Source organism: Lagopus muta, chromosome 7 (genome assembly GCF_023343835.1).
Source record: "Lagopus muta isolate bLagMut1 chromosome 7, bLagMut1 primary, whole genome shotgun sequence".
In the NCBI taxonomy this organism is placed as follows: domain Eukaryota; kingdom Metazoa; phylum Chordata; class Aves; order Galliformes; family Phasianidae; genus Lagopus; species Lagopus muta.
The window spans coordinates 25,412,111-25,484,199 of NC_064439.1; the positions used below are offsets into that span (position 1 = coordinate 25,412,111).

The 72,089-nt window shown below is 35.7% G+C and overlaps 1 long non-coding RNA gene across 2 annotated transcripts; it reads left to right on the forward strand.

Annotated features, from left to right (window-relative positions):
* Positions 1-29,877: 29,877 nt before the first annotated feature.
* LOC125696356 (uncharacterized) lies at positions 29,878-43,147 on the forward strand. 2 transcript variants are annotated; one of them, XR_007378319.1, is made up of 4 exons: positions 29,878-29,984; positions 33,590-33,924; positions 38,076-38,181; positions 39,337-43,147. It is a non-coding gene; the product is annotated as an uncharacterized LOC125696356 (long non-coding RNA). The 2 variants fall into 2 exon arrangements; XR_007378318.1 differs by having other exon boundaries at positions 29,892-29,984; positions 33,587-33,924.
* Positions 43,148-72,089: the final 28,942 nt, after the last annotated feature.

The window sequence follows — 72,089 nt, forward strand, 5'->3', positions numbered from 1 at the left end:
TATTTTATCTTGATCCTGGAGGTACTCAAACATAGAATCACTTTTTTGTCTGCTGCACTCCATTTTCTCAAGCAGTCATATCCGTTATTAAAGGTCAAAGGCTAAATAAATAGTAACAGCAAAATAGTGGTACCTATTTGTCTGCTTAACCTCTAAATATGTATTTAACTCGTAGCCAGATTTTAAAGGAGCTAGAGGAAGTTAGAAATCTCAGCTTGATTGCTGTTCATTCATCATTTTCCACCATCTTTTATGCTCAGTATTTCTGTAATTATAATGTAAATTTTCTGTCCAAAGTTATAATGCACAAAAACCTGTGAGAAAATACAAATCACAGCAAAAGTCCCTTGTGCTGAAACAGGTAATTGCTCTCTTGTAACTTTCTGTATAAAAATGTCACTGTCATATACATGATCCATTCTTTTTCTTACTGACATGAAAGAGAAGAAGACTTCTGTATTCACAAATGATCAGAATGCCTTGAGCCTGGAGATCAAAGATAGGAGAAGAGGAGGAAGAGATATAAAGAAAGGAAGATATAGGAAGATCATGAGGTCATGACTTAAAAATTGAGGGTTTTTTCTAGGAAATTATTTGAGTTTACATTTTAATTGAGAAAAAATTTCTATTGTAAAGTAGCTTTCTTCAGCTTCTTCTTTAACAACTAGAAAAAAGCACAAATGGTAATTTTTCTCTACAATGTGGGATTAATTTCTATAGGAAGATATTTAAGTTGAAATGAACTTCTGCACAGCAAAGAATTTTAATATAAAATCAGCTATGTGCCATGTACACATTGTATCCTGTACTTTTCTCCTGCTCCAAGTTATTCCCATCTGTTGAAATATCAACTTATCATTATTGATGATTTCTCAGGGATTTGCCCTGTGTCAGACAGGAGATATGCGGCAGACCCAGCAAGGGAAGGCAATTTTCCCGGTCTCGAGTTCAGAAACTTTGTCTTTTTCTTCCCATTTTCACTGACTGCTTTTCTACTGGCAGTACTCTTCGCCTCTGCATTACTTTTAAGTGGAGAACTGTAATTTCAGATATCTTTCCCACACTCTGACAAAGACTTCATAATGAGTGTTGCTCCAAAAGTAATGCTTCTTATTTTATTATGCTGGCCTACAATATCAGTTGTTGGAGGTACAGCAGTAGAGAATGAACTTTCCCAACAATATTCCATTACATTTTGTTTCAGTGACAAATGGCAGCAGAGTGGCAATGTGACAAACTGACATCTGACATGGGAGTGCATATGAAGCAAAGCTGTGTCACTAAATTCCTCTATGAGGAATATATGGCACCCATTCACATTCATGGACACTTGCTGTGCATTTATGGAGACCAAACAGTGGATGTGTGCATGGTGAGGCATTAGGCATTGCATTTCATCAGTGGCAACAAACATAGTAGGTCACCTCCATTAGTGCTGTTTTTCACTTGTGCAGAATGCAGGTTTTTGTTCAGCACTGTCAAAAATGCATTGGTAACTTAATTCCTATGCTGAAAAACAGTGTTTTGTAGCTAATAATTTGCTCTGTCAAATAGTGTTATTGTGCTCTTTATTGTAGTTTCCATGGAAATAAATAGGAAGTGTTACTTTTGGAGCAACCTTTGTACCCTTTATAGTACTTGAACTGATTACTTTTATCCTTTAGACTGGTCAGTTTTCAATAGTTTCTTATTCATCATGTAGAATGTAATCTGCTCCCTACAGGCAGATGTATGACCTTCTTCAGGAATGTTTCTCATTGGTTTGCAGTGTGTGCTGAATAATAACCAACACAGATCCTGTAAACTGCACCAGCCAAGACACAGCTACTTACTATTCAATCAGGCAAAAAAAATGTGACCAAACTGTTTGTTCTTGCAAAACATTCTTTCTTTCTCTCTCATGCCTCATCTCCACAGTTGCTTAATGTACTCCATCTTTATGCTTTGTGGCCCTTTTACTAACGCTCCATGGATATTGTTTAAATGGGTTCAGTAAGTCATTGTTTTCACAGATCTACCTCTGTTCCCTTGGCTGACACCATTTCTACAAAAGCAGCAGACTGCACTGCTGCTGCTGCTGGTTGATTCTGAGAAGCAATTTCACAGTGAAGATTTGCTTCTTTTTCTCTACAGGCTGCTTGACAGTGATGCATGAGGAGGCTCCTATGAGCAAGTACTGGCCTTCTTTCTTTCCCTCCTGACGCAGCCATTGCTTTGAGCTTTGACACAGCTTACAGAAGATCATACTGGAATTGAGGATTTTGCTCTGGTCACCAGTTTCTCTCTGACACTCTGCTGTAAATGGGATCATTGAACCCTATATTCCTGTGGTAGTGTTATGGATTTCTTTAAGTTGTCGTGCAAATAACTGTTCAATCTTCTGCTTGGATGGTTATGTACGTGAGGTCTAAATACGTAGATATGAAGGAAAAGCTGAAACATGAGCATCTCACTCCGATATTCAGAGAACAGCCTGTCCTGCAACTGTTTAGCCTATCTTCTGATGAGTACTACCTTCATTTAACCTGTAGCTAGGCAGGAAATAATTTTAATTTTTTTTTAAATAAAAATTCTCATATTCTGTTTCCACATCTATTATGTACATAAATAAAGGCAAGTTCTTGCCTTCTTCATACAGCAACATTTGCTTTATACAGCAACTCTGATATAATGACTACTATGCATTTTTACAGCCATCTATTTAATGTTGGCATCCAATAAATAACTATTGCTAATAATAAAAGTAGAATTGTAATTGAAGCAAATGCTATTCCTACTGAAATATAAATGATGTGTTTATGAGAAAACTGTGGTGCCCTATGGGACAAGTTATTGTATGCAATACATTGGGGAGTGTAATAACGTAATCTCCTTGGGGGAAAAGTGACATCATGGTTGTAGATTTGAAAAGCAGGGAATGGAAATATTTGGCCAGAACTTGCTATTAATATGTTTATTTTGCAAGTGCTTTTTCAGATTTTCTTTTCCTTCAAGACTCATCTATATGTTCTCAGTGTGTCTGATAAGTTGGGCTTTTTAAAATATGTATTAGTTAATTAGTTTGTTTACATATAGTTGGAAGAATCTGACAATTTAGCTCACAAAAGTGTGTAATCACCCTTCCAATAATTTAGTAAAAGAATGGATTCAAAAGTTAAAAATATTCAAGATGACCAATCTATTGCAAAGTAAGTATAACATCTGGATTATAAGTCTGTACACATAATATTCATTTTGTCTGTCCCTGTTTAAATTGAGTCTCATAGACTGTCACAACAAAATTTGAGAGGCAGTTGAAGCAGAGGAGATGCTGCTGTTGCCTCTGTGGGACACATTACCAAATTGTTGTGCTAAGTAGACACCTAGAACCATCTTTTTTTCCAAGAGTTTTCATCTCTGCTTGAGTAGCAATTTAGCTTTTGTCTGAATTACTCATTCTGCAAAATAACTGTAAGATTCTAACATTAATAGGGACAATGACATATACAAATACTTTATATACCTGAAAGAAACAAGCTTTAGCTACTCTTGATATATTTGTAAATATATTCTTATTATAAAGAAATGATTTTCCCAAGTACAAATCTAAAGAGCAGCATTATTTTTTTTCATTTCTGAATATAAATGTATACTAATAAAATTTTGAATAAAATATTGAATTCTCTTTTAAAAAGTATAATCATGTGAGATCTTTCAAAAAATATATAATTTAAACAATTATCTATACAGTTGGATTGAATGAAATGTTAAACAAAGTGGAAGCATATATAAAATGCAAAAATAGTACACATTTGTGAACTGAAATAAGCACATTTTTATCATGACTTTAAAGAAGTACACAGAACTCTGAATTATTTCTCTAATACCATGTTCTGTAGCTGAATGACTGCAAAAGGACCATGTGATAAAGCGGCAGTTTCCATGGTAACCTTGATTGTTTTTAATAGCAAGGAACTAAGAAACATAAAACATTACTTGATTGGCAGCTGCCCTTAGACTGCATCAACTCCTCTAACATAACCAGAAGGCATTTTACTAAGTAACAAGTTATGTTCATGTTGTTGTTGCTGGTGATGATTGCCACTACTAGATTTTCAATATCTAGTGTTTTGTGATAAATTCTAAAAACAGAACTAATGTTTCATACAGCTAAACTTAGAACTCTTCTGAGGTATGAAAGTAGAAATGTTAATAGCTTCTGTCTTTTTGATCAAGGTTAAAGAAATGTGTGTCCTGGTATTCTTTCTGTAATATTAATTACACTTTTCTTTAAGATTTACAAGCTTCAGCATCTTTAGGCACAGGAGAAAATTTGTGTCCACTTTCCAGCATAACAATATCTTATGCTCATCATTTCTTGTTAGTCACTCTCTTTTCTGTCTGATCCAAATGTCTCTGTTGTCCATATGGTGCTACTTGATTACAATTTCTTCTCTATTCACAGCAGAGACAAATCTGTTTCTTTAGCAACTGTCAGTTAATTATAAGACTGCATTACTAAGAACTCTGCGGTTGCTGGAGTCTTCAACAACAAGATATATGGAAGGAATGCTATCTATCCGAAAAAATAAAAGACACAGGAGTCACCAATGAACAAATTAATGTATATACAATCTATCCAGTTAGAAATGTTCCTCGTATAATATTTTGAGACAGTAGCACTACACTTAACACTCTTTCTGGATGTCTTGATTCCGAAGTGTCTGAAATGTCTGAATAGTCCCAAAAGTGCTATTATTTTGCTGAAATGGCATTCCATGTTGGAATCAGTACTTGCTTAAGCATCAGTTTTGCTAAGTGGATTTTGCTAAGACTAAGCGTGTATGTCCTTCAATGTGAATATTAATTTCATTTTCTTCTCTGTAGATGCAGAAGAAAGCTCTGGCTGTCAGAGTCCCCTCCATAGGTTTCACATGTATACGTTCACCATCTGGTTGTGATCCGCAAACTCCTAGTTTGAGAAATTTAGATATAAAAACATATAATGTATTGTATTAGCCAAACTTCAAAAACAGAAAAAATATGCAAAACAGTGAATTCAAGAAGTCTTGATCTAAGTTAGTGGTCTAGATACAAATATAAAAACTGTAGAAAAATATTTTAGTTGATTAAAGTGTTACTTTATTATTGACAAAGTAGTCTCACTGCCCTGACATTTACTTTGCACTATATTATAATAATAAACTACAGTTAAGTGAGAGCTCTGTTTGATGTCTGGGAAGTGTGTACAGTCTAGCCTTTCTAAACAAAACTAGCCTGCAGTTTAAGTGCCAAAGGTGGAGAAAGCGTATTTCTTTCACAGCTCCCTCAGTCTGTCTTCTTAGGGGAGATGCTTCAGCTCTCTAATAATCTTTGTGGCCCTCCTCTGGACCATCTCCAACAGCTCCCTGTCTTTCTTGTATTGGCGGCCCCAGACCTGGACACAGTACTCCAGATAGGGCATCACAAGGGCAGAGTAGAGAGGGACAATCACATCCCTGTCCCTGCTGGCCACCCCTCTTCTGATGAAAACTTCAAAGGAAATCATATGACTATTCATTTGAGCACAATCACAGCAAGGGTGGGAGAGGGAGCATTGTACAGCAGTAGCTGTAGACATAGAACATGGAAGCTTTTTGTTTCTGGTAAAAAAAAAAAAAAGATTTGAGAAATGCAGTTTTTAAAAAGCTCTGCTTTTCAAAAGCATTAAAGATTTTGTACTGTTCTATAAATGGACATCTGTTCTGCAAGCTACACCTCAAAAGGATGACAATGGTTGTCATGTCAAATCTCAACAGGCCACCTTTACTCATGTTCTCCTCAGTTAAGAAATGCCTCTGTAGCAGAATGAAACATAACCTTTAATAATGCATGTAAGAAATCCCTTCCTCTCAGTGGCTCTGGTTTAAGTCAGCCTCTCTCCTTTACGGCTACTGTCAGATGGGAGTTCTTCCAAGATGAAAGAGATGGCATTTTGTGTTCCTCTTTTAATCTCTCTCAGATGAACAAAGATAAAATTGGATTAATATATCTACCTGTTTATTTTGATCCCGTAGAATGATAAACCTACTGTTACAAATCTTGCATCATATTTAATATTCTTGGCTCAGATACAAGCATGCATATGTTTTGTATACATTATGCAATGACTATTCCTTGAATCTCTGAGCTTGTATTACCCATAGAATTTCTGCAGAAGTCTTGGTTAAAATTCAGGAAACAGAAATCTGCTTATTTGATTCACAGATCAGATCACTGTGAAGGGAATTAAGTTGATAAACACCTCAATTTTGTGGTCTCCTTGTTTAACAAACTGTATTTTTCTTTGCATAGATTCTGATATTTGGTTTCTGCAGATGTAAGTGGAAATGGATAAACTCTGTTGATAGTGTGAAAACCAGTTTCAGCCTGTTTGGCATGATCATCTTACTTTTCTATTCTTTCTCATGGGTATGATAGCTCTCACTACTTGACAGAGATTTGCATGAATCACAGGAAAAAAACTGTAATTGATGGCTGTGGAACAAACCAGGGCAACAGATCTTCCTAGCCTTCGCAAAAGTTTCTCTTCTGCCAGCTAAACATGATGTGTCCCCAGAACACATGCTTTAAACCCTCTGGGTTACAAAGAACAAATTTGTCCTTATTCTTCTATGACTACAAGGACTACAGAAATTAAGGAGAAAGGGGAGAACTGGTCAAGCCATTAAACCAATTTTTCTATTTAAAAAAACTGTCTCTTTTTTTTCCTTCCTTTTTTTCCTTTCCTTTCTTCCAGTCTTTTCTCAAGACTGTATTTTCCAAAGAATAGAAGCAGTACATTTTGATGTCACAAAGAAATGACTCCTGGTAAGTGGAGATCAAATGGCTCCTATTCATATTGCTCATGCACTAAGCATTTGAAAAAAAAAAAAAAAAGGGTCACCCAAGATATGCAATCCTAATTCTGGGTGCCCTGTTCCAGATGAAAATGGTAGAATGGCAGAATGCTCCCCAGGAACTGCGTCACCCTCTATGCACTACAGAACCACTTCACTCTGTCATGCTCACAGCAGGTATATTCAGAGCAGGCACACAAGACAAGTTGCTTAGCATGTTATGAAAGCTTTCACATGTGTAATAAAATGGGTAGTTTGGCTTTTTTCAGGAGGAATTAAAGTGATCAATTTGTAAATTTTTTTATTTTTACTTTTCTCCCCACTTTTTTTTTTAATTATTTTTCCTCCCCCACCCTCCCTTAGGGATTTATAAATACCGTATAGAATTCACATGGCATGAATTGCAAATGTAATCACCAGCACGAAGAAAGGTTAAAAAACTCAGAAATTTTGGGATCTGCTACTTTGGCAAATAGAGACTGCATTGTTCAGTGAGCAGAAAGCACAGCAAAGGGTTTTGTTGCACTGAGGGAAAGTGCTGTTCGTTCTTTAAACTGATGGTAATGCCAAGAGCTGTGTTAGCCAGTGGACTTTAGGTAGTATATAATTAAATATGAATGAAAGAGACTCCCCTGTTCATTTTTTCATTACATATACTTAATTCTTCATTTCAGCAGCTAGATATAGATTGGCATTTGAGGTTAATTGATAGCTAGTATGTAGATAGAACGTAAGATCTTCCTTCATATAATATATTGTTTATTGTGCTCAGGAGAAACATTCTTGTAATTTACTGGGCACTTCTGGGAAGTGAAAGCATTGTAATTGTCACAGAAAAGAGACATACAAACATGTTTCCTTTTATTTAATTTACTGTATGACAGACAGACATCTCAATACATTTGTAACTGAGTTAGACAATGCAAAAGGAGAATCCAAAGCTGTGCAGTTCATATTTTAATGGTAACATAAATCAATGTCACTCTGCTGATGTTAATATATACTCATCAATCCACATGAGCTAAAAATCTGTCCTATAAACTGTCACAACCAATTCTTTGAAAATCCAGTGGATATTTGACACTGAATGTCCAGTTGACTTTAAATTATATTTGAAGACATTAATTCATCTTTTTCAGACCAAAGATTTACTGAAACTGAGACCAAATTGTAATGACTCTCAGAGGACTGTTCTTTTCAACAATTCAGATTTTTTTCATTATGATGAATACCTGATTCAGAAGGCAAGTGAAAGAATATGCTCCAGTTGATTAAACTCCTTTAGTTTGTTTTGCTTTCCTCTTATCTTATCTTTTTTTTTTTTTAATTACATTTATTTTCTGAGCCCCCAAAATAGAGTATCCAATGATTTTCACTTGGGATTTAAAGAATTTCAAACAAAACTCAACTACTTTTGCATTAAAATATCCCAATTAAATATCCCAATATTTATAAAATCCAGACAAAACATCTGAGATTCTAAATGTATGATTGAGAGATACTATAGGAATACCAGTACAGATAACTCTGAAACATCTTTGTGGAAAATTGATATTGTTGTTGCTACTCTGTCAGGTGTCAATATTCTGTCAAGATCAGTGACATCAAAAATCAGAAATTTAGGTTAGGAAGATGAAAATTAACTCTAGAACAGTAGAGATTCAAGGGCATCTGGTACATCCCCCAAATGTTGGATGACATTCTTCAGAACCATTAGGAATCTGATATTCAAGATGTCACAGGTGTCATAGCTACTCATCCTCTGTCAGTCACTAAACAGACAAAAGTCAGTGATGAAGAAGGAGAAAATAACATATCTGTTTATTCATAGTGATGAACATCTCAGTCAAACAAACTACATGAATCATACCCTGGAAGAAGATGTAAGATAAACTACATATTGTGAAACCTGAAATGTTGGTTTAGAGGACCTTGACCCGGTCAAAGATATCTCAAGGGTCTACAAGAACATTACATTTCCAGAAGACAACTCTGTCTCAACACTGTAGCATACGAAAAGATAACTGGAAAGGCCATTTATCACTGAGGTAGGAATAAAACAACAAATTGTGGCCAGAATGTAATTAAGGAAATTACTGTTTGTGAGGTGTTTTTCATTTGTATCTGGGCCACACTGAGTCAGATTTTGTTGATTCAGTCATGCTTGACACACTATGAACTCCACAAACAGCAGTTGTTACACTCCACTCACATTTACCCGTTTGCTCACAGGAATGTTGTGCCTAACCAACCTGATTACACAATGATTAAAAGGTCATTATGCCCACTGAAGAATCAGTGCTGTGAAAACAGATGGAGAGAAAAGAAGGAAAATAGGCAGAAATGGCAAAAGATTGTTTACTATCAATATGAGTGGAGAAACAGAACAGAAATGGAGATTGAAGGAAACTGCAATTTTCCATTAGCTAACACTCCCTTCCAGGAGATAAACCACCAACACCAGAAGTCTGCTCTCACATAGTCAACAGGGTGACAGGAGAAAAATTGCTTTCAGTTAAGAAGTAGAAGAAAAGATGTTGATGAACAAAAAAATTCCATAAGCCATTAGAAAGTTTAGGGTTTTCATACATGATTTCAGTTCTTATAAAGCAGCTTCTGGTCAACAAAACTAGAAGAAACAATCAGAACTTCTTCAAATGAACTTTTATTGTTAAATATTAAAATAGTGGCAGGAGAAAAATGCACCATCAAAGAAAAAACAACAACAACAACAAAAAAGAAACAAAAAAAAAAAACCCAAAACTTTTATTGCTCTATGAATTTGGTTTTTATTTTAGGAGATCTTGCAAGTTGAAGGCAAAAAAACCTGTAATTCAGTGGAGCTAAGCAGTGCTTAGTTGTGAGTATGACAGCCTTTAATGAACCCTTGAGACAAGCATAAGATTATAAACTAGCATTGCATGTAGAGTACTAAATATTGCAGGTCCCACTAGTCCTGTGACAAGACAGTAGAGATGATTGAGAAATTTATGAAAATATAACTAAATTATTTGATCACAATCTTACTGTCATTAAAAAAAAAAGTTTGCCTTAAGGTGATAGGAAAATTAAGGCATGGACCAAGTTCAGGAATGAAAAGTTTAAGGTTATTTCGTTTCACTGATGCCATTACTCATTTAAAAGTTTATACTAGAAAAAAAGCAGATTAACACCTTCCTATAGCAGTAGGTTAATCTTGCCCAGGTAGGAATTGAAAATCACATAATTCACTTGACAAAGTATCATAGATCTCAAATTCAAAGTTTCTTCACGATGTAGCTAAAGATATAGAAAAGTTAACACATAATGGCTGAAGAAAAATGAAAAGATAAAGGAGCTGCACCAATACTAGCACATTTTCTCCCTTAGAAGCTCTTATCATGAAGGCCCGAACAGCAAAAACGTCTCAACAGGGAGAAAGAAAAGAAGGTCTAGACTTCCTGCTTTGTACTGCTTCTTACTCAGCTCTATTATAATATGGAAAGTAATCTCCTTGTCTGTGACCACCTGTACTGTTCAGAACACCTGGAGTGTGATGAGTTGCTGCCTAAGATCAGTACTAACACATGAACCGGTGTCCTGGTTTCAACCGACACAAATAGCACACTGGATGCTTTAGTTACTGCTGAACAATAGGGGCAAACCTAAAGCGAAATCAGTAGGGAAGAGCCACTGACCTTGTGATGATGAAGCATCTTGGGGTGGAGTGGAGCCAGTACAGCTGGCCTGAAGTAGCCAAGAGGTTATTCCATACCACATGATATCATGAAGAAAATGATAAAGCTGTGGGAAATTGGCTAGGGGTTAGACCACTGCTTGGGAGATTGGGTGGGCATTGGTAGATGGATGCTGAAATGCTGTGTTGCTAGCAGTGTGTGGGTCAAGAAGCAGTTCTGTTATTAGCTGAGTAATGGTTGACAGTTCATGAGTAGTTGCAGTGTGGAAATATGAGGGCTGCTCTGAATGTAGTGCTTCTATTTTATTATACTGGACCGCAATGTCAGAGGCAGATGTAGAAGGTATGACAATAGAGGTTGGGCCATCCTACCAAAATTGCATTATGTTTTGTTGTCATAGAAAAGATTGCAGCAGACTTTATCTGACAAAATGGCATCTGACATGGAAGTGCACATTAACCAAAGGTGTGGAGCGGAATTCCTTCATGTGGAAAAATGGCACCAATTGACATTCATTAATTATTGTTGAATGTTTATGGAGAACAAACATTGCATGTGAGCACGTTGAAGTGATGGGTGATGTGTCTCAGAAGAGTTGACAGAGATGTGAAAGACATGCCACATTCTGGAAGGCATTGTAGACCTTTACAAGTGTGACATGCAGGTTCTTGTTCATCACAGGCAAAAATACATAGCTAATGGTGGTGACTATTTTGAAAAATACTTTTTCATAGCTGAGAATGTGCTTTATCAAATAATGTTATTGTGCTCTTTGTATCTTTTGTAATTTCCATGGAAAAAATAGAAGGCATCATTTTTGGAGTGACCTATTTGCATGTATTGTTATCATTGCATTTTTGGTTCTATTTTCCTTTTCTGTTTTAGTAAACAGTTTTTAATCTCAACCCAAGAGTTCCATTTTATTTCCAGTTCTCTTCCTCCTCCCCCTGGGAGAGGATTGAGAAGATGGCTATGTGGTGGTTAGCTGTCTACTGGATTAAATTAGCATAAGATGAAATTTAACAAGGCATTTCAAGAAATTTTTCAATGAAATTTGTTTTCATTCTCTCTAGGAATGAGTGATTCAACAATAACAACAAAAAAGGATCAATGAGAACTAATTTTGGACTGAATAAAATGGCAGTATAATCAAAATATATTAGTGATTTCTTTCAATACAAAAACATTTTAGCTTCTAAGAAAAACAGATATTTTTTACCTTTCTTAAAATCCCTCAATTGAAAAAATTCTGACAAAGTCCTCTTTACTGAATAAGTAATCCTGAATGATCCACCTCTATCACTGAATCAAATATTTTCAAATGGAGTACATAGATTTCTCTGAGTAAAACTGCTTCACAGTAAAGAAGATAGGAGCAGGTAGTTATGGTTTTGTGACTTAAAACTCCAATATCAGACCTCATAATTTCCAGTAGGTTTTCTCCCTGTTGCCACCACAGTAGGCTAAACAGGGTATGATAAGAGTTTTCTATCTGCAGTTTCATTTCTTTAGATATTTTCTCTGTTAATTTAAATTAGAGATGCCCTCAAGTCACCATTCACCACTGTAATGGTCAACTTGCTTACAATGGAAGCACAGTTAGAAAAGTGCAAAAGAAAACCAGAGAACAGGGACATTACTTGCATTGTTTGTAGCTTAAATGTTATGTCCAAAGCCTTCATGGTGTCAATTGTAACTGAGTGTACAGTCTGTCCCGTTTTTATCACAGCCTCCCTGCAATCTCTTTTTCATTATACAACTTTTAATTTAATAGCACATAGAAACAACTTAATAAACTTAATGTGATTAAACAGTGTATAAAAACAATCAGGGAAATCAGTATAGTCTTTAGTGTTGCTTGACCTGAAATCATACCTTTATACTATTATTTCTTCTGCAGTATGTAGGCATTTAAAAATATCCAGGAATGTTTATTGGGTATTCAACAGTATCTCTCTTTTTTTTTTTTTTTTTTTTTTTTTTTTTTGTCCTGTTATCTTACCCCATGTGATCTCTAATAATAAGATGCAGTTTAGGGAGACTCTGTGTATGCGTTTATCCTTGGGAGGTGAGATTCCAAGAGCTGAAATGGCAAATGAAAGATTGTCAGATTTCCCAGCATCCGTATAAAGATTTACTTTTCGTATCAATATGACATGAAAGCTATACTCTGACCTTCATTCATGTAATTCAGTTAAAGTACATCAATCATATTTTCTTTTCTTGGTTGAGTGGAGATCATATTGTTTCATTTTGGGAACAATTTGCCCATGGTGTATTAAGTACCATATTATGCCTCCATGAAAGTGATATTGTGAAGAAATAAGAACAGCAGCAGGAAATGTACCTTGTTAAAAGTGCTATAAATGATTTTGTCTGTGTTCTGAAAGTTGATTGTCTTTGCATCCAAAGACAGTATCACGTAATCAGTTTTTACTCCGAATTTTATGTCTCTCTACTCTGAGAAGAAAGAAACAGAGACCAGTTTAAAAATGATGTGTTAGATTAAAAGGAAAAATCAAGCGTCAAAGGCAAAACTGAGGAAGATTAAATTGCCTTAATCAGAAAATGGAATCTAAAATCTTCAGTATAGTGTCTGCTTGGGATACCTAGACATTACTCTTTTGCATCGTGTTCATGCTCAGATGTTAGCAGCTACAATCCTAAATACTGTACTGTTTTGGGGGATTTAAAAATAAGTTGGAGAGATACCTATTCTACTTAAAGCCATTGACCCTTTTAAATAGTATGGATGTCCTATTAATCTGTACCTTCCAGTACTATCTAGTTATCCATGGTAGGCAACTGCAGAAAAAAATTTCGTCTCAGAGGAAGAGGATTCAAGACCATATTTCTTATCTATTAGGTGAAGGCTCTATCAGTGAGGCAGCAGATAAGAGTGTGTGCCCATGTCTCTGCATGTGTGCAGAGACACATGCAAATATTGAGCTTATTCTCTGTCTGCTCCTTCCCTCTTCCCCTTCCCCCCCCCCCCCCCCCCCCACCTCCGGTGTCATCACCTCCTTCTTCAGAATAAAATCAGAAAGTTGTTATTAGTTTGCAATTAAAATATGTCTGACCTTGCAATATTACTTGCAGTTTGCAAGATCTCTTTGTTATGGTGGGTTTTTGTTTTTTGTTTTTTGTTTTTTGTTTTTTGTTTTTTGTTTTTTGGTATGGTTTTATGTTCTTGACAAGTTGCAGTCTACATTTTTAATTATTAACTGAAACATGATTTAACTGTACCTATATATTTTAAACAAAAATATCTCAAAAATGACATTCCATGCTTTTGCTATTTTTTATCTAGCCCATATTTATTTAACAAAAAACTTTGATTTACTTTTTTATTAATAATTTTGGAATGCTTCTGGAACAGTAAGGTCAGAATAGTGATACAAAGTTCTCTGGTTTCTTTTGCATAAAACCTTGACAAAATTTGTCAAGTAATAGACCTTGGGCTATGTGATTCTTTAGAATGCAGGACTTTTATCAGGTGAAGACTTCTGTGCCACTGTTGCCACTACAGTGACACCAATAAAAAGGTTACCCTGTGACCCGTTTTAAAGTGTAGATGTCCATAAAATAAATGTTTAAAGAAATTCATCCCAGCATCATTATTCTAATAGTCTATAATGACCTTAGGTTGAATTCTAGGTTGTAATGGAGGTAATTGTTTTACCAAATAATTTATTTCCAGATGCCATTATAGTGTTTATCCATAGAGAGGCACAGAAAATCCTCTTTAGCAATACAAACCCTTTGCATGGACTCAGACAAATCTGGTGTTCATCTTCTAGATAACGTAAAGACAAATCACACTAAAATTGTAACACTGGATATCCTTCCATACCAAACTATTCTGTATGAAGAATGACAGGTACTCATGCCTCTGCAGTAATCTCCAGCTTTACTGTGTTTACTGGTGCTGAACTGATTTCAGACATAGGATGCAGCAGAGAAGATAGTCACACACAGTGGTTTGTTTTTTTTTAGTTTGGTTTTATGTCAACTCAGCATATAGTTCCTTATCATTTTTGTCTGAAAAGACTGCCACAATAAGCTTTCCAACTTTCTGTATCTTTGTTATCCCTTATAGAGTTCGTTCTTGGTGTGCATAGCCAATAAGCACATGGAGCTGCAATCTCCACAAAGATCTCTATTTTAATCCTATGCAGAGTTTCTATTATTTTTAGTATACTTGTTGCAAGACTGTTTACTTTTGCATTTGTTTTTTGTATATCTACTCTTTATACTTTCTTGTCCTTGGTAATCTACTGTTATCTTTACTAGAATATATACTAAGATTAATATATTTTCTTAAGCTTTTCTGTCAGAAATTAATCTGGATTAAAGTATACATGTGTCAGGTACCAGGCTACTATTTGTTTCACTTCGTATGCATATTTTCTCAATAATTATTTAATGTGGGAGGTGGAGTGTTGATTTTTGCTAAGAATAGATACCCTTCAGTTGTGTTTTACCCTTGTTGATGAGATTTTCAAGAAAGAATTTTGACAAATCATAGACAATAATTCAAAATGAAACAATAAGAATTGTAATACCTTATTAAGAAATTTTAAAAGTCAGATGTTTTACGTTTCTTTAGCTGGGCATCTTCTCCCTCTTTTAAGACAATAAAATTAATCCTTTTACTGACTTGGTAAGATACATTGCTAGCTTTTCTCAGCTTTTCTTTCTGCATTTTAAGAGCTTATTATTACTGCCTTTGATTCCAATAAATGTGTCAATGCTCATTAAATACATTAATGCTGTACCCAGATCCTTATGGCATTTCTCAGTCTCCTGTGTGCTGTAAATTTCACTCAGAAGGTCTGCATGGAGGTATGAAATAGCCCGGAAGGGAGATATCTATTCTAATTATATCCTTGTAGCCCATATTTGTGAAATAATTAAAATACAGTGCCAAAAACAGCTAAAAGATTGGCAGTAGTCCTTTGGTAGAGGACTAACCTATGTTAACAGGTAGGACATCTACGTGGTTTTGTATTATCAACTGTATTATCTGATAGAGACAAATAAATGAACATAAGAAATATCTTCATTTATCTTTTAACAGAAACATGGGATGAAACAGATCTTACCCAAGTTTGCTTTTTATAGTTTTAGTTTCTACATTTTTATTGGCCACTCTTTGCTTCTCTAAAGACAAAATTAGGTCTAAAAACTTAAACCATCTGCTAATTTATTCTGTATTGCTTTCATATATTTTAGTAGTTTTCTTTAGGGTTAGATGAATGACCCCATGAATGATACTCCCCTTTCTCCTCATTCGTGATAAAACACATCTAGATGACCCACAGACTTGGCTTTAGTTGTCTATACTTTATCAGATGAATCAGACAGATCTCATGAATGATTTTACTGTATGAGATATCAGATAACCTTCCCACCTAACCTACTTTCAATACTGAAATGCTTTTACACACAGTTGCTTTTGTTATCTATGAGTGGAAAAAACTCTCAACAAAAGATCTGACATGGAATCATAGAATCAATCTGACATAATGAAATATTCACACTCAGGCACAGACCAGGAAAAGTCTGGGGATTTTGTGCATTTTTTTTTCACCTAAAATCAACAAAATTTTCCCCTCCCACATTTTCTTATCTTATAATCTCACAAGCCCCTAATGATGCTTTGAATAGCACTGTAAATGTTTTTAGGAGTAGTTGAAATAATCTATGACAGTAACAAAATCTTTTAAAGAGCTTACTTTGTTACCAGTTATTCTAAATGACCACGTATTATTATTTGTCCAACAACATAGGATTCCTCAAAAGATGTGCTTTGGTAAGAGGTCACGTATGTTGATATCTTAGAGTCAGAAAAAAAATTAGGAACAGACAAGTACATGTTAAACATCACAAATAAAAAAAAGATGCCTGTTATTATAGTGAAATAATTTCAATATGTGAATTTTTAATGAGCACTTACATTTTATTGGATCACTGCCATGAAGATATATGAACTCTAAAGCAACACAGAAAATCTTCTAGTCATTGTAGTTTAGAACAGTTGCTCAATTACTTAATGTACTTGTTAAACAAATGTCACTAAAATAAAATAAAAAAAAAAAAACAACTAAGTTTCTTTCAGTGTTATTTATGCAAGAAGAAAATCACCCATTTTAAATCCTCAGCAACTGCTTTGAACCTTGTGGATGGTTTCTAAGCTCTCAACAAATATTCTGTGAAGTTAAAGGATATTAAAACTGGCCAATAATAAGATATGAAATGGGACACTGAATCCTCTGTTACACAGATTTAGTGGTTATGGACTTTAGCAGAAGGGCAGCAGCATTTACTCTGAAAAAGCCTATTTCTGAAAAACAAAAGGCAGTTCTACAGAAGATAAACTTTTATTTTGATGTAAATGAAAAGCTGTGCCACTGTGAATTGAGTAACTTTCTCTGTAGGGATGAATATGTTCACTGATACATATTTCTAGCCATTTTCTTGGTACTACTTCACTGCCACAGTGAAAGTGAGAAATTTCACAGTTTTAGTTATTACTTGTACATACATTTCTCCTTTCTCTTGGGTATTATTTGTTATTATAATTTGTATATTCTTTATCTATTTTATATATATATACACGTACATGGGAATTGCATCAACCATTCTTTCTGTAATTTGAGACTCTGGATTTGAGACTGATAAATTCTGCTAACTTTGGGCTCTGAATTTTCTACTGAAAGAAACTGTTGCCACTCACCAGTTACAGAGAAAGGAAGAGTTATCATGTATCTTACAGCTGTTTCATTCTTCCTGCACTTACCTTTGAGCTGTTCGCATTCAATTCATCGCTGAACCTCATATATAAAATGTTTAGAGATTTACTTTCTTTCAAATAAAAACTGAGAAAACCAGAGAAACAGATAATGGCTTCAGGGAGGTAAGAAAATCATCTGTCAGTAAGTACTGTCAAGAAATGAACTGCTGTTACAACTGAAAGGCATATACAATTTAGGAAAATGGTACTCCAGACCATTTGAGTAGACCTCTGCTGACTAAAACGAGAGCTTAAACATATCTGAAATCTAATCAACTCATTTGAAGATATGTAAAGCGAGAACCTGAGAGCTGTAAGAATTCTTTCATTGTGTTCACCTAGCTCTTTAACCTATCTACCGTAATACTGACATATGTTGCTCTGAATGTAATGCATTCTACTTGTTTCCATGGAATTTACAACATATACAAAGAACACAGCAACACCACTTGATAGAGCAAACTCTCAGTTACAAAACATTATTTTTCAGTGTAATCACCACCATTAGTTATGCATTTTTGCTGGTGGTGATCAAGAGCCTGCACGTTGCACTCATAAATATCTGCATGGCTTTCTGGAGCATGCCTTGTTTTTCATGTTGCTGTCACCACTGCTGAAATGCACCACCCACTGCCTCACTGTGCTCACATCCTCTACTTGGCCTCCATAAACATATCGCAAGCACTGATGAATGTGAATGGGTGTCAATTTTTACACATGGAAGATTTCCACACCTTCGTTTCATACATACTTCCATGTCAGACGACATTCTGTCAATCTGCCCCTCTGCCATATGAAAACAAAACATAATGAAATATTGGTGGGAAGGCTCAACCTCTGCTGCCATACCACCAACATCTGCATCTGACATCAAGGTCAACATAATAAAAGTGGAATATAACTTTTGGAGCAGCTCTGGTATAATAGATGCTTTGGATAAAGTATAGAAACAGAGCTTAAGTGCCATTATAGTTCCTGAGAATACTCTCCTCGTCATCCAGTGATGTATAGTTATTAATATTATTTTATGCCCCAAATTTTCATAATACATCACCAATAAATAGTGACTTGCTCTAGTCCTGCCAATGGAGTTAGACCAAGAAGCAGTCCCACTAGAAGTAAAGTAACAGGAAAGAGATGTCAGATGTTATAACTCCCACAGATTCCTCTCAATATTAAGCCGTATCATCAAAGGTGGGCTTTTTTCTTTTTCTTTTTCCTTTTCTTTTTCCTTTTCTTTTTCCTTTTCTTTTTCTTTTTCTTTTTCTTTTTCTTTTTCTTTTTCTTTTTCTTTTTCTTTTTCTTTTTCTTTTTCTTTTTCTTTTTCTTTTTCTTTTTCTTTCTCTTTTTCTTTCTCTTTTTCTTCTTCTTTTTCTTCTTCTTTTTCTTCTTCTTTTTCTTTTTCTTTTTCTTCTTTTTCTTTTTCTTTTTCTTTTTCTTCTTCTTTTTCTTTTTCTTTTTCTTTTTCTTTTTCTTTTTCTTTTTCTTTTTCTTTTTCTTTTTCTTTTCTTTTTCTTTTTCTTTTTCTTTTTCTTTTTCTTTTTCTTTTTCTTTTTCTTTTTCTTTTTCTTTTTCTTTTTCTTTTTCTTTTTCTTTTTCTTTTTTCACGGTAATTCATCTGTCTACTCTTTTCAAAACAAAGTAAACAGAGAAATTTTCTGTCTTAAAAATCAACTATATTTATAACTTATTTATTATTAAAAGTATCCAAATCTCAACAAAAAGCAACCAATAATAAACATAATTTAATGTTTTATGTAGTAACTCTGAAATGCGCATAAATGGAGCACTAGCAAGTTTGACAAAATGTCATGGCATAATTATTTGCTAATTAGATAGCGTAGTCAAACATGTAGGATTTATTGTTATTTACATGACTTTTCATTGTAGGACTCACAAAAGGAAATGATAATGACTATGTTGTGTAGAAAATTCTTTCTGGATTTGGTTTATCTGTTTAGACAGTTTCAAAATGACATTGTACTCTGAAGTACTTCATGCTTAGTGTCATCTTTTATTTCGTTTTGTAATCTCTCCAGGGTATAAAGCAAAAAATGACAAAGATACTACATTGAATAATAAGTTTTTGTTGCATCTGTGTGCTACTATGTGCTAGGCCGAGATTCTAATGCCAAATCTTTATTGTAAATCTCTTTGATTTATAATTACTATGAACTGGTTGGTTTTTGTATTCACAGAGTCTTTGAAATAAATTCCTTGCACCAGTAATTATAAGTATCAAACATGTGGTATGGAAAAATAATTTTACCAGGAGATGCTGTAACCTGAAGAGATAATTCTGAGTTCTCACAGTGCTTTTGTTACTTATAAGCAAAGATGATAAATGTTATTCCATGTTCTTTAATGAATGAAAATATTTGTAAAATCATCAGTTGAAAACAAAACCTCTTAGAAGGTTACTTTCAACTCTAATGGGAGTGATCTGATGAATTGTATTTTTCAGCATCCAGAACAATGCAGACAATTTCAACTCAGTCAATTGATAGAGGTCAATCAGGTGAAACAATGGCATTTTGAAACCTGTATGTGTTCCCAAACTAATGAGTACACAAAGACATTGCGTGAATGTTCAACCGCTATTATAACTTTTTGATGGATATCAGAAAAGTGTTTTGCCAACAAACAAGTTTTAAATTTCTTCTAGCATGGGAGAAGGGAACATGTAGAAAAGATTTCACCACACTTGCATACCTCTGCTGTCTGAGGCTCACAACATTAATAACATGTTGGTTAAGGCAAACAAGACATAACGCATTTAAGGAAACAAAATAATATAAAAGTAAACAGGGTGCATGTTTGAGTGAGAATTTATTTAATATGGCAACTACCTGACCTTACAAATCTGTAACATCTTCACTTCAACAATACCTCTCTTAGTCTATATTGAACATTATCACGTCTAATCAGACTGCCCCCTTTTGAGGAGCAAGAGAAAATATTAGTGTAAACCTTGTAGGAAATAAAAATTTGAATTTTTAATTTAAAATCACAAATAAATATTGCTGAGAAATACTGGCATTTCTGGAACACTTTGAAATCTGCAAATTTTTTTGAGTTGTCAATTAAAATGTACTGTTCAAGTTAATTATCATTTCTGTTTCTATTTTTCCATATTTTCATAGCAGATATAGTGGATAGAGTAAATAAAACATAGACACTTTCCCTTGTTTAATAAAAAATAATAAAAAATAATTTAAAAATGTATAAGAAACAAGTTGGGGATCAAGATTACTAACAAAGATGTTGAATAGGAGTGGCCCCAGTACCGAGCCCTGGGAAAGACTACTTGTGACTGGCCACCAAGTAGATCTAAGTCTTTTGAACATAACTCTTTGTGTCAGGTCATCCGGCCAGTGTTTCACTTAGCAGAGTGTCCATCCAAAATCATGGTCAGCCAGTCCTTCTCCATGAGGATGTTGTGGGGGACAGTGCCAAAGGCTGTACTGAAATACAGGTAGACTACATTGACAGCATCATATTTGCCAGTCTCTAATCCACAGGAACATCCCTGTTTAGTCATGACTGTTGAAAGATGATGGAAAATGGCTTGGATACCATATCCACCTACTCCCTCAGAATGCGAGGGTGCAATCCATGTGGCCCCAGTGCAATCCATCTGACCCCATCATCACATACTAAAATTCTATATTAAAAATTAAGAGACTCAATTGCACAGATGGAAGAATAAACTCATGCTAGGTGCATTTTCTTTTCTCACTGTGCATGCCCTTATTTTTTGTTTCTTCCACAAGCATTATATTCCTAATCAAAACAGTGCACAAGTCTTTCCTTTATTTGAAAAGTTTATTAGTTCTTCCAAAAGGCATACAATGGCCCAAGCCTTTCCTTTATTTGAAAAGTTTATTAGTTCTTCCAAAAGACACACAATGACCCCAGCTGACATTATGAATACCATAGTCTCTTGAATGGAAGATCACAGAATTATAGAATAGTTTTGGTTAGAAGGGACGTTTAAGATCATCTAGTTCCAAAACCCTGCTATAGGCAGGGACACCTCCCTCTAAACCAGATTGCTCAAAGTCCCTGGCCTGAATGCTTTCAGGGTGGGGACACTGACAACCTGTCTGGGCAATCCGTTTCAGTGCCTCTCCACACTCACAGTAAGTAAAGAATTTCTTCCTAATATCTAGTCTGAATCTACCCTCTTCTGGTTTAGAACCATTTCCCCTTGTCCTATCACTAGATGCCCTCATGCACTTACGACAAGTCACTCCCCAGTCTTCCTGTAGGCTCCGTTCAGGTACTGGAAGGCTGCTATAAGTTCTCCTCAGAGACTTCTTTTCATCAGGCTGAAGAGCCTCAGTTCTCAGTCTGTTCTCACAGGGGAGGTGCTCCAGGCCTCTGATCATCTTCATATCCCCCTTCTGGTCCTGCTCCAACCACTCAATGTCATTCTTGAGTTGGCATCTACAGAACTGGATGCAGTACTCCAGGTGAAATCTCACGAGAGCAGAATAGAGGGGCAGAATCATCTCTCTTAACCTGCTGCTGTTCACACTGCTCTTGATGCCACCCAGGATATGGTTGGCCTTCAGGGCTGCAAGTGCATTTTGCCCGCTAATGTTTAATTTTTCATCAGTTGACACCCTCAAATCTTTCTCCTCAGGGCTACACAATCTATATCTGTCTTTGGGATTGCCCCAATCCAGGTGCAGAACCTTGTACTTGGCCTTGTTGAACTTCATGAGGTTGTCACGGGCCCACTTTTTAAGTTCAGGTCCCTATGGATAGCATCCCTTTCCTCTACCATATCAACTGCACCACTCAGCTTGAAGCCATCTGCAAACTTGCTGAGTATGCGCCAAACCCCACTGTCCATGTCACCTAAAAGGATGTTAAATAACACCCATTCCAACATCGTTCCCTGAGGAATGCTACTCATTACCAGTTTTCTCTTGTAAATTGAACTGTTGACCACAGCTTTGAGTATGACCATTCAGCCAATTCCTTATCCAGTGAGTGGTCCATCCATCAAATTTGGTTCAATTTGGCAACCAGGATGTCCCTGAAGGGAACACATTTCTTGACTACATTATCTGTGACAGTTAACGTAATTCTTAAATGTAGACAAAATGATTTGGCACTTCATGTGAAATTTCCCTCACTAAATAGCAAGCTGATTTTAAGTCTCAGTACACTGTACACATATAAACTGACAATTGTATTTGAAGGAAATACGCATTTTTCCAGCATTACATCCAAAAATAGATACGAGGCTAATGAACCAACAGCATTTAGGGCAACTGTCTTCTTATGTGGCCTGCTGTCTATGAAGACAGGGTGATATGTACTCTCAGAAGGTACCATTTCTATACACTATCTACCTTGTGGACAGATACTTAGAAGAGCAGACTGCATATATTATACTGACTTTCAAAGAAATTAGGAATTGAAGCCGATCATCAGGCTGTAGCTACCTACCAAGTAAGCTTGAGGTAAAGGATGTCTGCATAGAAAAAATGAAGAAGCAAATCTCCATAGATCTAAAATGAGAAATCATCAAAAAAGAAAGCAAATGGTAGTTCATTCTGTAGAGATGCACTCTTTTCCCATAGATGTAATGGGAGTCTATATGTCTGCGTCTATATGTCAGGTAGTTATTCTTATGTAAAGTAAGTCCCATTTTTAGTGTCTTGATTTTGAAATGTCTCTTTTAATATTCCTCAAAAATGTCCACTAAAAAAGTATTACTCTATTGCTTCATACTGAAACCTTAATATTTGTATTCCACAGCACTGGACTTAAATACATACCACTTTAATTATAGAACTGCATTTTTGAAAGGAAATTGTTTTTATTATAACAAAACCTGGAGTCATTACTAAATTGTTCTGAATGCATGAAACATTCTGAAGACTCAGTAATTTTAAAATAATATTTTTAAATACATTTGAAAGAAACGATGAAAAATATGCTTTCTACTGTAGAGCTGGTCACCATCCTCAGCTTTCTAACCTCTCCAAAATGTAAAGGATAGTTTTGCTATTTGATATGTGTGCATTTGCCACAGCATGAAAATATATTTTCCTGTTTATAAACTCAGGCAATTCTAGAAGAGTTGCTATAACCTCTTTATGCAAGTGAAAGCTTGTTTCTTTGTGCTCACCATGGTGTGGCTTATTCCCTGATGGTCATGAAAGGACAATGTAAATAACATTTTAACACCCACAGCCCAGCTCATGCTGCACAAATGCAATGTAAAAAAAAAAATAGCAAATATAAAAAGTATTAGTTACATCTGAAATACCTCTGACGAATATGCAATCTGCCATGTGCAGAAACAAGAACCATAATTAGAAAAGAGGTGAGGTAAAAGAATGAATACGACAGGTCTTCCTTTAGCCATGTTATTGCATGTGTCATGCTATTTTTACTAATTATAAGAAAAAATTACCTTGTTCTTCAGTTCCTTTCTATGCTTCCCGTTTCTACTTATACTACAAAGACGGCACTGTAAGCAACACATTCATTTTGACCATAAAGAACAGGGCACACAATCTGCAGGTTTCACTTATCTCTGCTGTGAAACCTATGATGTACTATGGATAACATGTTTCATGATATCAGTCACAGGTAAATCTAGTAAAGAAATTTTGGTGAGTGAGATGAAGGTTAGAGGATGGGTCAAATTAACCTCCTCTACTGCCTAGCATTTCAAGAACAAAGGCATAAAATTAAAAAATTTGTTTGTGATGCTTGAGTACCAATGCCAGTATTGAGCATGGCTTTAGTTATAACTGTTTTAAACTTTTATATTAATTACATGGGAGAAAACTACCACCTGAATTCATGTTCTTGATAGCAATTCTCCATGGACATCAGAAATTGCAATGCCTAAAAGAAATGTCTTGATATTCAGGAGCTAAAGTAATTATTGGAAGCTGAACTTGTACACTGGCTTTGAGCTTCACCCAATTTCCAGGCCTCACTTGTTGCTTTATTTCTGTTTTACTTTTTTTTTCCTTTTTAATTTATTTTTATTTTTATTTTTGTCAGAAATAATGCATATTAAATAACTCCTGCTTATATACTTCATATCATCAAACAAAATATGAATGTGAATCATCTGTGGAAAAGCAGCTATGAATATGCTCTAGCCTTTTTTTTTGTTCCCTTTAATCAAAGTAAATAAAAGGGTAGCGCACCTATTGGTAAGTACTAAGAAAGTATCTTAAAATCTATCTGGCCTGGGAACAATATAAAATACATATAAAAAGTGATTTAAAAAATTAAAAGAAAAATGAAATAAAATCATAGATATTATGTAAGATTTTCTATCCACAAGAGAACTGGCTATTTACAAAATAATTTAATTTTTTATATCAAAGTATTTCGAATGCAATCTGCTTTTAATAGACGGCTTTATGACTGTATTTGTGATGGTAGAAATCTCAGAGAACACATTGTACCACTGCTGTAGCTCATGAAGAAACAAATGCAATGTAGTGTATCATGACAGACTGAAATGGAATTCCAGCCATGTGAAGGTAAATTTTCCAGCTGTGCTAGCACAGATTGGAATAACTCACTCATGACTGCTACAGAATAAAGTGTCAGTCCATATCTCAAACTGTAGCTATTAACCACTCTGTATCTTCTGCAGCAGACAGAGGAAGATTCTAGAGTAACAAGGAGAGATTAATGCATTTATAGGAAGAAAATTACAGTTTTATAATACATTTTGCAGTGCTTACTTTTTTTCTTCCAAAAGATTTCACATGAGCTTCTGAATTCTGAATATTCCTTTTTTCCTTTTTTTTTTTTTTCTTTAAATGACCTTAGCATTTGTATATTACTCAATGGCATTTTTTCCAAAGAGAGGAAATCCCTTTTTTCTTTATGCTACTCCATGAATGTCAGACATACAAGTGAAGACTGTGCTACTACCATGACTAATTAACGAAGGTAGAGGGGCCCATGCAAAAGCTAATACTGGGAACAGAACTAGATCAAGAACATTAATATAGGAGGATGCAACAGAATGAGTGGAGGGAGGACTGGAGATTTCAAAATGTCAGCTACTAAAGTAATAATGCATTATTTTTTCACTTTGAAAAACAAAAGGTGATTTTTGTGGAAGAGTACTTGTAGAAACAACACTGATTTCAACTAAGCACACTTTTTCTTATTCACTAGTCTCTTAGCTCATAATTCTGTGATTAAAATTAATCAGACTGTCAGTGAATCGGCTTGTGATTACAGAAAATGGTACTTCTGTGTGCGTTTCCTGTCTAATGCAAGCTTAGAGCAGTTTGGAATCCAAGATCAAGCAAGTACTAGTCTTTGAACTGGAAAGTGTACAGAAATATCAACAGAAAGTGCATATTACTATCAATGAGCTCAGATAATGCTTCTTATTTTCCTTTCTTCATTCCTGGATCCATGATAGGTTACAATTCAAAGAATATGCGGTATTATCTTGTGAAATAAAATCAAGAACAAACATAAACAAAAGAACTGAAGGTGAGGAACTTGAAAAATCTACAGGTTCCAAAAGCAGAAGTAGAAGCTGCATTAGGGTACATATCAGTTCCATTTGCTTAGCCTGTCAGTGCAAACTCCTTTCTGACTAGACTTTCTAAACTCAGGATGTCTTTACATATTTCCGATTTCATGCCAGTTCAGAAAAGACCAGCTTAATTTTGTCTATCCATCACTGATTTCATCTGTAAAAGTCTTCCTCTCCTCTTATGCAAGAGATACACTGAACTCAGATGGGATAGACCCTCTGTGTCTCATAGCTACTCCTATTTCTCCCCTTACTTATGCACACGTGTATGCTTTCTGTTGCATAGTACAAATGCAGTACAAATACAGTTACACAGTAAAAGCTTAGTACCTCAGTGGTTGGAATCATTCAGTTTGTCCAAAATTAAAAAAACATGTGTCTTGTCCTTTTTCCAGCATGCATTTTATACTTTATTAGTCCAACAATTTCTGACTTTCTTCTGGTCTCAGAGCTTCTTTCTGTCATTTAAATAGCATCAAGAAAAACAGCATCCACCCAAAAATGTCATACATTTCTAAGCCAACCAACCTTTTCAGGCACCTGGAAGAGACCACTAAATTAGTGAACTCTGAACCTCTAAAAAGCTTGAATCACATAGAAATATGTGTTTAAACAACATTTATTTCAGTGAAAATCTTCATTAACTGTTTGGCAAATTCACTAAACTTCTCCCAGCTGCAGAACTGGAAAGAAAATGAACTCTAATTGGACTTTGAGGTAGCAAATTTGACACTCTACAGAAAAAGAAATATCTGAAAAATCTGCAGCTGGGGTTTAAGTTTGTTTTCATTTGTTTAATTCTGATATTTCTTTCACCACAGATGTCAAAATCTTGTGAAGCTTTGAAACACATGAAAATGATTTATTCCAGACCCAACCAGCTTTTCACCAGCTGTAGAAAAGTCAAACCGAGTGGAAAAGAAGTTACTCATTTTTGTTCTTCTCTATATAAATTTGATTCAAGTACTTATGACAGATATTAGGCTCCATTCACAGACTATTTATAAAGTATAGAAGAAGGAAAATTAAACTAAAATGTCAGAAAGAAGGTGCAAAACTACAGATCTCAAAGGAATAATTTAAGAGTAAGTTACAGCACCTAGTGACAGCAAGTGTGGATAACTAACTCCCGTTTCATTCCTTTGTACTGCCACTTATAATCAGGAACAAAAAATGCAGAGATGAAAGCAATTCTCAAAAGACTCACCACATCAATGAGTTGATGTAATTGCTGTGCAGCCATGTCAAAGTAGCCTAGCAGTCTCTAGAGAGGAAATATTAGGAAACTTAATGTTAGATTGTAGATTCCTAATGAGATGCTACAAATCAGCACCTAACATGAAAAATACATGATTGTAAGAGAACCTGCATGCCCAGGAAATGACCTAGATAAAAATATGCATGCTTTAACACTAAATATATAGACAATAACAAGAAGAGTTAAATCCATTTGTAAAATTCTTAGATCTGATGAATTTCTAGGACTGAAACACGTTTTTTATTTGATACAGCTGATTATTATTGTTGTCCTCTATACATTTTTTTAAAAGTTTGATCGTAACATTCTTGAAATGGAAATTTGAGTGCAACACTAAGTATACAGGCATGCTGTAATATGTAATGCATGCAGTGGCACAAAAATACTTTCTGCTTTTTCTTTTTTCTTTTTCCCAAACTTGACGCTCTCTTCAAATGTATTTCAAAGGACTCCCACAATGATACTGCAATTTCTTATGCTGGAACAATTTATTTGGTGCACTGTACTGAATATATGTATAATACTCCGGAAATAATTACTTTTCATCTGGCCTTAGTTTGGGCCTTCCCTATGGAAGATACTGACATAGTGGAATGAGTCCAGAAATGAGCCACCAAGATAATTAAATGGTTGAAGTACATGGCATGTAAAAGAAGTTGAGGTAATTGGTTTTATTCATCCTTAACAAGAGATGAGAGAAGGAGATACGATTAATGTCTACAAGTATCTACTTAGTATGAAAATACTGAGAAGCTGGAAGGTCCACTGTGATATGAAAAGAGACGACGGAGAGAAGCTAAAAATAAAAAAAAAAATCCAGGCAACTCTCAGGGAAATTTTTGGAAATTACCTAGAGAAGCTTATAATCTCCATCCTTGCAGATATACTCAAAACACTTCTGGACATAGCCCTGAGAAAATCCATCTAATGGCCCTGCCCAGAGCAGGGGACTGAACTAAATGACTCTCATCCCTCCACCTGTATTGTATTAATCAATTAATTGGGCAAGAATAATAACGTGTTAAGCCATTCTGCATTTCTGGGAGAATATTCATAACTTTGTGTATTCATCTGATCATAGTATGGATTAAAATAATAATAATAATAGAGACAGGATCACCTTTTTAAAGATGTCCAAAATCAAGTTATCAGTGTACTAGCTCTGTTAACGGGAAAGTACAGGAAGATGCATATAAAGTGGTAATTTGTATCTAATTAGTTAATTATAGCTATTGTTTAAAATGTTAAAATGATTTATTCCTGTTATAAAATTTCTAATATGAAATAATCTGTACTGGAGGCAGAGTGTGCTCAAACACATTCAAAGAAAAATTTCTAAAGTGTTGTCCGTAATATTTTTATACCATTTTAATATTTTTTTTCTTTAAATGAAACCTGGTCTTTTATTTTTATTGATTTGACAGTCACTTTACAATTATTTGTAACTTCACTGAACAACCCTTCTTAGTTCCTTTGTCTTCTCTCCTGGTGTATTTCAATGAGATGCAAAGTATTTACAAATCTGGCTTGCAATTAGTAGCATGAACAATACAGCAGATATCTATCATCAGTTTAACCTCAGTATATCCTCCTAGATAACTGGAGACTTTTGGATCCGTATGGAGTTGACGGAAGGTTGTGTTCATTTATGTTTAAGCATGCTGTTACTTGGGCACATCATAAACCTTCATTGTCATGCGTTGGACTGGTTCCCACCTTTTCTCAATGGCTCAGTCTCCCTGCTCACCCGTCATAAAAATGCTTCTGTAGGTGTCCAAGAAGCCAACTCAAGGAAGATGAAACCAAATTAAGATGAAAACTAACCATCAATTTGCAGCCAGAAGATTTCTATGAATTGGATCACTGCATAACATTTTGAAGAAAATATGGGAAGAAAAAATTAGACCCCCTCATGTAATATTAGAGTAGCTGCACAAGGACAATTTAGTTAAACCAACCTAAATGGATCTTGTCCTAATAATAGGTTAATACTGACAATGAAATAATGAAGATAACACACATTAGTAATGCCAGAGCCTTACATGATGGATAGAGAGGAGAAAACTATTACAACTGTTATTATATTTGTTGCTTTCTATGGAAGAATACTGGTGTTATAATGGCCCTTAACAAATGTGGTAGAAGAGTTAACTTTTGTAAAATAATCTGTGTTGCTCACTCCCTCCCTTTTTTTTTTTTTTCCCCTAATGTTTGAAATCTTTTCATGTATTAAGCTTGATTGAACAATCAGCATTCTGACAAATCCCAGTTTCTCTCTTTTCCTTCTCATTTTATTACAGTCCATAAATAGAGACAAGCCGGGAAGGGGAGATAAGTATATATCTATAATTATAACAGTATAAAAACAACTCTTGAAATATATTAATCACTGACTAATCTTCCATACTAATTTATCCCACTTGTCTAACAGCAGCACTTTCCTGCTCTGATCTTTCCTATTCTGAGACTAAGACTTCATGATCATATTCCTGACTAGATGATGCAGCAAACTGATATTATCATTTAGACTACAACTTCCTGATTCCCATTATCAGAGAACTGTTAGCTTTGTGCTTAATCAGAAAAAATAACATCTTCATTTAGGAAGAGGAAGAGGAGAATTTTTCCTAAATGTGATAAAAATGTCAAAATGAAATTGTTTGTTAGATAATTATATTCAATGAAAAATGAGAAAGAGATGACAGATAAATGTGATTGGAGAGGAAAAGTGAAGCAGTCTTGGACACGAGTATTATCACTTTCAACACAACTAAGATCATAGAATATGTAAAATCCTTCATTCCCTATCCAGTTTTACTTCTGGCAGATGTGTGGACTTTCTCAGGTAAGTAAAATTTCGTCAGTTTCCTTCACAAGGAGATAAGAAATAAGTGTTGACTAACTGCTGCTTCTGCTGAACTTATGAGTTTAGGCAAATGAATTAAGCTTTTTAGGTGAACAATAGGTGTCAGTAGAAGATGAAAGTCTGTTATAGCAACAACTTAGTTTCTCCTTTATTTGCCGTGTTCCTTATTTTGCAATCAGGGAAACACTAATACTGTGTAGTTTCCACTTGGTAGCTTCAGAAACAAAATCAAAAACTGTGTGACCCACTTGTCTATGATGGCCTGTAAGTCAAAAGGATTTGACCCTTCTCCATTGCTTCTTGTTTTGTTGCTCATTTATGTTGGCTGTCACAGCTTTGTATTTCTTGAAATGAAATGTGAAAATGCATCCTCTACTGTTGTTGCCTTTTACTCTGTAAAGGACAAAAATAAATTAAATCTCCAGAATCTTCAGGGGGTTAGGGAGGTGGGGAGGAGGACAGCAGGTTAAGGAAGAAGACAAATGAAGGATTTTTTCAAATCTTTTCCACTAAGTAAACTCAAAACAAAACAGCAACAACAAAAACTTTGAAAAATTATCATTAAAATATTTTAAACTACCATAAAGATAATACGTTCATTTTGCTAGTATTGTGTACTGTAAATACATTAGACTACTAAAATATTGAAGGAAAATGTACTACTGTACATATTTATTTCAATGTAAAATTACCATCATTGTACTTATTTACTACCTTTCTTATGGATTATTGTTTTTTTTAATAATCAGTTTGTGCCACCATGTAAGTTACATGTTAAAGTTCATTAAACAATTCTATCTCCATGACAACAACTGGGACTATTATTCTGGTTCGTATCTTTTAGAAAAAACTATTTGAGATCAGAATTTATCATCTCTTAGTATTTTCTTCCTGAAAGAACAAGTATTACTTGTTACTTCTGAAGAAGATAAAAATGAGCTTATCAAAATATTTGCTAGTATTCAATGAGTAAAATATATTTCAGTACGTATTTTAAACAGTCAGTGGATGTTAAAATTTCATTCAGAAAAGCATGAATTTTTGACTCAGAAAAGAAAAATATCTTGGTAGACAGCTGTACAAAGTTAATAGACCAAATTATAGCCTCATTTAAGTTATTATAAATCCAAAGACACTGCTAGTAAATTTAAATTTACACTAAGCTTAATGACAGGAAAATTTGAGTAATACAGCAAGGAGAGATGCAGTTCACATGTTCAACGGAGCAGGGATATTCTGATTGTTGCAGGCTTCATGAGGAATGTGATATACATAAAAGACACAAGATCCATCAAAACAAGATCAGAAGAATGTTCACACCTCCAACTATTGAAACCATGCCACAGCCTTAAGAATTTTGAAGCATTCCCGTTCATCTGCTCTGGGTCTGGGTCGTGGAACTCCCCTCTTCTTTCATACACAATTCCAATATTACAATACCTATGCCAATATTGTCTATCAATCATAATTTAGAAAGTGCAGAGCCAGTTTATGACACTTTAAATTGAGATGTCCACCTTTTTCCACTAGCTTTATTCATATATCTTCCAGAATTCTAATGGTGGTGGACAAACTGCTAATGAGTGCTTTGAGGGAGGTCAGAATAGAGGTCACATTTCTTGCTATGCACAGTTTTCATCCATCCAAATTTTCTTAACAAAGACATCATCTATCACTCGGTTATTCCACAGCCTAAAGTGCTGACCACCCTTTGCAGACCAAGGAAAAACACTTAATATGTGTTACCTCGGGAGAATTGTCTCAAACACTTGCAGGACAATAATAGGCTAAAGGCTGAAGGTATGGTTGCAGGGGGATCCTGTGAAGACATGACAGACAAATTTCCCCTGTTCAAACAGAGTTGTTTACTGCAAAGTTTTGCCTGCAAAGTTGTTAATGGAGAACTTGTTGATAACTGAACTTGTTGACAATGAATTTGCTGATGGCAAATCTGTAAGTCTAGCAGTCCTGAAAAGGACACAGTGTGATGCCTGGCAGGACTTAAAGACTCGGGTACCTTTGAGACTTCAGAACTTCTGAATTAGAACTTGCGCAGATACCCAATCCATGGGTGAATGAGTGCTGGGAGCCAGACTGGTGATCTCTTCCTCTGTCCATCTATTTTTTTATCCTATATCTTCTCTCCCTCTCCTTCCCCCCCCCCCCCCTCTCTCTTTTCTTTTTTTTTCACTTCACAAGTGAGAGGTGACATCTTTAATATGATGTGATCAGTAAGATATACCCTCAGTATTGGAAGGTTCAGAATCTACCTCTCAGCTATATCACAGGAAGGCTATAAGCCAGGAAAGGTACAAAGGGCACTAACACTCCAACTGGGAAGAACAAGCAGGAAGAGTTTGGAAGGAACCTCTCAGCTATATGTCAGAAACATTTGAGAAAAGAATGAGCATTGGGCCATAGCCACCTGTGAAATGCCAGTAACTGAATTCTTCAAGGTTATTGAGAAGTAGAAAAAGTATAATGCATGTCGTTTTCCACAAGGAGTGACTTGGGCTCAGAAAAACTGGCATGATCCCAATGCTGTAACAGAAAGAATTACAACTCTTGCTATGGAGAAGATAATATGTCTGGAATAGGAAAAATAGTGTGTGTTGCATTAAGTGTGGTGCTGATGGCAGCTAAAAATATTGGTATTTCAACAGAAAAGTAGATGAAGAAATAAACAGATCCCTACAGGAGTTAGTGAAAGTGTTACAAGATCAACTAAATGCAGAATGTAAGACAAATGAGAGTCTTCAGGTGGCTTTTCCTGATGTATTGCATTGGGAAAAAATCTGCAGTTTAATATAATATAAAGAGAATAAGAGATATTTCCTTTACCGAGTCTCAGGAAGCCAACTAGGATTTTTGAGTTTGGTTAAATCAACTGATAAACAGACCTGATTAAGGAATTAGAAATGAGTCAAGAGATACTGAGAATGAGGAATTGTTGATGAGACCATTGATCGGAACAAAGACCACTGATGATGGCCAAAGCAGAGGGGCCTCACAGATTGTTACACAAATAGTGCTGTACACAGCAGCTGAGAGAGCAAAAATCCAGTATAACATGTTAGCTCAAGATATTGAAATGGAATAGGTACGGAGAGTATATCTGATCAACTGAGAAAGTTTTCTTTTCAGAAGATGAGGCCAGGCATATCTGGGGGCCTGAATTTTTCTTAACTACAAATGATAAAGGATGTGCCTGTTTCTTACTGTGTTACATTTTGGTCTTAAGACCTTAACCCCTTGAAAAAGGGAGACACATTTGTAAGAGATTATTCTTTTACATCATTGTCTCAAAGCCTGACGGGGACATAATGGATAAGTACAAACAAGTCCAGGGCAAGAGTTGTGAAATCCTTTGAGGGACAGAGATGGACAAGGCTAGGGGCAATGAGATAAGTTGCAGCATAATGGCTGTGAAGAGGTCTTTTGTGTGGGCTTATCTCGAGGAACATGGCCATCTCAGGTTGTGCTGCACATGACTCTTAACCAAGCACCCAGGAATGCCACTATGGCAGAAGAAGAAGGATAAAAATGGGACCTATAACCATGCGGTTAATGTTTTCTGGCAGCAGATACCTCATGAAGAAGAAGAGGTTTCTGACATGAGAAGCCTCTCGACCTGCCTCTCTCCCTCCTGGACTTGCTCTGCGCTCTACTACGATGCTGAAAAAGAACAGAGGTGTCTGCCATCAGATTCCTCACTACAGAATTCCTGCATGCTGACCATCTCTCCTGGGCCTGCTACCTGACTCCTGCTGCTTCCTCCTGGATTGGCTCTGCGACTGCCTCCTGCTACCTGCTTGCTGCCCAAGACCAGCCATGCTGCTGCTGCTCTCCCCACCCCCCCGCTGCTTTAGCCTCGGACCTTCGAAACGTTGTGCAACGGGACAGCTGCTGGATCCTGGTGGTGACTATCCCCTCTTTATGTGATTCTTGCTTCTTTCCTCTCTTTTCTATCGCCCTCTTTCCCTTCCCGTTCTCCCTGATTAGGATTTATAGTAAACGGTTGGACCAACATTTGAACCGTTGTTTCTTAATCTCACGCCTGGTATATATATACTAAAAGAACCTAATCTCCTTCCTATAAATTGGAGAGAGACATCATTGTGCATTGAGAGCCCAACTGTAAATCATTTGGCAAAAAGTTTACGAAAGGGTGCTTGTCTCCAATTGATGTAGATATTTAACCTGGCAACAGCACTCTTATGTTAGTAGCCAGCCCCAGTAGAGTGACCCCCCCGATTCAGTGTCTTCCAGACATTTCGAAGTTATATGTAGTTCAGTTGTAAGACCATTTGAGAGAGGCACTGTCCCTATGATCCAGGCAAGGGAGACAGGGAAATTAAAAAAAAAGCCTATGGCCGAGGGAGAAATTGCCCAGGAATTAATAAACTGCGGCAGAAGGATGGGAATCATAGGCAGTAATATTAAATCTAAGCCTGCCATTAGGAGAACGAAACAGCAAGGAAACAATCCTCCTCCCCACTCCCTGGTGGCAAGGACAACTATATCATGGGCAAAAGGAACTGAGAAAGTGCTATCTTGAGATTTGATTAACAGCTCATCTACAGCAGCGTTAGAAAATCTTATCCAAGGGTGTCAGGATAAACAGAAAGTGCCCTCTAGGAATGAGCAGCCTCCTTGGGAAAATAGAAAGGTGGAGCTCTGACTGACATTTTGAATCATCTATGATGGTCCAATTGCAACCAAGCTACTCTATCTTACCGTATTACAAGAAAACCAGTTGATGCAGTAGCCAAGAATTATCATATGCTGAATTAGTGTTTGTAACAACCACATTACTCTTTTAAATTTTGTGTAAACCCAGATTATGACAATATGAACTTTCAGAATTTATGGTTTAGGCTCATTATCTTTAAATCTATAACACTGGCAACTCATTTGGGAACATACATTATCCCACATTAACACCTTGCTATGGCTAGTTCAGTGACCAGCTGTTTTATCTGCCTTTTGTTTGTCTGGTGAATGTTCAGTTGACGATGTACTAGTGACATGTTTTCAAGGACTGCTTATTCCATTCTCCCTTCTACAAAATTATACTATATTAGAAATGTTGACATTAATTCATCTAACAGCGAATTTGCAAATCTAGTCACACCTTCCTCCCTTCACAGGAGAGACACGACTCTATCCATCTACCTAATTTTTAGTTGTTTAACTAGTTTCTTTTTATGATGTATTTCTCTCAACATATCTCACAGTAGTGACAATGGATTGAAAAATAAACTTCTTTACTTTGAGAGTAACAGAGCACTGAAACAAATAGCCCAGAGATGTGGAGTCTCCATCTCTGGAAATATCCAAAACCTGCCTGCATGCTTTATGAAACCTACTGCAGGGAATCTGCTTTAGCAGGAGGTTAGACTAGTTGAACTGCATAGGTTCCTTCCAAACCCTATGATTCTGAGATTCTGTGATTCCTGTACTTCATATCTCATGATACTAAATACACTGAATACACTGAACATATATTATTTTTTTAAAAAGGTCCTGGGGTTTCTGTTTTAAACACTTTCTTCACAGAAAATAGAAAGCATGAAAATAAAGATAACCTGTGCAACAGTTGTATGACACATCCATATTCACAGCCAAACTCTGTGAATATTCCTTAGAATAAAAGAGAGGGAGCCAGCAATGCAAAAACCCCATTTAAATTGTAAGAAGACTGATTTTTTTCACGCGGATTTTATTAATTTTTTATAAAGTTCTTTGTCCATTCAACAGGCACAGAATAAAAACTCATCAATCCTTTTTCTGTTCTTTTCTGTCAGGTAAGTTCAACAGACTCATTTTCAAATGGAGCAGGTGGGTGTACATACACTGAGTAAACAATGCATTCTTGGCAAAGTTGTGCATTGCCATTATCTCTTCTAGACACCAGACAGAGGGGGAAACCAACTCCTGCTTCTCTTAGTGCCAGACACCTGTTCATTTTTCTTCCATTGCATCTGCTTCACCTTCTGTTGCTCTGTCAATTGGCTTTGGGCTGTGGCATAATTCTCTTCAGTGTGAAGCATTCCTAAGAGTGAGGATTTTATGTGTGTTCCAAGCCTTCTCTAGATTTTGGATGAAATGTTTCCATGTCATAAGAATGATCTTCAAGTAAGAACACCATAAGATGCCCAGGGAAAAATTCTTGCTAACTTTTTAAGAACAGTGCAGTCATAGTGCAGTCAAAAAATGAAACCCTAAGCCATATAAAGGACCGAAATTGCTGAATCTAAAAAAAAAGAAAAGAAAAAGCTCAGCTTTCTTGAGATGTTTGGATCTCCTCATGGTGAAGAGATCCTAATTGGCAGGGAAGACCCCAAGTCTTAACTGCAGTAATCAATCAGCCTTGTTACTTGCTTGTTAATGCAGCACATATTAATCATAGAACTACAGGTTGAAAGGGATGATAAAAATCATGTAGTTCCAGCCTACTTCTATGAGCAGGGATACTAAAATATCAGCAATAGTGTCAGCAAGTTCTGAGGTTTTGAATTGCTATGTATTACCTTCAATAAAGCAGGTATATGTAGGTCACTCCAAAAGTAATGCCTCCTATTGATATTTCCATAGAAACTACAACTGATACAAAGAGCACAATAACATCATTTGATAGAGCAAATTCTCAGCTACAGAACAATATTTTTCAACATAGTCACCACCACCATGATCAGCTTTGCATCGTCACTAGTGATGAACAAGAGCCTGTATGTAAAAATCCGCACCAGTGGAAGTGACCCACTGTCACTATCCCCACTACTGAAACACACCTAACTGTGCTCACAACCACTGTTCGGTCTCCATAACTGTTCAGCAAGCATCAGTAAATGTCAGTAGGTGCCATTTTTCCACACGGAATAATTCAGTTCCACAACTTAGCTTCATACACAGTTCCATGTCAGATGCCATTTTGTCAGACTGCCCGTCTGCTGCCATCTGTCACCAGCAACAAAATATAACAGAATACTGGTGGGCCTCTATGGTCATACCACCAACATCTGTCTCTGATGTCATGGGACACTAAAATCAATTAGGTGGCACACTTTTCGGAAAAGCCCTCCTTTGTATTTTATCAGCCCATTGGCAGAATCCTTGATCTTAGCTTACTTATGACAATCCAAAATCTTAAATTTTGAACAGATGGTGACAACTTGTTGAAGATATGGTGGTTCTGGTAAAAGGAATGTTAATATTTCAGTTTTCTTATTTACAAAAATATAGCTTTACACTTAAGTTCTTAAGAAAATCATCCCTTCAATTTGGCATTTATGTATGCTCCTAAAGTGTTGCTTAAGTGGTTCAAAGAGAATTAATTAAACATGAGATCAAGTGTTCTACTTCATGTTTGCTGATATTTCTTAATTTCTCCTGAGCTACACTAGAGATTTAATAAGATCGATTTTTATTTTTTAACAACTGGTAAAATAAGTGATACATTTTCTACCCACAAGTAATACACAATTGCTTCACAGTCTTAAGTAAAAAGAACAAATAAATTTCATATAAAACAAAGATTGACATTTGTGAGATGTCTATTATGAACAAGAATTAAAAACATCTGGTAAGTCATAAGGGTACTAGAAAAAAGAGTAGAAAGCTGGGGATAGATTTGTCTGTTCTCACTCTAACCATGTTTTATGTTTGCCTGCAAGCAATTTAGTGAGTTCAGTAAAATGGCTTGTAAAAAAAGGTTATGCTTGTTTAATAAGAACATCAAAAATAAGTCTGTCTACTTACTCCCCTTTTGCAATAGTCCTTGATTTTCTTTCTATGAAAGCTTTCATATTTGATGTGCTTTAAGCCATTTTAAAACAGTTGTTAACAAATGATTGCATCAACTCTCTGGAGGAAAAAAAATCATGCAATTTATACTTGACAAAATGGAAATTTTTATCATGTTTGTGTTTTTCCACTGCAATGAAAGACTCTTTTAAAAGGGATCTAATTTTAGTTCTCCTTTCTCGTGTGTTCTTGTGGATGTACAGCTGTTAGACTGATAACTCTTGTTTTTTTAAACTGGCTGTTGTTTGATGTTTTCCTTTTCAGAAAAAAGAAATCTTCCAGATAATACGCCTAAGTATTCTGAAGCCCTCCACTGGGGGAAAAGAAAAAGCAATCCTGTGCAGACTAACTAGACTCACTCTGTCTTATGGTATGTGGACCCCAGATGCTGCTGCATCTGCAAGTGCTCACTCTTGTTAGCAGAAGCCACTGCAGCATCAATTGAAGATGACATTGACCATCATAATAAAAGACACAAGATTCATTGCTTTCTTTCCCTCCATCCCTCTGCTTTTTTTTCTGTTTGTTCAAAATATGTCTACTCCATAGCCTAGGCAGTCAGGTGGAGGGAAGAGCTTCCTGCTGGTTTCGAGGTCCCAGATACAACACCCACAGTAGCTAGACAAAGACTGGGGTATGAAGCAGTAGAATAATAACACAATTTTTGTTCTTGGATTTGAACAAGGGAGAGGCCAAAAGATGAGTGCTGTGTCAGTGGAAGTAGCTTTTGGAGCCTATTCTTATGACAGCTTATGGATGTGATAGAAAGCACAATGAGCAAGAGATGAGCAGGGCAGTCTTTTAAGGCATACATTCATACTCTGAGCTAGAACACCAACACAGATGTAACTGGAAACTATACAAGCATTGTTAGCATGGAATGAAGCCCAGGTAACAGCCTTTACAATCAGCAGGCATTATTAGCACAGATTCTGGCTCAACACTATGCTAATCACATCTACCTGGCTTCTGGCCAGCAAAAAGTGCAAGCAGAGGTCACTTGCCTCTGCTTAAGATGTACCGTATAAGCATAACATAAATATGCATTTGTCCTTCCTATGGTACAATTATGTTTATTGCATTATTGACTAAAAAATTTTGCAAGAGTTTAGTGTCGTCTGGAGGATGATGGTCCAATTTTAAATCAGCTGTAGGTTTAAATGTATTTGTTTTTCTGCAATAAAATGAAAGTTGTTTAAACATCTGCTTTGAGTTTGAGAACAGGAGGTAAAATATTTTAATGTGACAGATTGAGTTAAATCAAGAATATGAATGTCAAAGGTCCCCACTCTCTGTATAGAGAGCCATCTTGCCAATTAGTCAATGATGTTACTTGGACTTGATTCTTCTACATTTCTTATGCAAAACAGACAGTATTTTCTAGGGTTTGCCATTTTTCTCCCTCTACACTGCAAAACTTTATCCAAGTGTTCCAAGTGTTTTTTATTATTATTATTTTAATTTTTTTTTAACCTTAAATAGAAATAAAAACCTTAGTAGAATTAATGAAAGCTATTCTCTGCAGTCCTAAGCACATACACAGGTTGGGCAAAGAATGACTTGTGAGCATTCCTGAGGAGAAGGATTTGGGGGTGTCAACTGATGAAATATTCAACATGATCCAGCAATGTGCACTTGCAGTCAAGAAGACCAACCATACCCTGGATGTGATCACCCTGAGGTGTATCTGCTCGTCTACTTTGCTCTCATGAGACTTCACCTGGAGTACTGTGTCCAGTTCTAAGGCCCCCAATGCAGGAAGGACATTGAGCTGTTGGAGTGGGTCCAGAGGAGGGCCATGAAGATGATCAGACAGCTGGAGCACCTCCCCCATGAGAATAGGCTGGGAGAGATGGGTGTCTTCAGCCTGGCAAAGAGAAAGCCCTGAGGAGAACTTATAGAAGCCTTCCAGTACCTGAATGGAGCCTACAGGAGATCTGGAGAGAGACTTTTCATAAGGGCATATAGAGACAGACAAGGGGGGAATATTTTTAAATTGGAAGAAGGTAGTTTGAGACTAGATACAGGAAGAAAATATTTACTATGAGGGTGGTGAGACACTGAAACAGGTTGCCCAGGGTGTGGATGTCCCCACCCTGGAAGCATTCAGCGACAGGCTGCATGGGGCTTTGAGCAACCTAGATGGTCTAGATGGAGGTGTCCCTGCCTATAGCAGGGAGTTGAAACTAGGTGATCTTAAATGTCCTTTCCAACTGAAGCTGTTCTATGATTCTATGAAATTCATTTGGCTTAAACTGTCCCAATCAGTTTTAAAATAATTCATCTTTAATAGGCAACATACTGTTTTAATGCACTGCCCAAAACCATCTCCAAAATGCTGAAAACTGTACTGCCTCTAGCTTCATTAACTGAGAACATATGTTAGCAGCCAATTTTTTAGTAGCTCCCTTGAGTAGTTCTGCAAGTCAGATTTCACTGATAATTGCTTTAATAAAAAGTGTTTTAACATAAAGTGCTTGATTTCACAGGTTGCCTACTTTTTTTTTTCTGCGTTCAGCTTTATGTAGGCAAATATGTATTCAGACACTCTGTACATTAATGGGACTGCCCTTCTGGTTAAACACTAGCTTAAGTGCTTTACTGGGCCAAGGTCTAAAATCTATGTATACTGGTAAAAGATTTTGAACATGTTAAAATTCTGCACATGAGTAAAAGAATACTACCTGCACTTTCAGAAAATGACTACCTTATTGAGCTAGCAATTACCTACATAATATGCACACCCCAAAATGGCACAGGAGCTGAAATGCTGTTGAGAACACTAAACTTGGTCTTCAGATTGAGAAACTAATATTTTCCTGTGCTTATTACAATTCCATAGGTAAGGATAATCGATGGGAGCTGAACATAATAGAGGCATAAAATGCAGATCATGTCTATCAATTTTCTTGGCTTAAAGATGTGCCTATAGTCTACATTTCAATGCTTACATGATTTTTCACTCTCTGTATATTCGTCATATGCTAATACAGCAGTCTTCTATCTATAAAAACTTAAATGCACTCTGAACTAAGATCCTGACATGCCACCAATGTGGGAATTATCTGTTGCCAAACAATGATCACCTGTGTCTCGCTGAGTTCTTGCTAGATAAATTATGAGAAGGCAAGTAGTGGATTTTAAGTGACTGTGGCTGTTTACTTGATGAATAAATAAGATCTTAATCTTTCTGCCTGTTAATATACTTTAAAAAAAAATGTAATATCTAATCTAATATTCAAATGTGACTATAATTTTTTTCTAGGAGCTAGGAAAGAGCCTTAAAATTAAGATGAAGGTTCTCTGCCAGATGGCACTGTTTTGGAAGAATGAACAAAATCAGGCTATGTCCTTTTTCTATATCATGGCCTTTGAAGGAGCGGATGGCTTTCCTAACATAGCCTGCAGTTGACAGATAGAAGAAAATAGTTTCAATTTCTAAACCCTTCATGCAGCAGATAAATTGTAGAATGCTAAACATTCCTAAGACAGCACAGAAAGATGTCTCAAGATCCTTACTGAGGTGGGACATGATAATCCCTATTCACTGAGCCTGAGATAAAGAAGTGATCATAGGAGAAAGAATCTTACCAGGAAAGAGGAATTAGGGTAGTTGCTAAGTTGCTGGAATATATACTCTGCCTTTTGTGATTCAATATACTTACTGCAGGAATTTTATTGCCATTTGATGAAACAAACGTGAGCTAGTATTCTGTTCTCTCTCATCTCATCAGTTGCTCAACAGAGAAACACATCACCATTTACAATTCACAAACCAAATGCATAAGATACAGAGCTTGATAAAACAAAATCTTCCTTCTTGTTACAAATGAAATAATATTTTACAAACCTACTTCCTTCTGAAGTATTTTAAAGCTACAGTTACTAACATGACTGGTCTTGTTCCAGAAGAAAGCCTTCTGTTAATTGCTAAAGCTTTATTATCATAGTTTAAAGCTCATTTATATTATTGCTTTCTTGTTTTTTTTTCCCTCTTATTCACAGACTGCTGCCTTTTCCCCTTTTCTACTCTTTTCTTCTCACAGTGTATTCTCTCCCATCAAAAGATGGCTAAATAACCTGTTCCATGCCAAGTAACCCCTTTGGCAAGAATATTGTTGGCCCATAATTTGTTTAAAAGTGGTGGATTGCTGAGATCCTTTCAAGAAAGCTGCATGAAAATCTCCACAAATGACTCTATGCCATTAGCAGCAAGAGCCCTAACGGAGTCATTGTAGTGACTGAACGTATATTATAGATCTCTCTCTGTAATTTAATTCTGAAACTGGGAATCTTAGGTAGCATATGAAGAGCTGAAAATTGCCTCACCACCCCCGTGTCTCTCACTCACACTCAGAGATAGAATGAAATCAATGGGAGAAATGTCTTTGCAGTAGTGAATACACATGTACGTTGGCATTTACAAAAACTTGAGCCCTCTGTGGGATGTAGAACTTGGCTTAGAGGAAATTAGAACAATCTGACATGGGTGCAGACTCCCATCCTTCAGTACAGGTCATGATTGACAGGGCCCTTGTAAATAGAGGATTCAAGAGAGAGGAGCCTTTTAAAATTACGTGTAAGATGACTGAAATGACATTCAAAATGTCAATTTAAGCAAGAATGCATTTTCTGAATTATTCTCATCACTGTGTGCCTTTACATCTCTGATGCATTTCCAGGACATTCATTATAAACCTGATCCTGTAGATCATTTAAGGAAATCTGCAGAAATTGAGTATTTATATATATAATGGATTTGCATACATAAATACAGTCTTCCTACAAAGTACTGCACTGCACAACAAATTTAAATGAATGTTGGATTGAATAATTGTAGAATACTTCATATGTAAATGTTACTGCCATTTAAAGCTAACTGCACAACAGGACAAAAGAGAAAATGTTATTTCACATACGTATACGAAATTAATCTGCAGAAGTTTCCAGTGTTGAAAATGTAAGCTTCCTAAAATATGAAATAATAACATAAACAAATTAAATATATAATAATAAATGGAGTTAATTATGACAAAGATGTCAGGTATTCAGTGTGAGAAATACCTAACTACTATATATGGAATCCTCTGAGCTGACATTTTTTGTTTGTTTGTCTGTGTTAATTATTGCTAGAGCTGAGAAAACCAATTTTGATTTGTAGTAGAGGTCAGTTACCTAATTCTTAACAACAACAACAAAAAAAACCCTGTATTTACATTTGCATAGTACACAATGAAACAACATACAACATATATGTTACAATTTTCATAGCAGTGAAAATGCTTCAAAAGGTAATTTTTCAGCTACATCTGTAGGGATTTAGAATTCTAATGTACCTCACAAAGCATGTTTTTCTTCACTTGTCCCCACTGGACAAGCATTTCCCTAGAGGATGCAGCTCCATAGCTACATGGATGCTAACGATTTTGTTTGGAATAAATTACATATTAGTAGGATTATTTTTAAAGGAATCAAAGAATTCTACAGTGATCCTTGATAGTTGTTCTATGCTTTGATCCTTGATAGTTGCTGGAAGAATATTTTTAAACTAAAATTCTTGTTTCATGCTGGAAACTTATAGCTGAGGAAGCTATGGTCTTCAATACAGCAAGACTAAGAAGAATCCCAATAGAGTTAATTTTTCATTTTTTCCCCTAGCAAAATTCATATAGCTGTTAGTTTTGAGTGCCCCAGAAGATGTGAGGCACTTCAGATTTGAATACTTTTCCATAATAATGTTGTTTGAAGGGAAGAAAACACTTAAGTTCTGGCCACAGAAACTGAACATAGCCCAAAAGAACATACTCAGAGCCAACATGTAGCCAGCTGGGTGTCTCTTGGCTGGGCTTCACAGTATTCAGCCTGATCCCTCAATCCCTAAGATGTAATCAGCACTGAAAGACTCTCCAGAGTTTCTTTGCTGACCTTCTATGTCACTTCTCTCTCTTATTCTTGATGTATCTGGCACACTGTGCTGCACAGATGCCTCTACTCTGAGTCCCCATTGCAAGCTGACACTGGTACAGTATGTGGAAAACAGAGCAGAAGCACTGAAAAGCGATGGGCCTGACAGTTTCAGAAGGAACAGCCAAAGAGCATGATTGGAGAGGTCGCTGCCATCTACATCAGGCAAATGTTTTGGAAGAAAAGGCAAGGGGCAGACAGAAGCTGTCAGATTATAAACAAAGACATTTCAGATTAGTAACTCATTTGCTTGCTGCTTTCAGTTTAAAAGCCCTGTATGTCAAGTTTTGACAGTACTTTTGAAAGTAGTTTACAAATCACTACTGTATTTCAGCCTTTTTATCTTCCTCGCTAGAGTGAATGGAAATATCTGAACCTTGTACGAAAAGCAAAGACATAGAGTAAAATGATCTATGTAACATACACAGAGTGAAGAGTGACTGCCTATGATGGCAATATCAGCAAAACTCTGTTATAGTTGGTTTGGAATGAGTTTTCCCCTTAGCATGTGTCTTTCGAACAGGATCAAGGCTTCTGTCTGGTACTAAATCTAATTGCTGACAATGGATATAAAATCAACTGAATATCCTATCTCTAGCAGCTGGAAAAATACAATTTTTTACTTATTAATATTCTAAGATTTATGAATGGAGACCTATTTCATGATAAATGTATCTAATTAATGGCCTAATTAAAGCTCGACTATCTTATTGCAACATTTAGATTAATATATTAATAATAACTGCAGAAGATTAGTAGAGTTACTAGTTTTACTATTCTATTTCTTTTGCTGTACTGCACACATTCTTTCTGATTTCTACAGACTACTTTATTGACTAGTATATATGTCACTCCAAAAGTAATGCCTCCTATTTATTTCCATAGAAACTCCAAAAGACAAAGAACACAGTAACATTCTTTCAGAGAGCACATACTCAGCTGTAAAATACTATTTTTTGATGTAGTCACCACCATTAGTTGTGTATTTTTGCCAGCAATGAGCAAGAGCCTGCATGCTACACTTGTAAAAACCTGCATGGCTATCTGGAACGTGGCTCATCTTTCATGCTGCTGTTGTCACTGCTGAAATGTACCACCTACCACCTCACTGTGCTCCCATCCACTGTTTGGTCTCCATAAATGTTCAGCAAGCATCAATGAATGTCAGTGAGTGTCATTTTTTTCTTCATGGAGGAATTCAGTTCTACACCTTTGCTTCATACATACTTCAATGTTAGATGCCATTTTGTCAGAGTGCCCCTCTGCTACCATCTGTCTCATGGCAACAAACTGTAACAGAATATTGGTGAGAAGGTTCAGCCTCTATGGTCGTATCACAAACATCCGCCTCTAATATTGTGAGCTAACATAATAAAACAGGAAACTTTGCTTCTGGAGCAGCCTTCATATTTCAATATTAACTTAGTATTCAGTTGATTGGATTGGGATAAAAGCTCTCTTGTGACATACAGCATGGACATTCATGAAAACGTAAGTCTTTTCTCATTTTATATAGTTAATTAAGAAAAAGAAATAATTACATAAACAGTCATAATTATTTTTGGTTTTCTTCATATAATTATGTTTGTTAGGTCACAGATTTTTATTAAAATTTCACTTTGCTCATCTAGAAAACATTTATGAATTGGTGATTTATTTATTTATTTGTATGTGTCTTTTTTCAGGATTGAATCATCACCTTTTACAGTAACATCAGAGATTTTGCTTTATTTTACACAACATTTATCCAGTTGCAACTTTCTGAGTTAAACTCAGCTCTCAAGAAAGAAAAAAATAACACTTGATACAATGTGTTGTTCCTACAAGCAGCAGATTACTAAAGAAGACATGTTGCAAACTGGCAATTCACATCTTCTTTCTTCAATTGTATCAGACAAGAGTGTCAATTTTACATTTTGCTGTAGGTGAATAGAGGAAGTGCTGGAAAGTTTAGCTCATGCATTTTCTGCTAGCATTCATCCATGGAAAAAAATCTGGGAAACGTATATGACAGGCATGAAGAGGGCTTAATGTTACCATTGTGTTCAGTCATAGTTTTTGGGCTATCTCCTATTGAATTACAAAATGTCATCATTTCACAGCATACAACATACCATCAAAATATTTTGCAAGTGTGTATTTTACGGTATTAAACAAATACATCAGCCAAGGGGTGGTGATATAGCTTAATTAGGATAGAAGGGCAAAATCTGCAAAAGTCCTGTCTATTTCATCTCATTTTTAGTCAAGTTAGGAATTGTATGGTATTTGTCCAAGCTCCAAGATTTGCTTGGTACTCTCTATAGTTAGTCATGACTGTTCTGATTTTCTTGCTCTCTGCTTTCCTCTTAGGTTGGTTTCCATTACATTTGTATCTCATATAGGGAAATATTGACTTTGACATTTTTTGTGGATCTAGATTTTTTTTTCATTTAGAATTTTTTTTTTCTCTATACCAATGAGTTCTCTAGTTTAATTATCTAATTTTGGTTACTTTAAACCCAAATTTAAACAGGTTCATCTTTTAATTCTTCCTTTTTTCCCCCCTGTTCATCTTCTCCATGCTACACACTATATTAAAAACTGTTTCTTATTCTCCTCAGCCATCTGTTGTTCAAACTGAAGATGATAGGTCAATTTAACCTCTCTTCTGGTAGAGATTAAATCAATCCCATAATCAGTCTCTACACTTCATTATCTTTTTTGCCTTTCCTTTCATCTTTTTTAGTTCTTCACCATTTTTGAACTTTCTCACTGTGTAGATATTTGAACTCTTCGTACTATAGTTATGCTTTCAGTTTTTCTTTCTAAAGTTTTCCTGTTAATCTCTACTGTATTCTTATTTATTTATTTACTGATGAGCACTGAGGTAAAGTGTTAATGAAATCAGTTTGAATAAGTACAATATATCTTTTTGGTGTGTAAGTCAGTAACTAGGAACACTGCACTCTGTAGACAGAAATTATTATTTTTCCACATGCAGTGTTTTGAACAAACTTATACTGATTTTATGTTCAATTTCATTGTCTAATATTCTTGCCAGTAGAAGTTTTAGGAAGTTAAAAGTTCTGCTAAAATTGATTGAATACCAATAGTGCATTGAAAACCAATTGAAATGAAGGGAGATTCAGAATTTCTATTACCTGTGCAGAGTTCTTGAATCAAGATGTGAAGTAGAAGCCATTAAAAAAAAAAAAAAAAAAAAAAAAAAAAAAAAAAAAAAGATGATTTTTTGTACTGTCAATTTTAAAAGACTTATAAAAAAAATGCATTCAGAGGTCAAAAAAAATCAATAAAATAAGCTTATAAAATTATATAAATTTAGTACATATAGAAATGCAGCAACAACTCACAAAATGTCCTTCAGGGCTGTAAGAAAGATTATCCAGTTTTTCCAGAGAATCATGGAATCATATCATCATAGAATGGCTTGGTTCGGAAGGGACCTTAATGATCATCAAGTTTCAACCCCCCTGTCCCAGGAATGACTGTCCGATGCCAGATCAAGCAGTAGATCAGTTTGCACAGGGCCTCATACAATCTGGCCTTAAACAATCTATTCCAGCACCTTACTACTCTCCCAGTAAGAAACTTCCCCTGACATCTAATCTAAATCTCCCTTCCATTAGTTTAAAAACATTCCCCCTTGTCCTATCACTATCTACCCATATAAAAAGTTGATTTCCTTCCTGTTTATAAGCTCCTTTTAAATATGTCTCCTTGCATCCTTCTCTTTTCCCAGTTGAACAAGTCCAGTTCCTTCAGCCTGCTTTCATAGGCAATGTGATTCATCCCTTGGATCATATTTGTGGCCCTCCTCTGAACCCACTCCAAAAGCTCCATATTTTTCCTTTGCTGGGAGTTGCAGACTTCGATGCAGTATTCCAGTTGAGGCCTCACGAGGGTGGAATAGAGGGGGACATCACTTCACTCACTCTGCTGGCCACCCTTCTTCTGATGGAACTCAAGATACCACTGCTCTTCCAGGTTGCAAGAGGATCTGTCACATTTTAGACTCAGGCACAATTTCAAAATTGTCTTTCTGGTTAATATTATTTTGTGCTGATTGCTTTTGTTTAAAAGCGATCTGTGAAATCTGTTATTAGTACACAATAAGATCTACTATATTCACTGGAAGCGTAAATGGTTGAGTCAGATCCTTATTTTCTAATATAAAAGGCAAATACTAAATCATGACCAGAATTTGTGAAGTTGAGATGCTGACTCCACTCTTTTTTCAGTGCTTTAGTTGTAGGAATCAGAATCTACATGCTGATAGATTCACTAAGGCTACAACTGCCTTAGTGATAGCATTATACAAAAAGTGATGGAAAAAAAGTCTCAATATTGGCAAAGTTAAGCTAAGGCTGCAGCATATTTTTAAATACTCAAGGACTGCATACTGAACTACTGTGAGAAATATCTGTAACCCAATGCTGAAGAAATTGCAGTATTAAGAAATATATGACTGAAACATATTTTTTAAGGTTAAATTCTGACTGATGTCTTTATTTTAACTCCACTGGCAGGGATTCTTTTTAAATAAATTAATAACTTAAAAATGTTATTCTTTCATTTTCTTTCCAAACAATTTGTTCTTTAATGCTCCAAATTCTACACTGCAGCTCTGTCAGATCTTTCCATAGGTTTCTGAGTCTCAGAAGAGTTTCTTAATTCTCAGCTAATCTTGCCTACATGTCTCCCAGGTACTGTAGCCTCATTTATCTTCCTTCTCACTGAAGCAGTGCAACCAGAAACTGTCACACCCACCAATAAATCTAGCCATAATTATGTTAGAAAAAAAAGCCCTGGAACACAACTTTTCACTTAGAAACAGTCTTGGTCTTTTCCTTTTCTTTCTTCACTTTTTCCTCCTCTTATTTCCCATAACTTTTTTCCCTTTGGAAAACATTGCTGTCAAGATTCTCCAGAAAACAATATGAAGATGAGGAACATGTCATTTCTCCCTCAAGGCCCACAGATCTCTCAAAAGGTTTGCAATGAGGTTTAAACCTACTTATGCATGTGATTAGAAATTAGAGATTAATATGGATTGACACGAACATTTCACAAAGAATCTGTAATTATAGCTGTACAAATGAACAGAGAAAAAATACAAAGGAACTATGATGCCATTCGGACCATTTTTTTAATGAATGTTTCCAATTTCATTTTCTGGGGCTAATCAGAAAAGTATTCTGCTGGAAAGAAACCAAATGGTGGCAAATATGCAGGATTTGAAATACAGTATTTGCATTTTTACAATCACATTCTCCATTCTGATTGTGTGCATTATTTTTTTTCTTTTGTATATAATTTGTGTCAAAAGAAGATGTTATTAAATGTGAAAAGGCAGAAATGCATGAATAATAGCTATTTAATCAAATTCAAATATTTTCATTATTTGAAGAGAGGAAGAAGAAACCTCGATAAATCTATGATACAAATACAGAGGACAACACTATATGTATATGTAACAAGTAAATGATTTTTTATTTCTGGATGTATCTTCATATTCATTGTTCTCCACAGGACTTCCATCAGACTTTGATTCAACTATGGTTGTTAAATCTCAAGCCTTTATCATGTAATGCCCAAGTGGCAAATGTCAGTGTGAATACAAATAGCCCTCTACATCCCTAAGCACAATCTATCAATTGCTTGCAAGAATAAGATGCCAATGGGTATTAGCATCGTAAACAGCATTTTTATTTTACCTCACTGATTTCAAAGTGAATTACAAAAGTACATGGAAGATGAAACTAGGTAAAGATATCTGTATGAATTGCTCTAAGACTCACTGTGGCAAAGTGGGTAAAAAGTTATAGTCTGAAAATCACTGTCAGGATCAGGCTGAAGTTCTAAGACTGAGTGCTTCCAGCTGACTGCATCCATGCTATCAGTTGGAGCAGGAACCAGTGTGAACCAAGCGTTCCTGTGCCTAGATTTCCTGGTCTAGAAAGAGAGAAGTCTTAGACACAGTGTGATAAGTAATGCTCAGATTATACAGAAAACTGGATATCTGGGCATCTCAGTCTTTGATTCTCTTTTGAGCAGAACATGTCTGCTTCATGTTCTGTATTACCAAAAGATGTAAATAAGTACCTTTAAAAATTACTACAGTCATGCTTAATGCCCTTAAAAGACTTCCATTTTAAGGATTTTTATTTTGTTTATTCATTTTTATGCTCATCTATAAAAAGAATTGTAGTTGCAAAGTACAACCTGAAATCACTGGAATATTCAAGATGTCATCAAAGTTTTTTGGAAACTATCTATACTAATTACTGTATGCTAATGAAATTAACAATATAATGCCTTATGTTTAATCAAGTATTGGTACTATTAAGAGAAAAAATACTGCAAAAAGAAGTGATTTGTCTTACCAACATACTGAATGTATTTTCAGCCATCCCTATGTATGTCTTTCAAAATAACACTAGCATTTTCATTATTTTATTATTTTTATAGTTCTGAGGGGATTTAGTTCTTAGTTTGTATGCATTTATTAGACCATTTTTTTAATGCTTATGAGAATTATTTTCTTGACAGCATAGCACAATCTTTAACTAAAGTTATACAAGAAGCCTCCTTCACTGTATTACATCTTTTCTTCCTTCTTCTTAAGTTTCTATGCTTTTATGTTTTCCTGTATCCTTCACATTTCCTCAGCTGTCCTGGGGAGAGCCCCGAGGGAGCAGAGATTTGATAGTAAGTAGGGAATTGAAATCTTCTGTAGTAATAGTTTCACCTCATCTATTTTACCATAAGCTCCAACAAGGGGAAGACATCCTCAGAGCATCTTGTACCAGGAAGAGTGTCAACATGTAAAAGGTGCTTGGAAGCTCTGGATATGATCCACTGGTAATCTATACAAAGCACACATACATATTTGCACATGTATCACATATATGTACACATGCTATAGTAACTATATTATTGTCTCAAATTTTACTCCAATTAATATTCATGTTGTATGGCCATACATGCAAAAAATATTGGCAGTGAAATGACAGAAAATCAGGCAAAAGAAGCTTGGAACACTGCATTGGTCCATACATAGGAGAATCTATCAAAGCCTGTCAATATTCAGCTAAGAAATCCTGTGGCATGGAATGTCAGAAACTCACTGAAATGAACAAGTCTCTTTGCAGTTCAAGCAGTCCATCCATGCATTTTTATTGTTCATGTTTGATAGAGTGAATGCTTACAAAATAAGAGTATCAGCAATGGAAATATTCATACTAATGAAGAAAAAATGGAGGAAATAAACTTTCATGACATTAGCTTAAAATTCTTAAAGGAACTGTGTCCTGGCCTCATCTATTGCTGTTTGTGCAATGTTATATACAGGAGACCAAGAACAGGTTAGTAAGTGCTGAAGAAGAAATGCAACTACACATGCATTCTGGAGTTTATTCACGTTATCACCTTATGAGTGATTTTTATTGTTAAAGGAGTTTCTTAGTTTTGAAATAACATCTCCTCTCCCCTAACTTCCTTTCCCTTTCCCTTTCCCTTTCCCTTTCCCTTTCCCTTTCCCTTTCCCTTTCCCTTTCCCTTTCCCTTTCCCTTTCCCTTTCCCTTTCCCTTTCCCTTTCCCTTTCCCTTTCCCTTTCCCTTTCCCTTTCCCTCTTGTTTCTTTCTCTCTTGTCCCTTTCCCTTACTATTTCCCTCTTGTCCTTTCCTTTTCCCAGAACTATCAGAGTCCATTCATCACAATAAGAGGTTTGATTAGGCTTGAGACTGTAGGCAAAGAAAACAAAAACCCTTTAGTTAAAATTACCTTGATTAACTGAACCCAATGAAGAGTGCTGCAACAGTGCAAGTGGTCAAGTAATCATCTGCTAGTGAGTGACTGTTATTCAGAAGGTAATACAAGCTATTTTACTCACTTGTTTCATATTTACTCTGTCAAAGTAAACTATCAAAGTTCCTTAACTGTAAAACTTGTGTGTGTGGCAGTATTACGTATCTGAGTAACTGCTCTGTAGTGAGGTTTCTGAGGAGATCCAGAAAAAAAATATTTTTTTTCTGCTTTTATCCTGTAAGGACTACCACAGTGAAAGTTCTGGAACTGAGAACTTATACAGCTCTCTCCCAGCTTTCAGGAAATACTTTAGTTCTTCAGTTCATCTGCATTTCTCCTGCATAGAACCTGATGGCTCTCTACCAGTCTGTCCTACAGCCTTAAGTTATTAGCATCTGTATGCTGAAAACAATATCCTGATACTTCAAAATTCACGAAAAGTGAATGCTAAATGACTTTCACCTAGTGCAGAGTCATCTGAAGGGAAAGGGCTGACCATAAACATTCATTGACTTTTTCAGGAAGAACTAGCAAATATTTTTTATTGATTTATTTTAGTTCAGTCCTAGCTATTTATCTTTGCTCACTTGAATAAGTTATTCAATTGTGTAGGTAAATCTCAGTTCACTTATTTATTTATTTATTTATTTTCTGAAATTAGCAGATGACAGGAGAAGAAGCTAGTTTGATGGAAATGACTTTCAAGGTGAACCCCAAAATTAGCAGAGCTCCTGGAAGCTGAGTTTATTCAGTACATTCATTTTCAAAGGGGCTTACCATTTTGTACCCACTAAGAAAATGACTTTGGTTAACAATCTCTGCAATTTACTTATCTTAGTCATTTGACATTTGCTTTTTGTGTGTGGTTAAAACTGTGAATGTAGTGAAGAATTGACATTGGTTCCAAAACCTTGTTTTTCTCCACAGGATGTCTAGGACAAGGGTCTCATGTTCAAACTGGATAAAAGCACTGTGATTTAAGTAATGGGCAGTACTTTTCTTTTACTGGAAAATACTTTGGGTGCCTATTGACTTGGGAAACAAGCAGAAGAGCCACAACTGAGAATCAGACAATACTGCTGTGAAGAAAAATATGTTTTGTGTGTCCTTTTTTATTTCTCAAGGCTACTAGAGAGATGAAGCTTTTCACAATAATGGGCATCAGTCCTAGGAAGAGTGGTGAGATTTTGTTGCAAGCCTTTGTTATTTAAGTAGAGATGTGAAATATGACAGTTAACAATCAAGTTGTCTCTTAATATCTCAAAACAATGCTAGAATTGTAAGCAGAGAGACTTAAATAATAATAATAATATTAAAGTGAAAAGACCTTTTAAAAGATTGGTGCTAGAAACTGTAACAGATACATTTGCCAAAAAACCTGAACCAATTAGCAAGTACTAGTGGTTTTTTTTAGTTTTCTTCTTCTAAGGTACAGAATCTCCAACAGTTATGGCTGGTTTCTTTACAGATTCTTTCTTTATGAATTCCACCTTCTGCTCATATACTCCCCCAAAGTACTGGAAGGTCGCAATGAGGTCTCCCAGGAGCCTTCTCTTCACCGGGATAAACAAGCCCACCTCCCTCAGTCTTTTTTAGAGGTGCTCCAGCACACTGAACATCTTTGTAGCTCTCTTCTGGACCTCTCCAAAATCACTACACCCTTCTTGTGCTGGGGACCCCAGATCTGGATGCAGTACTCCTTGTGAGGGGGGCCTCACAGAAGCAGAGTAGAGAAAAACAATCACCTCTCTCTCCCTGCTTGCCACCCCTCTTTTGATGCAGCCCAGGATACAGTTGGCCTTCTGAGCTGCAAGAGCACACTGCTGTCTCTTGTCCAGCTTTTCATCCACCAGAACCCCTAAGTCCTTCTTGACAGGGCTTTTCTCCATCTGTACATATATCTGAGACTCTCCGACCCAAGAGTGACACCTTGCACTTGGCCTTGTTGACCCTCATTAGATTCACATGGGCCCACTTTTCAAACTTCACTCTCTGGATGGCATCCCTTCCTTCTATTGTGTCAATGGCACCACTCAGATTGCTGTGAGTATACACAATTCCTCTGCCTATGTAACTGATAAAAATGTTAAAGAGCACTGGTCCCAAGATGGACCCCTGGGGATTACCACTCAGCACTGTCTCTACCTAGGCATAGATCTGTTGACCACAATCCTTTGTCTGGTACTCTCCTATCAATTATTTATCCACTGAATAGTCCACCCTTCAAAGCTGTATTTCTCCATTTTAGAGGTAAAGATCTGGTGTGGGACCATGTCAAAGGCCTTACATAGTTCCAGCTAGCAGTTGTCCATCCTTTGTCCACTGATCTAATGCTGTCCTTTCATCTCAGAAGGTCAATGTATCTATGTGTTGGAAATACATGTATCTGACAGGTAGATGATTCAGTAAATAAGGAATCAGACGGATTTCTTAAGTGTTGCAATCAGCTGCTCAATGTCCGGGTGGAGATCAGTGTCAAGTGTTGATCCTCAGTGATCTGTATACTGACCAGTACTACTTAGCATCTTTGCTGGTAACATGGAGAATGGGATTGAGTGCACTCTCAGCAAGTTTATGGAAGACACCAAGCTGTGTGGTGTGGTGTTGTCAACATGCTGGAGGGAAGGGATACCACACAGAGAGACATGGGGCAGCTCAAGAGGTGGATCTGTGAGAAAAAAACATGCAAAACAAGGTCAAATGCAAGAGCCTCCACATGGGTCAGGGCAATGCCAAGCATTAATATAGGCTACATAACTCATAGGAAGAGAGCAGCCCCTTGAAGAAGGATTTGGTTGAACTGATGAATGAGAAGCTTAGTTTGAGCTGGCATTGTGCACTTGAAGCCCAGAAAGCCAAAAATATTCTGAGTTGAATCAAAAGAAATGTAGTAAGCAGGTTGAAGGAGATGTTTGTCTATTTATACTCCATTCTCATTCTACCCGCCACATTCAACTCTCAGACTCACAGCATAACCTCTTAGAGTGGCTCCAGAGAAGGGCTGTAAAGATGATAAGGACTGGAGCACCTCTCCATTGAAGATAGACTTAGAAGTTGGGATTATTTACTTCAGAGAGGATAAAGGCACTGAGAAGACACTATTGCAGCCTCTCAGTACTTGATGGAAGCCTACAGGAAAGAGGTGGAGGAATTTTTTATCAGGGAGTGCAATGAAGGTAACATTTTAAACAGAAAGAGAATAAGTGTAGCTTACTTTTGTAGCAAAAGAGAAACAGTATCTAGTAAGGAGCATCTCTGCTGTGTTGGCACTGAATATTGCAGTGTAAGAGTGAGTTACTCAAGCCCTCTGGTTTATCTATGCCTCAGTTAAGCTTCTGGTTGTGTAAAATAGTCTACAGAGAGCTTCACAGTATTTTGTTTACTGCACTTGATTACATTGTGTGTCTTGAGTCAAACAATATATGTAGTAGATAAAAATTTATAACTGATTTATGTGTAAGATTCAGCAGGTTGCACTGCAATTTGCAGAGGAAGAAGCATCTCACTCTGAGAGAAATAGTAAAATAATAAATGCAGTCTTAACTAGTAGGTACTGTTTTAAAATTTTAGCAATAATAATTAGATGTAGCTATATATTTACTTATTTATAAAAACTTCTGATGCACTCTTGAAATGTGAATGGTGCGGCTCATTAGTTTGTTTGCCTGATATTAGCTCTTTCTGACAATGTTAGATGTTTTGTTATTTTGTTCTTGTGACTGTATAAATTTGCAAACATAAAACCCACTCAGTTTTAGACAACTGCTTATTTCAAGTTAGTAAATACACTGATTTTTAGCTCTACAATTCAGCTTGTAACAGCTTATATAATTCTAAACCATTTCTTTTGATATTTCTACTGCGAGTGAAACCTGCATTAAATCAGTCACTAACAAACACAATTGCCTAGGAGGGTAGGAGCTGGGGATGGGGCTTGTAGGTACTTTCTCATCAGTATCATTGCTCAGTTTTAGTTATTTTATTACTGTCTATGAATGTCTAGAATGACCCATCTGGCGAAGAATTTGAGTTACTGACCTAGAACCATTTGAAAGCTGGCACAATATTGCTGTTAATTTGATGTACCATTACAAGATAAATTTAAGTCAAAACAAAAAATTGTGGCTTCTGGAGTAGCTGGTGTACACCTGGGAGAGAGTGCTTTCCTATTCCATTGTTGGGGATATTTAAACCTGGTGTATAGCCTTCCGTCATGGTGGTGCTATTGCTACACTGATATACACTCACTGAGGCATAGTTTTTATTACCAGAATATGTTAATCTCACAGCAAACAGAAACCAGTAGCAAAGTCATAGCAAATTTCATTCACTACGTCTGTCTTGTAAGCGACAGTGACCTCAACTACAAGCCTTTTTTAATCTCATTTCTTCATCTCAGTTATTACACATTTTTAATACATTTTAGGAAGTTAAATTTATTTCTCTTATTTCTGAAAGTATTGCTTGTTATTTTTATGAGGTCATTTTAAGTATTACCATATGCTCTTTTAATTCAAATAAATATTTATTTTAAAAAGTAGGCCTTTCTCCTCAAGCTATGTGTTGTTGGACTATCCTTAGCTGCTGTATGTGAAAGTTTGGACAACAATTATGGACTAAGCTACTGAAAAAATAATGAAGGGAAAAATAAAATCAAATATTTTTTTCAGCTGAGTTGTAACCTTTGCTGAAAAAAAACACCTTACAAATATTTGAGCAGGACTTCACCAAAATCCCTGTGATTTGGGCCAGTGAATCCGACAGTTAACAGCATTCAGATGTAGAGTCAAATTCTTGACTTTGTATTCTAGAAGTGTTGGTTATTTTTTTGGTTGGTTGGTTTGGTGGGTCTTTTTTTTTTTATTATTTTTTCTTTTTTTTCCCCTGGGTGCTATGCAGGCATCAATCACAAAAAGGAACACACAAAAGAAGAGTGATTAAAAACATAAAGGAAGTGGAGGTTTATTATGAGAAAATTGAATACTTCACATAAAGAAAGACAGTGCTTGATGATATACTAGTTCTTTTGCATCTCTACTCATTCATGTGGCATAAAATTGAGAACAAAAGAGACTTTTTGATTAATGACCTTTGCTAATCATTCCAGTAGAATACACAGACACTTCTTATTTGATTCCACTACCAAATTAAGTTTGTGTTGATCATAAATGTCACTTGCACACAAATCACACATAAATATTCAAAATGATCTATATTTTATCAGTTATAAAAGAAGGCTTGTCAGCCAGAATGAGTTTAAACAAGTAATTAGTGCAAAAGTTATTAAACATTTTAAACAAATGTGCTGCATGAAACTCAAATTAGAGGAGTCTAAAGAAATTTAACAGTGTCTTGATTACAAAGGTATCTCAGTTGGAGGCAGATTTGCCATCTATGGAAATAAAAAGAGAATGTGCATTATAGGGTTATCTGTAGAAAGTAAAAAAGAAAAAAAAGACCATGTGAAAATTGATAGAAATTGACTCTGGAAGTGTAAAATGAAAATAAGAGGTTACTATGTAGGACCTCAGTCCCGAGGAGTTGAAATAATAGTGGGCATCAGAAAGATCCTCTTATGTGACAAGGCACACATACTGAATAGATACTAAACCATAAAATTCTTCATGATTTAACTACTACCAAGACTTTTTAGGTTATATCATCAATAAATTGTTAAAGAGATTGGAGAGTAAATAATGAATGATCCTTTTAAATAAAGAGGGAGGGACAGTAAGGAAAAAAGAGGGAATATGCTGTTCTGATAAATTAGTGGGAAAAATACAATAATTTCTTGAACTTTTGTTTATTTTAGTTATTGCTCAATTCTAATATTAATATAAACTAAAACCATCCATGAAAGAAACCCCGGGAATAACAGGGAGGCAACTGAAAGGTTCATTAGCTCCTTCTTACACATTAGTAATGTACATGGTTCATGGTTCGTTATGTATATTGGAAGAACATAATTGATGTTGCTCCTGTCAACAAGCCTTGAAAACTCTCAGTAAGGATGTGGATAATGAAAAAGTAATAAAGCAGAGGCATCATTAATGTATCAAAATTTCCTTCATTTATCAGTTTAACATAATGAAATTAAATTTTAAGTAATTGTCTCCCACATATACTTAGCTTAAAGACTTGAGAATGGCTTGTTTGCTTGTTAGTTAGCCTATAAAATTTTATCTCTCCCACAAATCTTGCTTCATTTTAGAATGAAACTTTAAGAGATCATTAAGTTAAAATATATCTGAAAGAATATTACCTCTGGTTCAGTCTGAAATTGGTATTAAACATTTATGAATAAGTGAACAAGTCTTTATGTGGCAAATTCCAGGCTCTTTTTTTTTTTTTTCATACTTGTTTTTTTTACAATAAAAAAAATCCTCTAAGGCTTATAGTTAGAAAGACACAACCTAAAGATGACTTGGTGTACATTTCTACAGTGACCATACATGATCCTCTGCAGAACATTTTGTTTGGTTAGAAATATTTTGCTTGGATTTGAAGGCCAATATTATCACCATGTAGTTATTATCTCTAAGCATTTTTGTGTACAAAACTTTAGTTGCTAGAAGACTGAAAGAATGCACTGTTAGTGTGTAAAATTTGCAGTGCAGACTTTTTAACCAACACTATTAATGTGAACGCAAAAACTGGGAGACAGTCTCAAGTAATTAGGAACATTACATACTCCTATTCTTTTCCTATGGAAACTTCACATTTTACTAGAGCTGACTTACATAATTGTGGGCAAATAAATAAATAAATAAATAATCCAACCAATAGCTTAAGCAATAGGTTTCATTATTGTATTACAGCCCTTCAATGAAGCAGCTGTATTTTTGCTTATGCATCTAAATTCATAGCTTGGAACAATCAAATTATTTCAACTGGAGCAATATCTAGTTAGAGTTCTGATGTCTCTCAGGAGTTCTATTGGGACCACAACAAGGAAATAATTGAAAACATGCCTTCTTTTTTAACTGAGTAATATGAAGTGTTACTATATGTTAATTCTGCGAGACTTTTACCTTGAATTTCAATAGAATGATTAAATCCAGAATTCAAGTCTTGAGTGCCTTTGAAGAACACATTTCAGAGAAATAGAGAATTTTGCATCTACCTGTCTCTCAGAATTTTTGGAGCCCATCAATTTCAAGCAAGGTAGATTTGATTCCAGTGCAATCTTTAGGCAGTACAAACCCTCCTGTAGATGTATGCACATATTTTAATGGAATAAAGAGCAAAACAAAGGCAACTGAGATGCAGGATACATAATCCAGAATTAAATAAATATGACACAGAGGAAACAATGTGCAGCATTTCCTCACTGCTTAAACTGATGTTCTCCATTGTTTTCCAATAGTTTTTGCAAGTTATTTTATGGATGTCACTTACAAAATCTTATGGAGCTAATCTAGACAGAATTATAGCTAAGCTTTTCTTACCCTCAGGCACTTTAGTCTTTGCAGCTTCCTGCTGTTTGTTATCAATGTTCAACCTGCTTTACTTCTATAGCCTGCGAGAAGAACTTTTTACTATTCAATATTGCGCCTTTTTATTCTATCTTCAAACGGTTTTTCACTCCACTTTATGTAGTTAGGCTGTACTGTTACCGCCACTTTCCTTGTCTCAGATCTTTTCATTTTTCATGTGGAATAGAGCATCACCCACCAGCACCACAGTAACTAATACTTGCTAATTTTTCCATATTAAACTCCTATACCCAGATTTATTAATAACAACACAGCTACAAAAATCTCATAGTTGAAAGTCGGCATTGAAGATGAGTGAATATGTAAGAAAAGGCTAATGATTTATCTGAAAATTCATTATATGTAATGCCACTCTATGAGGTTGATATATTTTGATTTTTTGAATGCTCTTTTTCCTTAAATGTATCTGGGAAATTTTACAACCAAATTGTCCCTTGAGTCTCATAAGTACACCAGAACATTTTTTGTTTGTTTGTTTGTTTGTTTGTTTTTTAATTGTGTAGGATTCCTGAATTAGATTTAATATTTCCGAAAGAAATTATTCATATTTTGTTTCCTGAATGGAATGAAATATGATCAGTCATGCTAATCATAAATATATCATTTAGAATATTAAGCTTTGACAGCTTTATGTATCAATTATATCTTATAACTAAATGTTCTGCTTGTAAACAGCACACATATAAATACAAGATGGTGGTCTATATTAAAAAGTCAGCAATTGTGAAATGTAGTTGCAGCATGATAACACAGTAACATAAGTAAGCTGTTTAAATAAAAGGAAATACATTAGTATCTTAGAAGTCCTGGGGTAACATTTTGTAAGCAATGGATTTTCATTGGTGATCCTTTATACAGTCTGTTAAGAAAAACAAAATTAAATAATATGAAAATAAAAGGAGATCTGAACTTTTTTTTTTCTTTTTCTTTTTTTTTTTCTTTTTCTTTTTCTTTTTTTTTTCTTTCTTTTTTTTTTTTTTTAACCACCAATTTCAGAGAAATGCTGAGGAATGTAAGGGATATGTAAAACACATACTCTACCTTTTTCTTATTACTGATTATGCCTTTAGGTTTAGGTTGGCTGTTGCAATCTGTGACAATAAATAGTTCCAAGCTCAATTTTAATATTTTAATTAAATTGTTAAGAGAAGTCCTGTTATTAAGTAGACAGATGAAACAATTACTGAATGACGGTTTTCAACCTTAGAAGAATTTGCTTTTCATGGTTACTTGGTGCTTATTTTTAAGGATTCATAAAAAGAAATCAAAGAGGCAGATATCACTTCTAAACCAAATTTAAAGACTAAGATTTCAAACTTCAGTTATTGTCAAGTTCACATCATGTTTTTCATAGTCTTTATTAACTAGGCTCAAACAGTGAAATCTTGACTGGTAGTCAAGTAAAGTAAAGTTACCTTAGATAAAAAATTTCTGATAATCTCATACCAGATTTTCTCTAGGAGTATATTAAATTCATGGTTACTTCAGTACTATCAGCCCCACCCAATGTTATCTCAGCAACTTTAACAATCAAGATTATGCAAGTAGAAACTTGGTTTTAACAGTGAATTAATTTTTGTTGTTTTCATTTTATTCGGTTTTCATTTCATTTTCATGCAACTTTTTAATACCGAAGTATATATAATATGCGCATCAGAGATCTAAAATTCCATTATTTTTTTTTAATTCTATGTGTGAAACAGAAAATGGAGAAAAATGTTCTATTATTTTTCAAAATGTATTCAGGTTAAGTTTTTGGGGGTTGAACTACATTTTTGTACTTCACTGAATAGTGATCTAATTTAAAAAAAAATGGAAAAAAATCATTTAAATAAATTGACATGAAACATTTTTAGATTGATTTATTATTTGTTTACATGTCTGAAGTTGGGAAATTGACTTCAATTATTTTATTTCATTAGCAAAATTGACTTCAATTATTTTATTCCATTAGCATCCCTCAGCCCTTTTTTTTTTTTTTTTTTTTTTTTTTTGATAAAGAAACTATTTTCCTCTAACACTGTTCCCATTTAAATATATCTATGCTATAAATCATATAAAAATGGAATGGACCATCATTAAAAAGAGAATTTGTTTGTTCTGAAAATGTCAGAGCAGTAAATGTTAACATTACTGAATTAATATTTCTACCCATATGTTTCTTTCCAACAACATTCTGGTACGCTGGCAGTCACAGACTATTTTGTTTATGCTATGATCACAGACTCGCAGTGAATATGCTTCCACTAAAGTGTCACTAGCTGGATTCATTCCAGATTCAGTGGTTTCAAAAGAGAAGCAGTTCCTACTGGGGCCCTGTGTGAGGCTGCAGCTAAGTGCCAAGCCTTAGCCCAAAGGATAGTAAATTGTGATTTTGATCCAGATTCTGCACGAACTGAAAGAAATTGGATGTGTGATTGACTTAGTGGGTTCCTATGGTCTACCATGGGATTCTTCATGTCATTTCCTAAATCTTTGATGTAACTGAGCACTGAGCCACCTTCAGTCTGTGATTCTGCAGTTTTTGAAACTTGATTTCTAATGGCAAGATGAAGCCACACAGCATGAAATGATAGGTTAATTTCACATTCACATTTTTATTTTAACAAACTGATTTTTTTTTATTTATATGAATAGCAACTTGGACTCCTCCTTTATGTGATCTTGAATGCTTTAGTTTTGAAAAATTTTCAATTTCAGATAAAATGTGTTCAAAACAAGGGTTAGTCAAAGGCTTGCATGTGAAAGGGCACAATAATGCTAACAGCCTATCAGGAACTTAACTACATGACAGCTCTGAAAGCAAATGCAAAGCTGCCAGTAGCATCTGGGGAGTCAGCCAAGAAGCCAGATGCTACCAAAAACCATTTCCTCTACTGTTTGGTGTTTTGGACTCCTGTGGGTGTCTCTGAAAGATAAAAGGATCTAGTGTACTTCATAGAACAATATGCTAAGCCTCAAGTGCCTCTACTACTGTTGAGGACAATTTCATGCTGAATACTGATAAAGCAAACAAAAAACAAAAAAGAGGTATTTCATTAAATCTGGACTCCAGTACTAATTTTTTAATTAGCTTGTTGCAGTGTGAACTGTAGAATCATAGAATCACCAAAGTTGGAAAAGACCTCCAAGATCATCTAGTCCAGCTGTCCACCTACCACCTATATTTCTCCACTAAACCATGCCCTTAGTACAACATCTGAATGTTTCTTGAACATCTCCAGGATCAGTGACTCCACCACCTCCTTGGGGAGCCCATTCCAGCACCTCACCACTCTTTCAGAGAAGAAAGTTTTCCTAATGTCCAACCCGAACATCCCCTGGTGCAACTCGAGGCCATTCCCTCTAGTCCTGTCTATATCTATGTGGGGGAAGAGACTGAACATGACCTCACCACAGCCTCCTTTCAGATAGAAAACAATTAGGTCTCCCCTGATCCTCTTCTCCATGCTAAATAAACCCAGTTCCCTCAGATGCTCCCCATAAGGCTTGTGCTCCAGACCCCTCGTATCTTCTGTGCCCTTCTTTGAGCACACTCCAAAGCCTCGATGTCTTTCTTGTAGTGAAGGGCCCAAAGCTGAACACAATGCTCAAGCTGCAACTTCACCAGAGCTGAGTACAGAGGGACAATTACCCCCATGGTCCTGCTGGCAATATTATTTCTGATACAAGCCAGGATGTCATTGGCCCTCTTAGCTACCTGGGCACACTGCTGGCTGGCTCATGTTTAGCCGAATGTAGACCAGTACCCCCAGGTTCATCTCTTCCATACAGTCTTCCAGTCACTCTGCCCCAAGCCTGTAGCACTGTGTGGGGTTGCTGTGGCCAGAATGCAGTACTTTGCATTTGATCTTGTTCAACTTCATCCCATTGGCTTCAGACCAGCAATCAAGGCTGTCCAGATCCTTCCAAAAGATGTTCCTACCACCAGGCACTTGTGTTTATCTAATGGATGGGAAGAGAATGTTTCCTCAGCTTTGATGAGCACTGAAACATTTCTTGTAGGATGGAATTTAAAGAGTGCGCATCTTCTGATTTGTAGAGATTTATATAAGTCTATATGTCATTCAGACTGGAAAGAGAGAAAAAGAAAAATGAAACAAAACAATATGAATAAATAAAGAATTTGCAAATCCTGGAAGGGGCATGGGATTAGTGCTTCACATCGCAGGGATTCAACTTTATAGACACAGTCTTGCAATTAATTGAAATGAATGCAATTAAGGCACAGTTGGTAAGCATAGAAAAATGGAGGAAGCTGTGGAATTTTATTTAAGAAGTAAATAAATAAATATTTGTCTAAGAGTGCAGAATCTAAAGAGATGGTTACTGTTCAAGAGTTTGGCTTAATGGTGTCTTTGAAGAAATATTGCTTTCCTGACCTGACTGTATATATTTAGAAATCCGTAGCATTTTAATATTCTCTGAGATCTCAGAAAACTGACAGTTTAGAGTTGTTAGAAAAGTGTCTATGACCAACATGAGAAAACAGTCTCTTCATGGTTTTCAATGCTCAAAACATATTCAAATGTAAAAATCCAACAATTTAATTGCAATAACAAAGTCACTGATGTGTGTTTATCTTTCTTTTACACACAGGGATTTACTAAAAATCACCTTATGGAAAAGTAGTTCTATGTACTAAAATCCAAACTCAATGAAGCACTGCACATAAAAGTTATTAAAATCAAATGGTTTCTTTAAACTTTAAATTCAAACTTAGAGCACCAGATAATCCAAAAGGAAATTAAGTGAAATGCCCCTCTGGGAAAAGGCAAAACCAGTGCACTCTGTGCAAAAGTTGAATGATGACCAAAATAAGAACAATGAATTTCCATGGAGAACATGTATTTTCAAAATGTGTATATTTGCATATGTGCACACATTGTAATACTAAACATGTAAATTTCTTGATTACTGCAAAAAGTACACTTCCTAAAACTATGTGACTTGTAGCCTCTTCTCTTTTATTAATTTGTCTAAATTCAAAGAAACACAGAGGGCTACTTTAAAGTTTTGGCGTTGATATTTTCTCTTTGTACAAAATATAAATGTCAAATGTTTAACAGAACAATCATATTACCAATATAGAATTTGGATATATATTTTCTAAGGCCAAGGTCAAGTGTCAGGCAAAATCATCTGGTCTCTGACAACCTTTGTAGATTCTACACTAAATCAAAGGCACTTTGGTAATTTATATGTCACAATGATTAGCACATATATTCTTCAGATAATTTAAGATTAAATCAAATCTTCACAACATCCATTATTACTCGCTAAAAAGCAGGTAGATGTTTTTTCAGTAAAAACAACTGAAACCAGATAAGGAAATATATCACTGTAAAGGATTTCAGTAGACTTCCTGGTCATTGTCAGCAGTAGCCATCAATTCCTTTATTAGATGTGAGAACAAGACTAAATACAGTTATTGGATTCCTGTGAATATGCCTGTAAACAGACTCCAAAGTTTGTTGTGTGTGGATTAACTATCAGCTACATAGGTACCCCTTCTTCACCTGAAAGGTTATTTGGTTTTCTAAACAATGTCAGATGGTCTAAGGAACAATATCCATTCCTTTATGAAGCATTTTCTCTTTTACTTTCCCAGTCCAGGTGTCATAGCATGATTCTTTATATTTATAATGATTTGATTATTCAGTATGGACACTTCTCAGGATGCAGGCTTCACTGCAGAAATAAAGAACAGTTCTTAGCTTCGGTCATCACTGACAGTTAGGCTTCCTATGTCTCTCATGTCCTTGAAATTCTAGGCAGGGACTGGGGGAGCAAAACCCCTCCCACCATAAGAATAGAGCAAGTCTGAAGCCAGCTGGTGAGACTGAGTATAAGTCAACAGGGCCTGTAACAGGAACTGGCTGATGTGGTAGCCACTCTCAATCATATTAGAAAAGTTGTGTCCCTGGGGACTGGAAAAAGTGAAACATCACTCTCAGTTTTAAGAAGGGCTGAAAGGAAGACTTAGGAAGCTTTTCCTTTAAGCCTGGGAAAATCATGGAACAGATTCTCTTACAAGCTTGCATGTTAAGGCACATGCAAATAAGGAGATGAACCAAGACAGCTATCATGGCTCCATCAATGCAGATTGTGCCTGGCTAATCTTAGGCCATCTATGAGGGAGCCACATCTTCAGTGAACAAAAGAAGAGCAGATGTCATCTACCTGGATTTGTGCAAGACCTTTGATATGGCCCCTCATCACATCCTTATCCTTAAGTTGGAAAGATATAGATTTGAAGGGTGGATTATCCAACAGATGAGGAATTATTGAATGGTTACATGCAGAGGGTTTTGGCCAATGAATCAGTGCTGAGGTGGAAACCAATGACAAGTGGATCTGGCTTGGGACTAGTGCTCTTGAACACCTTTATAAATGGCACAGACAGTGAGTTCAATTGCAGATGTATGCAGATGACACTAATCTGAGTGGTGCAGTTGACAGAACAGAAGGAAAGGATGCCATGCAAAGGGGTCTGGACAATGGGCTCGTGTGAATCCAGCGAGATTCAACAAGGCCAAATGCAAGATATGTGTCTGACTGGGAGAAGAACTCCACAAATTGTCCTGTTGAGAAGGACATGGAAGTTATGGTGGATGGAAAGATTGACACAAACCAATGATGAGGCCTGGAAGAGTCTTCATTATGCCTCCAATCTGGAGTACTGCATCCAGTCTTGGGGGTCTCAGCACAAGAAAGACGTAAAGCTGATGGAGTGGATCCAGAGGAGGGCACAAAGAAGGTCTGAGGGCTGGAGAACTTCTCCTATAAAGAAAGGTCGAGGCAGTTGTGTGTATTCAGTCCAAGGAAAAGAAAGCTCCGGAGAGAGATTATGCCTTCCAGTACTTGAAGGAAGCTTTAAAACAGGAGGGAGACAAACTTTTTACTCAGTCTGATTCTATGCATATATATTTTCTCTTCATTCAGTCTTTCTATAAATCAGTTCTATTTATTTTTCTCTATTAGGAAGTTTTCCCCTATTTTCCCAAAACAATTTTTTTCGTTTCCATGTAACTCTTTGCTATACAAAAACATTGCACAAGAAATTTTTCAAAGAAGTAAACGCAGGTGAATTTAAAGACTAATACATTGTTTCTTTAAAGGAACTTGATAAATCCAGTACTTACAAAGTCCAGCAAAGTCCATCTAATGTGCCCAATAAAATCAATCCTATACAACAATTAATTGAGTAATTAGCACTTAAGCCAGAAGTTCTACTTCTTATTAGTCATCTAGATGATCAGACTACATAAGCTAAATTGATTGCACAAATACTAGATCACAAATTTTATAGTTTTATATAGAATAAAAAAAAAAGGCCTCACTGTCTATAACATGAAACAAGGTTACTTTTCCCTAAGCAATGCAGTAGAAGGTACATAAAATCAAGTATGTGAAATCACTGATTCCCTAATGCCACTCTTCTCAGTAGAGATAATTCCTTTATTCAGTTCATAAATTCTCTTCCTTGTTTGCATTTGTAGCTCTTCCACAGAAATTCACTCTGCTGATCTAATGTTATGTACTGGTTTAGTTCTTTTATTTCTGGCGACTGGTCACGAGTGGTGTTCCCCAGGGGTCAGTGCTGGGGACTGTCCTCTTCAATATCTTTATTGATGACCTGGATGAGGGCACTGAGTGCACCCTCAGTAAGTTTGCAGATGACAACAAGTTGGCTGGGAGTGTCGATCTGCCTGGGGGTAGCGAAGTCCTACAGAGGGATCTGGACAGGCTGGAGAGCTGGGCTGAAGCCAATGGGATGAGGTTCAACATGACCAAATGCTGTGTCCTGCGCTTTGGCCACAACAACCCCAGGCAACAATACAGGCGTGGGACAAAGTGGCTGGAAGACTACGTAGAGGAAATAGACCTGGGGGTATCGTTTGATTCATCTATTGGATGCTCAGCTGAACATGAGCCAGCAGTGTGCCCAGGTGGCCAAGAAGGTCAATGGCATCCTGGCTGGCATCAGAAATGGTGTTGCTAGCAAGAACAGGGAAGAGATTGTCTCCCTGTACTCAGCACTGGTGAGGCCACACCTTGAGTACTGTGACCAGTTTTGGGCCCCTCTCTGCAAGAAAGACGTTGAGGCCTTGGAGCGGGTTCAAAGAAGGGCGACAAAGCTGGTGAGGGGTCTGGAGCACAGGGCTTATGAGGAGCAACTGAGACAGCTGGGATTTTTTAGTCTGGAGAAGAGGAGGCTCAGGGAGACCTTATTGCTCTCTATAACTACCTGAAGGGAGGTTGTAGTGAGCTGGGAGTTGGCCTCTTCTCCTGTGTAATTGGTGATAGGACGAGAGGGAATGGTTTCAAGCTGTGCCAGGCTGGATGTGAGGAAATACTACTTTTCTGAAAGAGTGGTCAAGCACTGGAATGGGCTGCCCAGGGAGATGGTGGAGTCACCGACCCTGGAGGTGTTCAAGGAACGTTTGGATTTTGTGTTGAGGGATATGGTTTAGTGAGTACTATTGGTGATAGGTGGATGGTTGGACTGGATGATCTTAAAGGTCTTTTCCAACCTTGGTGTTTCTGTGATTCTGTGATTCTGTTTGAAATGCTGTAAGTTGGCAGCAGATAAAGAAGGATCCAATACCTTTACTACTGGCTTTTGTACAGAGAACAATTAAGATCCAGCAGAGTTTCAGTAATTTATTTGTTCCTTGATACTATCTCAATACATACTTAGTATTTGATAGGGCTTGTATGATTTCTTATCAGAAGAGATTTCTATCTTTATGTACTTCTTCTGAAAAGATAGAGACATTGCTTGATTGTGAAGGAAGAAATGGGTAAAAACTGGAAGAGCTAGTCATTTACTGTTATTTACAACATATTTATATTATGGTTGCATAGGAAGCCCAAACCATATCACTGTCCTGAACAGAAGAGAATGACAAAGGTATAACTGCATCATGAAAATAATGAACTTGGAACATGCTGCATGTATAATTTTGATTTCCAGTTTTTTACCTAACAAGTAATTAATCACCAGACATTCCAGAGAAAGGACTAACTCTACCTTTGTATTTTATCAGCTATCTGCATTTAATTATTTTGAACACAAGAGAGGTTAGTATTAATAAATACTTTGAACTTATTCTTCTTTAACATCTTACAAACAAAAATATACATACCAAATATTCAGAATTTTGAGGGCCAAACAAAACCTTGGTTGTTTCCTTCTATACTTCCTTGCTGCTGTGTTTTTATACACATACAATAATTTTCATGCTGGAAAAAGACTTATTTCCATTCACTAAGCCTTATTTTTGCCAATTTTTTGGAATTTTTAATAATTTTGAAAATAACCCAATTCACTTGTTCATTATCAAAATATCATCAAAGTAAATTCTTTTATTCTTTTTATTTTAACATTTTTTGATTGAAACTGTTTACAGCTTGAATTAAAATTCAATATTTCAGAATCTCTCATGAATCCACAAAAAAGAAATTTTTCAGCAATCTCTCCCATTATTTTGGGGATTGCATCAATTTCTGTAAGCTTGACCTTTTTACTATGTTAAAACATTTTGATCTTTAAGATCATTCTAAGTAAAAAAGCCAAATATTTTCACCATCTTTTCGTCATGAAGAATTGCACAGTGCATTTGGCTCATAAGGAAAAGAAATAGTTATAACATTCCCTTCTTTTGTCTTCTTCTTTCTTGTTTTGTCCATAAATATCGATAACTAGTTTTCGTATCTCTCTTCTACATAAATTCTGGAGCTTTCCTCAATAGCAAGTCAGAATCAAAGTCAATAGAAACCTATTTAATTAAGTTCTGCAGCCCAGTGAAGATTATATTTTCCACCTTCCCACCCCCCCAATAAACAATAAACTATTACTATAGTAATTTATATTGCTATGTCTTCTAATTTGCTTTTGTCCAAAATAGTACTCAGTTTATTTCACCAGAACTTACAATTTCAAACATACAATTTCATATTTGTAGTCCTTAGAATGTCTTGGATGCTACCATCCCCTCATCACTTTCTGTAATTTCATTTACTCATTTAATATTGTTGTTTTTACTTTTGTTCATTTTTGATAAATGATGGTATTCACCAAAACTGCAGAGCTCATCATTCAAAGGCATAGCCTTTTTAGAAAGATTTAATCAAAGTCAAATATCAAGTCCAACAAAACATAAGTGTAGGTAATTGTGATTTTTCTTCTGTTTTCTCCTTATTACACTGTGATGCACTCAGAATAGCCTGCCCTATAGAACTACAGGAAGAAGCACTTTTCTACACAGTACTATTTCACCAAGTTTGCAAAGAATTTTCCAGAATAACATGTACAACCTTGGCTACATTTCTTAATTTTTTATTTCTCTAAAAAGTAATCTCATATGGAAAAAAAAAAAAAAAAAAGAGAGAGAGAGAATAATAAATTTATGTAGAAGTTATAGAAAGGTTTCCAACTGAAAGTGTTATTTTTATGTCATTTGTGTTGTAGTATCTTGTTCTTAATTTTGATTTGGATCCAAAATTTATCTAATTCAAAGTTTAAAAAGAAAAAATCTACAAAAGAGAATAAACTTTGTTAGCTTGGATGGATGAAAAGTCTTTCAAAGTTTTTGTTTTTTTAACTATTTAAAGTGTTTTGATTTTTCTATTGTTTGTTCATTTCCCAGATAAAATATTATTATTTGTTTTACAATTTCAACACAGTTATGGAACTAAAAATCTAATGATTTGAACAGCTCTACTTTTGAATCTTTCTGAATTTTCTTTCTGAGTCTTCTTTTCTGCTTTCTGAGTCTTTCTTACCTAAATTCAGGTGGTAACTATCTGAAATGACATTTAAACATCTTGTTGAGCTTTCAACATCTCATAGCTTAGATGATGAACCTTCATTTGCTTACTATAAGATTTCATCATAGGTAGCTTTTTGAGTTATGTTTTGTATTAGTATAGTCACTAAATATTCTCCAGCTTTCTTTATTTATACTCCTGACTTTGCTTTTGATATACAGTTTATATTATTTTTCTCTAACCGAAATTACAATTGCTTTATAAATTTGAAGAACAAATATATGAACTGGATCTTTGAAAAACAAACCAGATTGCAACAGTATCTGTCCATCTTGTGGTATCTCTTTCCTGAACTAACATAGCTTATTAAACTCCTCTGATAAAGGCTATGACATGCAGCCTAAAAGTGAGAGTAGATCCATTAGTGTCATGCCCTTTTCAAAATGCGTACTGTGCACAACCTAATATGCTCCAGGTTTCCTTTCTGTACAGCGCCATCTTGAGAGCAATATATCATCTCAGTTTCTTTTTGTGATCAAGTATTACTCAAACACATCATCAGGCTGAACAGTGTTTCAAATGATTTATAGGCCTAGTAAATCATTAGAGTAAGGCTGATGATGTATTATTCAAAGACAGTGCCATGGGTAAGAAGTTTTTAAGAATAACAGAACAAAAAGCAGAAAGCATGGATTCACACCATGCATAATATGACTGCCCTGAGATTGCATAAGAGTGTTAATTTAAAATTAGGATAAAGACTACTGCTCCTCCTTGTTCATGACTGTCTAGATGCTACAGGGTAATGAGGAACACTATCTAAATAAGACACATGCATCAGAAGACTCCTGAGTGGAATTATGGGCAGTAGGATCCTAGTACTTACCTTTCCTAAAATTTGTGTAGACTTTTGCATCCTAAAAAACTATCTGGAACAAAGGAAAGCGGGAATATATCTATGTGTGTGTAAACATATGAGGATGGGAAAGAGTGTGTGAAGAGAGTAGTGATTAGCTGGTTTCTGTTGATTTACAGTATAGTCCTGGATCGTTCTTTTAAACTGCAGCAAAGTTAGCAGAGTAAGAAAATATCTCAGCCCTGCTTATGGTTACATGAACAGGCCAAAGTCTTTCAATACATAGCACAATACAAGAGTCTGTGGTAAAGAATTTACCCTTAAGAGCTTGACAGTAGATAGGAAAGCCAGAAGTAAGTGTAATAACACATTTTGTAGCCTTTTATTTCTTGCTATTGTAAATTACTAAGCCTACAAGACGCAGACAATACAGACCTAGATCTCTTATAAAAATGCTCCAAAGGAAAAAACAGTGAAGAAGTCTGGTATGACTAACACTGACATTTTAGCTACATTTGAGCAGTAGCAATTTATGTGTATACAGCAATGCACTATTAGCTATTTCATAACTTGTCTAAATAAAATACATTATATAGATTCATTCAGCTGAAATACATATTTCTGGAGTGAGTGAGCCTGTTTCTTCCTTATCCCATAGCTTTTATTTAAGATCACCAAAGGGCCTGAAAGTTTGCTTTCAAGTGGCTTGTCACAGCTGTAACTATGGTCCTGTATTGTATGAAGATACTGGATAATAACAAGAGATTTGTTCAGGCACACATATCTTAAACTTTCCAGTGGCACTTTATGCATTATTTCTGCAGAAGATACAATAACTGAAAGCAAAAAATTATCAAGTTCAAATGTCTGCAGAGTCAAAGAACACCAAGTAAAGTCCAAAATTTTAGGGAAAGGCAAATTCTAACTCATCAGAAGATAACCAGAAATCCAAATTTCCCAGAAAACAAAACAAAACAAAACAAAACAAACAAACAAACAAAAAAGTTTAAGAGCTCTAACACAAAAATAAACCAAAATAAAATTTACAAGTTTTATATATATAGATAAATAGATAGATCTTAATATAATATATATATCTTAATGTTCTAGGTAGGGAAGATTTTCTGGACTTACTTATGTGTGGGATACTGACGAACAAGTTTTTATCTGAGTCCAGACATTTTATTCTTGAATCTCCTTTCTTTTTGCTAACTTTTAGACCTACCTATTAATAGGTAGGGAATAAAAACACAGAAGAAGAGATAGGTCCCATGAAATTTATATACAATAATTAGCAGGACTTTTCTGTAATAATTCAACAATATGAAGTATAAATGTTAGTATCATTATAACTGACCAAACAATAATTTTTTGGG